At 54.9% G+C, this 71280-nt stretch overlaps 2 protein-coding genes across 2 annotated transcripts in view; both read left to right on the forward strand.

Moving 5' to 3' along the window:
- Window positions 1–656: 656 nt before the first annotated feature.
- Window positions 657–29525, forward strand: LOC119094109 (dual specificity tyrosine-phosphorylation-regulated kinase 1A). The gene is made up of 10 exons (XM_037217185.1): window positions 657–929; window positions 13080–13315; window positions 18013–18195; window positions 19105–19252; window positions 21165–21451; window positions 21812–21958; window positions 22968–23400; window positions 24019–24062; window positions 24217–24375; window positions 29517–29525. The coding sequence occupies exons 1-10, from the start codon at window positions 806–808 to the stop codon at window positions 29523–29525; spliced, it is 1770 nt and encodes a 589-aa protein (XP_037073080.1). The 5' UTR covers window positions 657–805.
- Window positions 29526–65298: 35773 nt separating this feature from the next.
- Window positions 65299–71280, forward strand: part of LOC119094110 (skin secretory protein xP2-like) — an 8641-nt gene continuing 2659 nt past the window's right edge. The window contains exons 1-2 of the mRNA XM_037217186.1: window positions 65299–65307; window positions 65768–66373. Coding sequence (XP_037073081.1) covers window positions 65299–65307; window positions 65768–66373 — 615 coding nt within the window. The remainder of the gene's footprint in view (window positions 65308–65767; window positions 66374–71280) is intronic.

The raw sequence follows: 71280 nt of genomic DNA on the forward strand, positions 1-71280 counted from the left end.
CGTGCGCGGCTGGGCTCCGGGTGCCCGTGGTTGGGGAGTGGTTGTTGGGTCTCCCGCGTTCGCGCGGGAACATTGCGATGTGCGAATGCCATGGTGGTAAAAGCCGCCACTTAAACAGCTACGCTGTTTGAATTGGACTCGAGGGAAGCGGACCAGCCTGCCACTTTCATCAGCAGTAGCCCGCCACAGGTAAGATTATTCATTTCATTTGCGGAAGTGGCCGTATTTCGCGAATTAGTTAGTCACATAAGCTCGAAGACAATTGCAATTGTATCGCCCACGTTTTTTAGGGTGTTTCTCGTTGATTTAAATATGACCCGTTAGATTCGAAAATTTGCGCATGGTTATCGGATCACTGATTACCCGCTTCGATAAACTCTTATCGCATGACGCAGACATGCGACGCTGTGGTGCACGCCGCTAGAATGTGTTAATATGTTCTTACTCACTTAACTCACGGCGGCATGTGATTACGACTATTTTCTTCCTCCCAGATACGGTATCCAACGATTGGAAATTGTGACCCGACTTCGACTCGCCCGGAACGGGGGGAGGCCTGTAGGCGCGCTGGTCTCAGCGCCTGCGAGACTGCGAGTTGGAAGCCGGCGCTTGTGGATTTTTCTTGAATGGAGAACGATGAGAGGAAGGACGTCTGATACATCAACAGAATCGTCTGACAGTGGTCAACGGAAGTGCACAATCCCTGGAGGCTGATCCGTAGTGACAAGTGAAACCGGATAGTGATTGTTTTAACCGCGGTCGATTTTATGTGGACGACGGTCCCATCGCGAGCGATACGGCTTGCATGGTGTCTCTGAATTTAATCATTGGTCCTGTTCAGGGCATGGAACATGCGCTGGTGGATCATGTGTCATGGGCGCCAAAGCAAGATTTTGCAATGCTTCTAATGGAGAGACAGCAAACTAGACGTAAGTACACATAGTGCAAATTTATGGATCTGCACTATTGTTTCTGCACTCACCATGCATTTCTGTGGAAAAAGTAACACTACAGTGAAAGGGCTGAATTGCTAAGTCACCCGATAAGCATGGCCGCATCCCAAAAATCGCATGTTTGTGTCACGTTAAGCTCGAATAACGGGCCATAAAGCGCATTCCACGGTCTGGCCGCAGTGTTCTCCCATGGTCGGTTTAACTGGATGGTGTGTGCTCAACGAACACGATACGGGCGCGTGCCTGCCGGTGCGCCCCGCAACTGCATGTGTCGTAACACTGGCTCCCGACGCACGGTGCCGGGCTGCCGGGCTTGCAGCGCGACGCGTCTCGTCCCGGCACTCGTTTGTGGGGCGGTTGAACCGGGGGTGTTGGTGACCTCAGCGGCGCACATCCGGCCATTGGTGCCTGACGTGCGAAGGGTCCCACGGTCAAGGCCGCCGTGACCCGATGCGGTGCTCAACGGCCGTTCGGGAAATCGGGCCAGCGTTGCAGGGACGCCGACGTGAAAGTGGCGATTGTTCACCTTCACGCCGTAGGTGTCGGGCTCCACGCCGACAGTAATGATCATGGGATATGTTGCACCTGTCGCCGAACAGATGTTCTCATTAGGTCACACTGTCCGGCCGGTTACACTAGCGCAGGCTCCGTAGGCACGTCCATAATACCCGCAGAGCTGACCGTCGTAGCTGACCGAGTCGCGCTCACCCCGCCAGTCGCGCGCGGGATCGCCAAAGGTCGACGCCATGCCCATCCCCTCATCTATCTAGCCCTCATCTATCCCACCTACCTACCGGTAACGGCGGCTGTCACACTGTGATGTAACCACGGCCGAGTGGCAGCCGAGGAGCTCGAGGGTGAGGCTCAGCTGCTGGGGAGGGACAACTGAACGGCAAGTCCTTGGCGCGTCAGTTGAAAACGCTCGGCTTGGGTGTGCTTTAGTGCTGTGGAGCTTAGTGTCAGTTGCATCTGCACCGATATGGGATATTTCATGAGCGGAGCATGCCCCTCCCCCTTCCCCCCTCCCCGCCCCCGCTCTTGCGACCCATAGTTTTCCGATTTGTTCCCAAGTTGGTCAGCTGACGATTTCGCTCTTACAGCGGAATGCGCGCGATATAATGCTAAATTATGACCGTCGTGGACCAATCGACTGAGCTACACGCGCTCAGCTGGCATGCGCTCTGTCAGGAATGCCTACTTTCTTTCTGTCTGCGGTCTTGTTATTGCACAGAGCTGTTGGCTGACTGGTTACCGCCGTATGACCATGTCTCGGTGGTAATGGTGCCGAACTCGTCACCCGCCCTGTCACTGCACGTGTGAGTCGGGCCCGACTTTGCATGTGAGCGCGGTCCTGTTGGCTTTGTGATAGTTGTGGCATCAAAAGCTGATGTTTTCCTCTGCATGGAGTGTTAAAGAGAGCATCCAAATCGTAGTACACGGCGATGAGCACGCGAATTTATCCCGGCGCAGAGCCGAAACATTCCATTTTGGTAGCTGGAACGCTATCAGCCATGGAATTATTGCGTTTGGAGCGTATTTTGTGTAGGCCGGGGGTGATGAACGATGACGTCACGTCGTTTATTGCAGCAGTCTGGCAGCTTTAAAGATGTAGGCAATAGTATTTCAATGCTCCACTTTGTGTGGAGAATTTCTATATGCGTCTCAGTTTAGTCGTATGTTGTCTATTTTGGTATTAAAATTCGTCTCTGGCGTTGGGAATCCGTGTGAAAAGATAGATGAGTTGGCACTCAGCATATTTCTCGTCATTAACCGCTGCCGCACCAACGCCTGCATAAAGTCGGGTCTGGTGTTATGCCGTATCGACCTGCATTGTTGGCATGGGATGTTGAGCCCGCTCACGCCTCTGAAGCCTGCCCGTCTGCGTGTCGATTCCCTGTGACATCCCACGCCCAAGAGCTAAGCGGCATGGCGTCATTGGTGGAAGTGCCGCGTCATGGAACATTGTCCCCGTAAACTGCATTATCCATCAGGGCCCGTGATCTACGAGATTTCCCGTGAGGCCCGTGCGTCCGATGGGGTCAAACCCCATGGATCATGGGCCGCAGCTGCCGAGGCTGGAGCTCGGGCGGTGATAGTTTTGGCGGCACTGGCGAAAGTCGCCCACGATCAGGGGACTGGCTGTCCCGTTCCCGCTAGCCTGCGGCAGTCGTGTGTCATCGACCACAAGACATGGCCCTAGCGAACTGTTAGGGCGTGCCGTGTTCATTGGCAGATGTCATTGCTGAGGTTTATAGCGACGCCAAAGATGCGCTTCGAAGCTGATCGTGTTTATGTCGGTGATCACGGCCAGAAAGCAAGCGCGGTCTGACGGATTCCCTCGTTGTCAAGATTCTTACCTGGGCCGGTTCTTAAGTGTTAAAATGCGATTGAGCAATGCAAGCACCTCTATGTATATAGAAAGGCCCATCGTCCATCGCTAAAACCTTTCTGTAGAATTAACTTTTTTTAAAGGTTCATCGTAAGTTATGATGGTATTGGAGGTGTTGTTATAGGATGAAAAACGGGTTGAAAACCCAATTTGTTTCCAACACAAATATGTGCAGTTTGTTGGCGAAAAAATGGGGGAGTGTCCATTTCCGGTAATGTAGCTCTACAACTGAGATTATTATAGTGATATTACAAAATAAGTCATAGTGCTACTATAATGGTAATGTTTGATGATGTTATTTTTCCAACAATGTCATGACTGTCCTTTGTCAAAGTCAGGCGGGTTTGGCTTCGCTGCGGTCTGCGTGGGCAGTTTTCGCGCAGCCAGACTGGCCCCGCGCTAGCCCCAGCCTCCGCCGCGCATCTGCGTGGGCAGTTTCGCGCAGCCAGACTGGCCCCGCGCTAGTCTCAGCAGCCCCCGCCCCGCGTCTGCGTGGGCAGTTTCGCGTAGCCAGACTGGCCCCGCGCTAGCCCCAGCCCCCGCCGCGCGTCTACATTCGGTTAGTGGGGTCGATGTCCCTCCAGCTGCATGTTGTCTAAACGACATCTCGTTTGCTGCCGGGTGGCGACTGGGTTTGGCGCCCCCACCCTCGCTGGAGCGGGTTTACGACGGGTTGGGCGAGTTTTCGTGACCCGACCTGAGCCGGGCACGGACAAGCTCAGGAGAATGGATCTGGTCCGGACAAGTACCGGAAACCGGGATGGGCTGCGCCTCAATTATGAAAATTGTGTGGGCGCTTGGCGAGTCCCAGAAGCTGGGTGAGCTTTGCACGAGTTCCTAGGACTGGCTTGACACCGCGCGAGCGGGGAAAGCTCTGGAAACAGCATGGGACTTTGCACCGGTTCCGGAAACTGGATCTGCTTTGGTCAAGTTCCGGAAACCGGATAGGCCGTGTTTTAGTTCCGGAGGCTGGTTGTGCCGTAGCCAAATGTTGGGGACTGGACGGATTCCGAGAAAGTTCGGGAGGCCACTCTTTATTACGCCCATGAGCTCCTGTCATTAAGCGCTGTGACCGTATCGATCTGCGAAGAATTTTGAGATTGTATCGACTCGAGGCAAGTTTCCGAGAGGCCATCAGCTGTAGGGAAGCGCCGGAGGCCGTATTGACCCCGGGGCTTCCGAGAGCCGAGCGACTTTCCGGAGGCCAGATCGACTCGGGGCCTGTTCCCGGGCCCAGGCGTCGGCCTCCGCGCGCACGAAAGTGAGTGGAGAAAGTGTGTCGGTCGTGAAACGCCTAAAACAAGTGGCGCTGGAATGCGCCTCGCGATCGCACCGCTGATATTTGGAGAGTGGTCTGGCGGGCGTGGTCCTTTCGCCGGACGGCTGAAAGATGCCGGTGAAAGATTCGAAACGATCGTCCCATTCTGAACCAGCGTGCCGTGCGCTGGAAGCCCCGCCGACCGTCGCTGTCTGATGCGCGCGCTGGCCCGGCCGGCCGGGGTTCGGAGGCGCGCGAGAACCGGTGAGCTCGCGTCGGACTCCGGCGCCCGTGGTGGTGGTCCGTGTGCGTACCGATGTATACCGCCCGCACGCTGCGGCCTGCTGCCGGCGTCCGTCTCACGGCGCCGCGCCCGTCCACCGTCCGTGGACCGTGGACCGAGCCGGACCGACTCGCCGGGCTCGTCAGCGAGCAGAGCCGACCGGTCCGCTGTGCAACAGGCTGGCAGCGGCCGACTGCACGCGCTGGCGTCGATGGTGGCGCGCGGCGTGCTGGCGGACCGTTACCGCTCCGTCTGTCGCCTGCGACAGCCGTGCTGACAGCCGCGTTCCGACGGCCCGCAGAGCCGAGTAAATCTCTGCAGCGGCTCGGCGGACCGTTTTACGGGCCGTTTTATGGGCCCCGTGATGGCGACACGTCGGATTTGCCGCGCCGCCTCGTCCAGCGAAAGTGTCTTGCCGCGCGGGTCATTTACTTCAACGGCGTTCGGGGGTGACGTGGTCTCTGACACTGCGTCACAGATTACCATGCTTGTGTTCGCCCCTTCTGCCCTTTTGTGTCCAGCCCCTCCCGCGTTCGCCGTAAACACGGCCAATGTGTCGGCGCCGGCCGCCGCCCCACCCGTTGCCCGTCCGCGGACCGGCCGGCCGGGCCACGTGCGCGCGGCGCGACCGTCCGGCTATTGACCCCGGTCGGCCGGGTGGCGGCCGGCGGCCCGGCTATCGACCGCGACCGGCCGGCCAAGGTCGCCCCGCCGTCGCCAGGTCGCCGCGCCGGCGCCGCGCCGCACCGCACGCTGACCTGGGCCACGCTTCCACGGCTGACCGTGCACTGGACGACGCGGCCCAGCCCGACACCGTCACGGCGACTGGGGCCAGTTCGCACGGCTGCGCTGACGGAAAGGTGACGCTTCGGGCGATGTTGGGTGCTGAAAATCGTCTGCGGCCCGGGCCCCGGGCGGTGCGGCTGAGGGGCCGTGCAGATGCTGCTGCTGCCGCGCCCACGTGAGAGGTGTGGCACCGGTGACTTTGCAGTGTATGCGCTAAGAAATATGCAATGACGGGTGTTTGCGAGGTGCCCGTGGATCGCTTCACGAGCGCCGCCACTCTGACTTGGACAGAGGCGGCGCGACGCCACGATGATCGTGCCTGCGAGCCATACCGCCGGTGCTGCTGCTCGCTGGCTGGCTGGCTGGCTGGCTGGCTGGCTGGCTGACACGGCAGGCGGCTGGCGTGTCGGGCGACGTGCTGTCTCCTGCAGCACTGGACGCATACGTTGACCAACCGCAGCCGGTGCGACGATCTGGCAGACCCGAGACTCGGTGGGGAAAAGCACGCTGGCAAGTCCGTTTCCTGCGCTGCTGGGCATTCCTGTAGCACAGAAGAAGACGGTGTGGCGCGCTGCAGTGCACGGCACGAGCACGTGGCGGTACGCCAGCACGTCCGGCCCTGCTGTGCGTGCTGGTGTACTGATCGCACCGGCCGGAGGTGATGTGACATCAGTTGGCACGCTCAGCGGCTCCATCTGAGCTGCGCCGGTCGTTTGTCATCATGACTGTGTGTGTGCTCGTAGAATGTGTTTTGCCTGTGCGGGCGGGCGGGGCGCGGAGCGGTAATCCAGAGCAAACTAGACGATACATTTACGTTTCCAACAGCCGCTGTCCTGAAGAACTTGCACGTTGCACGGGGTCATGAAAGGAGTCGGTGGGGCGTTATGTAAGGCGCTGACCTCTCCTGGTAGCCGGCCTCCGAGTCGTCGCCGCCGTCGCGCCGCCTGACGTCACCGGTGTCGCCGTCGCCGCGGTGACGTCACGCAGGCGGCGACCCGCGCCCCACGTGGCCGATCGTGTTTCGCGGGCGGCGGGTCGGCTGGCCCCGTCGGCGCCGACGACCGCGGTCCGACGCTCTCGGCGCCCGGCCGCCGGGTATTTATAGTCGGGTGCGGCGGCGGCGGCGGCGGCGGTCTGGGCCGTGGTGGGACTGGGCCGAGCTGGCCGCGCCGGCCCGGCGGCGGCGGCGGCGGCGGCGGCGGCGGTAGCGGCGGCGGCGGCTGGACGGCGAACGGACGCCCGCTGGTGGGAGGGGGCGGCGCTGAGGCCCGACGAAGCGGCGTGGCGGCGTAGCGTGTACCGGCCATAGCGGTCGTGTGGATCTGGTTGGCAGGATGCTGCAGTGGTGGCTGGGTTCAGGTGACCTGGTGAGGTCGGGGCGCTTCGCCTTGCGATGGAGGCCGGCCTGCGGTCGCCACGTCGCGGGCAGGCCGCCGGCGGGACGCTCCACAGCTCTGGCGTCACTGGGAGGGCGTGGCTCGCCACGACAGCACCGGCTGGCGCTTGTTCTGCAGCGAGCGGGGACCGCCGGCTGGCGCTGTGTTGTGATGGTGGGGCCTCGAATGTGATCGAAAGTGATCCTGAGATCGAAGCGTGTATTTTGTGTGTGTGCCGGGCAAGGTTGGCGTTTCGTAGAACCAGTGGGGCGAACCCTGTACTGGGTGGATCGGCTCAGGGTGCCCTTCTAATGCTGCTTCCTCTTATTGTAGGCACTTGATGTGGTCACTGGGAATAATGGAAAATATTTCCTCATTATTTTGTTTCTCTTGTACTGCTTGAACCTTTCTGGTGCATGGGGTCTTGAACTAAGAACGCGTTGTCCGCTGCATGTTTGGGGGGGGGGGGGGGGGGGGTGCTCGAAACCCTCACCCTGAAAGCGATCCTACACCTATGTTGGGAATGCCCTCTTGCCAAGCGTACTAGCATGATTTGTGCGTGAAATTGTGCGTGGAAAACGTTGCACAAGTACGCAGTTTATGGTGGATTTTTCTTGTGTTTGTGTTTGTTTTTGCTCTGCACGCGGCAGAATGGCGTGGGCATTGACGGAGGCGATCATTTTCAAAATGGTTAATCGGGATTCAAAGTTGGCCGCTCTCCGATTGTGTACCTCATTGGTACCGGCTGGCGCTCGACCTCGCCAGTTCTGTGGAAAGGTCCGCCTGTGGAAGCTTCGTTTGGACAGGACCTTGTTCTGGTCAGCCGCCGCTCGTAGAGAGGCGCTCGCGTGCTACAGCGCCCGCGCCGGCCGAGGTTACCACTGTTGCCGCCTCACAGGCCGGCCGGGCGGCCTCTGCGGGACGAGATGATAGCTCGCGGAGGGGAGGGGGAGGCGCCGCACTCGTTATCCGGGCTGTGGGACACCCCCGAGCCGGCCGGACACCGCCGCCGTCAGTCGCAGCCGGACCTTGAGCCCCGCCGCCCGTCGTGCGCGGCGGCGGCGGCGGGGCGGACCAGTCAGGTGGACGGGGCGGACGGTCCGGCGGCCCCAGTCGCTGGCGGCCGGCTCCGGCCCGGAGGTCGGTCGGGTTCGGCGGCGCAGCGGGCGCCGCAGAGCCCAGGTCTGCCAGCAGCGTCCGCCGCGTCCATGTCGCGCTACCGCTATTGTGAGCGACGGCAGGCCCGTCGTGTTGTGCTCTGATCTAGATTGGCCCTCTCTCGCTCGTGCGCTGAAGTCAAACTTGGTGGTATGGCTTTGCAAGCTACCTTTGGGGTGGGAAGGCTGAGCAGTGAAATGGGTAATTCTTCTGCCCCAAAAAGTCATAGTCGGCCGTATTTGACCGACTTTCCTCTCACAGTTCAGGGGCGGGGGATGGCCTTGGGCCCCAACTGAATCCTGAAGGCACCAGCACGAGGGCTGAGGGTTGTATGTTGGGCGCAATACCCTCCCCCGTCTCCATGCTTTGTAACGGCGTGTTGAATCGTATCCAAAATATCGAAAAGTCTAAACCAGAACGTATATCATCTGTTTTGAAGGCTTTCGTCGATTGACTGCTGCCATTGCTTGACAGGAGAGAGACATGCGGACTGTTATTGCCCCCCCCCCCCGCCCTCCTGTTTATCTCTCGTCAGTCCTGTGCGCCGTAATCTCCCCCCCCCCCCTTGCGACCGATACCGCGCTTCACACGTGCCCGCGGCTATCTGGGTCAGTGACCTAGAAAGGCGCGCCTATTGACCCGGTTGGCCGACGGCGGTGCGGCCGGCCCAGCAACGGGCGCCACTATTGACTAGCGGCGCTGGTCGGCGCGCTATTGATCGCGCCGGCGGGCGCCGGCTGGGCGCCGCCGCCCCGCCGGCGCCCGGCCGGCCGCTGGAAACAGGTGGCGCCGGTCGCCGCGCGCCGTCAGCGGTTCGGGGACGGTCACCACGCGTCGTCAGTGGTCCGGGGGGGGGGGGCGGTCACCACGCGTCGTCAGTGGTCCGGGGGGGGGGGCGGGTCACCACGCGTCGTCAGTGGTCCGGGGGGGGGGGGCCACCACGCGTCGTCAGTGGTCCGGGGGGGGGACGGTCATCCACGCGTCGTCAGTGGTCCGGGGGGGGGGGGGGCGGTCACCCACGCGTCGTCAGTGGTCCGGAGGGGGGGACGGTCGCCACGCGCCATGTGCCCACCTTGCAGCGTAACGGTGCCGGCGGCCGCGCGGTGGCCCATACCGGTGGGCAGCATCATGTTCCACCACTCGACACCGCCGCCGATACGAGGTCGCCGGATCACCGGCGAGGTGGGCAGGACGTAGAGGCCGTGGGGGCTGAGGTCAGTGGTCGGCGTCGTGTGGTCGTTATGAGCTGGCGGGCGGGCTCAGATCCGGTCTGTCCAGCTGAATGGCTACAGGCGGCAATGCACTCGACTTCGGTGTCCAGTGGTGCAGTGTTGCTGATTGGTACTTTCAAGGGTGGTAATACACCTGTCGTATGACGTGGTAATTCACCTGTCGTATGACGTGGTAATACACCTGTCGTATGACGTGGTAATACACCTGTCGTATGACGTGGAGTACGTGGAGCAGATACGCTCGCTGTATCCGCTCTGTATCCGTGTATCCGCCCGCTGGGCGTGAGTCAGCTTCCGCCAGCAGTCGACAGGTTGTGTCTTCGGGCCGCCGTTGGGTGAGCGGGTGCTGTATCAAATAGCTGTCGTGTACGGCGCGGATGCTCCCGAACCCAGTACTGCTTATTAGCGTGAGTGTAGAGGAAGATTACCTACCCTTGTCTTTTTAACGGCTGTATTTAACATTTTCATGGTTTTCTGATGCCGTAATGCATTGGATTTGCTTCCAGTTTCTTAGTTGTACTTGCAAGGTGCTTATATGCATACTTAATGGTCAGGATCATCAAAGGACCGTGCAATATTACATCGAAACAGGCTCGGTTTGTAACACAACAGCCCGAGTGTCTGAAGTGTCGTAGGATCTTGCTTTTGCGAAGCAAAATGCACAGACGAACGCCGTCTGTCTCAAACGATGGCAGTGGTGTCTCAGGTGCTGGATTTATTCACATTGCTAATGCATTGAAAATCATGCGCTGATGCATTTGCATCATGCGTACACTTCCGGGTTGTGCTATATGACTATTCGTTAATGTTTTAGTGTCGTCTGCTAATGTGGTGCCTGGTGAGAGTCAAGGAAATCATGGGGCCCAGGCCTTTACAGGAAGCACAGAACACCAGCCGTCCTCTTCTGTTCGTTTCTGTGCACACAGGGCTCGGCTTCCGGCTGCTGCTATTGTCGCTGGGCGGTGGGGTGGCCCCGCACTTGCTTTGCTTCGTGAACCGTCCTGCGCGACGTACTACGTACTGCCACTATAAGATGCCCGCACATACAGACAAGGTAGTGAAGCGGTTAACGCATCCGCGTTAACCACTGCGCGTCTGGAAAACGAGGGATACGGGGTTCGATTCCCCGCGCCCGCCCTTCCTGCAAGGGTGAGAGGCAGGCGACGCCATATAGCCTCAGCAGCTGAGTGCGCCGTAAAGCTCCAATGACACACCGCATGCAGACTAGCCCCGGGGCGTGCCCGGCGTTGCCCTGTAACACGCTTGGCGCGGGCCGTAGCGGGAGCACGTCTGGTGCGTCTCTCCTGTCGCGTGGTCCTGGATAATTGTGCCCACGTGGTCGGCATAGTACGTGCCGGTTGGTGGCGGCCGTTGTTTGTATGGTCGGCCCGTGTTTATTGTGATCCGGCCGCCGCGGCCCGGCTGGGCACCGCCCCGTGCGGGCCATACGGCCGCGGCCCGCCCCGGGCCACACCGCCGCGGCCCGGCTGGACACCGCCCTGTGCGGGCCATATGGCCGAGACCCGCCCCGGGCCACACCGCCGCGGCCCGGCTGGACACCGCCCTGTGCGGGCCATATGGCCGAGGCCCGCCTCGGGCCACACCGCCGCGGCCCGGCTGGACACCGCCCCGTGCGGGCCATGCGGCCGCGGCCCGCCCCGGGCCACACCGCCGCGGCCCAGCTGGACACTGCCCCGGGTGACGCCTGTCCCGGCCCAGCGGCCACCGTCGGCCGCCGCCGGCCGGCACAGGCGTCACACCGCGCCCCTGACTGGGCCCTTGCGAGCAGTGGACGCTGAACGGGTGTGCAGCCGCAGTGCTGGAAATGTCACTTGGCGGCAGTTTTCGTTTGTGAATTTGCGAAGGGTTGGTTGTTTTCAACGGGGGACATGGGCAAGTTGGGATTGGAATAGCCATCGTTTCATTGGGGTTTGATGCTGTAAGTAATGTTCACGGCTGTTCTCTGGTGCCGACAGCCCGTGACAGACACACGGCGTGTCACTCTGTACCATGGGCTTTGCAAAATAGATGTCGATAGCTCATGTGTGTTCATACCTGTTCACTTTGCCTTCGATGAATCCTGCATTGGTGTTGTTCTTCGTAGTTCTTATCTACTATTTAAGTATCTTACGCAATTACGTCTGGTGTAATCGTGCTTTAAAAGTGACGCTCACTGCGTTGTTACGGGACGGCGCCCAGACATTGCCCTCGGTTTGTTTCAGTCCAGTCGTAAGTCTCAATCGAGCAGGCAAGCAAGGTACCCTTTTGCTGGACACTGTTGGCCAATTTTAGGCGGCACACATTTGGATCCCAATATAGCGGTATATATGGATCCCAAAATAGCACAGCGACGGGTGTGGCAATACTATGGGTCGCCATGCCGTATTCCAGTTCTGCGTCGATACGGCTGACCGGCTGCGGCGAGTTTGACCCATCACGCTCACTGTCATGCCTGTCCACGGATGGCCCTCCCCACGCCTTTGTCAAAAACTGCAATTAACGTATCAGAATCGTAGCAGTTGTTCAATTACTTGAAACACCGCTGAGAATGGCTGTTATGGCACGTCACATCAAGCTAAATGCAACGGGCATGCATTCATCAATGTCATTCATCCGTTCATGCCGTCATTCATTTGTTCACTCACTCATTCTGCCCGTCATTGACTGGTTCAAGAACAGGCAGGGAAAATGGACTATGGAGGTTTGGCACTGTCAGCAGTCGTCGCATCATCTGATGACGACTGCACGTGTCGCCAGGGGACCTACTCGGGCGAAGGAGCTTTACTTGATGGCTTGCTTCGCGGGGTTGAGAATGACGTCTTCTCGTCTGAATCTGATGGGGCAAGCCTGAACCGTGTCTGAGCCTTAGTGTGGTCGGTGGTCGGTGCCTGAGTGTACGGGATCTGAGTGCTGCTGCGTAAGTCACGGCAGCCCGGGTTGTCCGGTGTGCGTCCTGTGTCTGTTCCTCCGCGTGCGCCTGGATTGTCCGGTGTGTGTCTCGTGTCTGCTCCCCGCGTGCGCCTGGATTGTTCGGTGTGCGTATCGCGTCTGTTCCTCCGCGTGCGCCTAGATTGTCCGGTGTGCGCCTCGTGTCTGCACCTCCGCGTGCGCCGGGAGTGCGGTCCACCCAGGATGCCCTGCGTTCGTCGGGGATGCGCTGTCTGGGTGCAGCCCGGGCGCACTTAAGGCATCGCGTGCCACCGCGCCGCACCCCGCGTCAGCCCGGCGCCTGCCCTGAGCTCCACGGTCGGCGTGCGGCACCGTCTGCGCCGTCTGCGCCGCGCGGTTCTGTCGCGGTGGCAGCCGACCGGGCCGCGCCGGCCCGACGCGCGGCGCCGCCATCGATTCCGGGAAAGGTGGCCGGGCGTCCCCCGCCCCGCCCGGCCTGGCTGGGCGCTGCGTGTGGCCGACGCTGCTGGCCGGCGGTCCGCCTGTTGCGCGGCCTGGCCAGGCGGCCCGCGGCCGGGTCCCGTGTCGGCGGCATAGCTGCAGCAGGGAGGACTGCACTGGTGGTCGCGTCCAATGGGTGGGGCTTCCGGCTGGGTGTGGGAACGAACCTGAGTGGGGGGACGTGGCACGTTCCCCCCACTCACGCGCTCCCCATGCATCTCGCGGCCGTCGCTGACCGCTCTGCTCCGTTACAGGGGACCCGGCGAGGGCTCGACACGGCGGGCTGCTGGCGCGGCTGGCCCCGCCGGCGGGCGAGCCGGCGCCGCCCGACGCCGCCGACGGGCCGGCCGCCGAGCCGGTCGGCAGCTCCAACGGGCCCGACCTGCTTACCATGCAGGCGCGCATCCCGTACCAGTTCCGCGAGCCGGCACAGGCGCCGCTGCGCAAGCTCAGCGTCGACCTCATCAAGACGTACAAACACATCAACGAGGTGAGCCTGGCCGCGCGCCGCCGGCGGGCGGGTGGTGTGTCTGTTGACGCGTGCAGCTACTCGGATCGTTGGCGTCGTCGCGCGGTAACCAGCCGGGGCTAGTGAAAGTCCTCGGTGGCCGGAGCCGGAAGCCCTGAGTGGAGCGGAAGTGTGAGATGGCCGGCGATCTGCTGCGGTCGGGCCTTTCGAGGGGCGGCGCCGGCGCCTCGCGAACGCGAGGCCCGCGCTCCCTCCGGTCACGGCTCGGCGCCCGTCCGGGCGACGCGCCGGCGCATGGCGCGACAGGTGGCCGGGTGGAGGCCGGCGGACGCGTCGCCGCTGGCCGCTCACAAGTCGCTGCGGCGCGCCGAAGGTGGGCCGCCGCTGAGGTGGAATGCAGCGGCCTGCACGCGTGCTTTTACGGTGCGTCCGCTGCCGCTGTGGTGTCGGGCCGCCGGGGAGAAGGGCTATCCGCTTTGGATAGTCGTGAGAAATTTTGTTGTTTTTTGTGCTGTTGAGGTCGTTTTCTTTATTTAGTCACCACTTGACACCAAATCCGTCGTCATTCATGAATTCACTCTACAAGTGCACGCATTGACGGTACACCGGCTGCCCCACCGCGCCCTGAACGCCTGGCCGCCGGATTCCGGCGGACGAGTCCACCGTGGGCGGCGGGGGAGGCCGCTGCCGCCGCGGATCAGCCGGCGTCCGGCGCTGACAGGCCGCCGGGCCGCCCGGCCGGAAAGCGCGCCGCGCCGCCGCCGCCCGCCGCCGCGCCGCCGCGCGCGCGGCCGGCGTCTCAGCACGTGACGTCACGGCGGCCGGCCGTCAGCTGTTCGGACGCGCGGCTTCAGCGGGCTCCGCCCGACCCCGGCCGCGTTGGGCGCGGTGCGGCGCTATCGAGCGGCGCCGGCGGCGGCGCCGCGCGTGGTCGGCCGCAGCGCACCTGGACCTCGAACGGCCGCGCGCCAGGCTCCGGGCCGGACAGTAGGGCCAGAGCTGCCTGGCGCTCAGCGACGGCCCAATTGCGTCTGTTTTGCAGGCGGTCGGCGGCGGCGCGGCATACTGAGAAGCGCCGCCGCCAGCGCATCCGTCCTGCGGCCAGCGGCTTTGTGGCGCGGCCGGCGGCGCGCCTTTGTGTCGGGTCAGCCGGCCGCCGGCTGAAGGTCGCCAGCCCGCAACAAAGACCGGTCCTGTTGAGGTGCTGCGCCGCGCCGCGCCGCCCGACCGGGCGGAGGCGCCGCTGACGCCGCCCTGACGTAGCGGTGTGACGTCGCACACTTGTGACGTCACTGCGTGACGTCACGGGCATAGGCGGGCTCGGCGGCGCCGGTCGCACACCACCTCGGATGCGTCCGCCCGGCGGAGACCGCTGACCTGGGGTCACGACCTGGTCCGGCCCGGCCTGCCGCGGCTTGTGCCGGGTGGGGGACGATGCCCACCGGGCGACGACCTCGGGAGTTGGCGGGATCGCGGCCGGTCCGAATGAATGGTTGTTTTGCATGGGGCGGTGTGGCATTGAACAAGCAGGTCAGTGGCGTCGGAAGTGGGCCAGCGGGCCGCCGGACGACTGCACGCTCCAAACGGGCCGGAAGTGACACCGACCAATGACAACGAAGCTGCTGTTGGACCTACCCTGGCGGCCAGAAGTGGCGGGTTACAGCACAAAAAAAATGCGTGGCAAGCGCGCGGTGACGTTTTTGATGACTCGCCAGTTTCTGGATGCGTTGTCGGCAAAACCCACCGCTGTGGGCTAGCCCAGTCATTCGAGATGGCGACTTCGCGCCTGTTTGTTTGCCCGCCTGCAAAATGTACAGTTTTCTTGCGTGCATGACATGGCATGACATTCTCATAGGCACGGAGCGCACAAAATGCGTAAGTGAAAGGTGTGTGCGTAAGGGCATGAAGTGCAGCAAGCCGACAATGCCTCCTGGAATAACCAACGCAAGTCTAAGTAGGGAGGCAGGGGGTCTGAGCCTTTACTTTCTGGCAGTTCAACATTGGTCCCATGGACGTCGATCGGAAAGAAACAACCTTAAATGGCCGCTGTAGTTGAAGCACCCTTAAACCCAGATACTATCGAAGTGACCGTAAATGGCAGCTGTAGTCGTAGCACCTCTAAACCCAGATACTATCGAAGTAACCAGAGACGGCTATCGTGCCCCCTCCCCCAACTTGGGAAGGCTTTCATTGCCCCAGGCGCTAGCCCCTGTAACTGACGGTGAGTAACGGGCGTTGGCAATGGCGGTGTTGCCACTACCCGGGTTAACACATCAAAGCGCACGGGGGGGGGGGGGGGGCGCAAAATGACCACTGCAGTCGACGCGCCCGAAAACTCCAATGAACAACAACAAAGAACAAAAGCGCACGGGACACCATTGTGTGCTCGCAGGCGGCCCCATGTTTTGGCCAGTTACTGAAGATAGCTTGATGTACGCGGGAAGATCCGTTTCATCCTCGAGCTGATTGCAGCTGTCCGGCCTTTCATCGTTGAGCCGTGTTCTTGCCCTAGGCTTCAGATGTAGCCGACTAGGTCAAGTCCACGGCGGAATGTTGCCGTGTATCCGTGGCGTGGTGGTGCTCGAGCCTCCGGTTGTAGCGTTCTAGAGTGTAGATCACCTGCACTCGTGAACGTGGTCTGCATTCACGTAAATGCCCGCGTGGTAGGCATGAGGACGAGGCCAGCCTCGGCTTCTCGAAGCTGGTGTTCCCTCGCAAGGACCTTGGGTTTGGCTTCTGTATTTGGACCACTGTTATGGCCGGGCTTGGCTCGGGCTCCGACTTCGGGTCATTTTAAGCGGTCGGCTTTGGAGTTGGGGCTCGGGCTTCTACTCTGTGTCATTTTCATCAGCTGAGTTCAGCTTCGGATTCATTCGACCTTAAACTGCTGACCTAACTTTTGACGGGATTTTGCAATGCACGTCCGACTTAACTTCACAAAAATAGCCTTTTCTTTCCTGCTACCCCAGCCTACCACACAGCTTTTCGTGACTGGGACGCATATATGACTGAAAGTAAAAAACCAACCGGTCCTTCTCAGGACCAAGTAACACCTTACGACCGCCGGAGAACGAGCTGTACGACACGTTGTTCACGTGATAAGTTACGAGACGAGGACGATGGTCTAAAATAATCCCCAGCTGCTATGCAAATACCTGGTCCCAATCACTCCACAAAACCCTACTATTCTCTACTGATCCCACTGAGCTTTAGCAGGCGGAAAAAGATTTTAGTTCCTCAAAACAGCATGGTATACTGAATGCGGTTCGGCCTTCCGCCCCGTGATTTTTAGGTGGGTACTGCCTTGGTTTCGTGTTTGGTAAGTTCGGCTTGGGCTTTGCGTTTACAAAGTCCGAAAGCCGCTGATTTCGGATTCGGCATGTCGTTTTAAGAATTCACCGGCTCCAGCTCCAGCTCCAGCTCCAGCTCCAGCTTCACAGCTTCGAACTTCAAGGTCACTAGCCTCGCTTTCATTTTCGGCGTCAGCCATTGCCCTGGCTTTGGATTCTGCCCTGGTGCTAGAAGCGTGGCCTCGTCCACATGACTGCCGTGCGAGGACCTTCCATTGTGAGGCTCAATCCAACAGCACGGTCGGTGACGATGCAGGGCGGCGCCGAGAAGCCAGCTCGAACCAGCTGTGTGGCGGATGACGGAACATGCAGGAGATGTAGCTGGTCGTCTCGCCAGACGGACTCGCAAGTGACGCGAGGTCGGGCTGTAGTTTTAATGAGGAGCCGCCGACTACAGTGCAGCGCCTTGTCGTCCGGCTCTGCCATGGCGATCAGCGGCGCCGATTATGTCTTTGGTTATGGCCGGTTCCTGTTTTGGTTCTGGAGTAGAACACGGGTGGTGACGCGTGACTGTAGACGTGTGGTGCGTGCCGTTGGTTCATGGCAGGGGTACGGCGCCGCCGTCGGTTCATAACGCGAACGTGGTTCCGCTGTTGGTTCATGGCACGGGTGTGGCGCGCTCTGTGGATTCAAAACACGGATGTAGTGCCGCCGTTGGTGCATAACACGTGTGTGGTGCCGCTGCGGGTTCATGGCACGGGTGGGGTTCGTGCTGTCGGCTCCTAATGCGGACGTGAGCGGGGATGGGACGGGTAAGGCGTCGAACAGGTCCGGGAGACCTACCCCGTTCGTTTGAGGTCTTTCGATTAGTGCGGTGTCACAGTTTTTGGTGACCCGTGTTCCAGTTGTTGGCGACTTTTGTGGCAGGGAACATGAACCACCCGCGGCTGTGGCAGCTTATGGCGTACCTCCTGCCTTTTGGCCATGAGACCGACCGCCATCGCTCAGTTGCCGTATTCTCGTTCGTGAAGACTGCGGCTCCTGTGTGGGGTGGTTTTGGCCGGTCTCTGGGCGCCCGAGGTCGGTCTCCGGGGTGCCTGAGGCCTGTCTCTGGGCGCCCGAGGTCGGTCTCCGGGGTGCCTGAGGCCTGTCTCTGGGCGCCCGAGGTCGGTCTCCGGGGTGCCTAGGCCTGTCTCTGGGCGCCCGAGGCCGGCCTCCGGAGTGCCCGAGGTCGGTCTCCGGGCACCCCAGGGCGATCTCCGGGGTGCGGAGACCGGTATGTGGGGCCGGCTGTAGCAGGGGTGTGGGCGGGGCATGTTCGGTGTGCGTGTGGTGCTGTTTGCCGGCCGGGGCTCGTCTGAGAGCAGGTCTGTGCGGCTCGGCTCCTCGGCCGCAGCCCGGCTGTGACGCACTCCCCTGCTCCGTCAGGTCTACTACACGACGAAGCGCCGCCAGCAGAGCCAGCGGGACGAAGGCGGCCACAAGAAGGAGCGTCGGCTCTACAACGACGGCTACGACGACGACAACCACGACTACGTCATCAAGAACGGCGAGAAGTTCCTCGATCGGTACGAGATCGACTCGCTTATCGGCAAGGGCTCTTTCGGCCAGGTGAGTTGGCAGCCGCTGCCGGGTAGGGCCAGTTGTGTTCCTTGAGGCCCGGTGACCGGAAGGGTGCCGTGTGATCCGGAGTGGTCCATGTGATCCGTGGTGTTTCCTGAAACCTCATGGTGTGAAGTGTGATGTTCAGAGAGCCGCGACCGGCTGAGCGACGTAGGCGACAGGTGGTGCTTTAAGTCGCCTTTATTCGTCCAGCGGCGTGTCGTGAAACCCAAATTATCATCTTCGTCGTTATCATATTCATCCAGCTGGTCGGGTGCGGCTGACAGTGCACTGAAGTACACTAACACTTCATGAGTCGTATGTTAAGTCTTCGGGGCGATTAAGACACGGTAGGCATGGGCTCTTATTTCTGAGTTATGAAGCTACGCTGTGGTCAGATAGACTGGTAAGGGACGGGAAATCGGGATACTGGTAATCTGGCAAACGCCGGCAAGACTGATCATCTTACAATCAGTTTGCCGTAGTAACCCGGCCTCCGAGTTTTATCCCCCATGTCAGCCCTCCCCTAATGAGCCCGCACAGGGAGTCACACGAGACGGCGTCCATCCCTTAGTCATGGTAGTCAGGAGATGGTCGTCCATGCGGAGGTGTCCCGTGGGAATTTATTTCGCCTGGGATGGTGCAAAATGCTCGCGAACGTACGTACGAACGGAAAACGTCCACTCTAGTTTCCTAGAGAAGGGACGTCTTGGCATCGGCTGCATGTATCAGCACTACGCGCTCGTGTGGTCGAAATCGTTGCATTGGAGGCCTTTTTCGGCTGTCCTGCACTGCTACCTTTGTGGCTGGCTGTGACGCAGTTGTCGACAGTGGTGACATGCATTGTAAACAAAAATAGCAGCAAGAGATCCAGGCGGCCGCGGTGATCACCATCCCGTGCGTGTGCGTGATCGGCAGGTGGTGAAGGCGTACGACCACGAGGAGCAGTGCCACGTGGCCATCAAGATCATCAAGAATAAACGGTGCTTCCTCAACCAGGCGCAGATCGAGGTCCGCCTGCTGGAGATGATGAACCGCGCCGACTCCGACAACCAGTACTACATCGGTGAGACGACAAGCGCGCCGCGGCTGGAGTGGCGCCCCCTCCTCCGCCGGACCGGGCGCGGCCGCTGACGTCCGGCGGCCAGCGGCCAGCGGCCAGCGGCGCAGTAGTGGGCAGTGCGTAGTTCTCGCGGTCGATGATGCGCGCGAGCCGGCGGTCGCCAGAGGCCGAGACGCGGCGCCCGCGGCGATAGGTTGCACGTCGGTGTGGAGCGCGCCGGACCTTGGCGCGCGCGGGCGGGTGAAGGCGTGGGCGAGGCAGAACGCGTGACGCTGCCGTCGGTGCGTGCGGGCGGAGCGGGGGCGGAGGCCGTGGGCTTTACCACTGATGCGGTGAGACCTGTCGGCCGCAGCGGACTGGCGTGGGCACGTGTCCATTCACACGAGATGTGCGCTAGCCTCCGGCTCTCTGGGGTGGTATGCGGGGTGTCGACCGTTCTTGCCATGTGCTTGGCAACCGGAGAGCGTGTCAGCTGGTGCCCTCCGTAAGCCATATTCCGAGTAAGCTCGCCCTGCGCCCGGGTGTCTGCCTCGTAGCGCGGTGGTTCGAGCGACGAAGGGCGGAGGTAGACATCGGTAGCTAATTCCGATAATGCCGGCTGAGACAGCCAGCAATCGTCTCGCCGCGTGGCCGCGACTGACCGCCTGTTAGCTGGCTCGTAGCCGGCCGTCGTCGCCGGGCCGCCGGACCCGGCCGCGGACCGCCGGGCCGCCGGCGTCGGGCCTGGCGACGGCCGGACGAGCCCGGGACGCGGCGAGGCGTGAGCGGGTGGAAGCCGGCGCCGGCCCGGTCGTCCGCCAGGAATGTGACCGGAACCGGGGGTCGTCGGCCGTCGCGCTGCGCCCGCCCCCGCGGCCTCGCTCATCGACACGGACAAGCGGTCGCCGCGGCGTCAGGGGTCGCCAGCGGCGCCGGCCGCGCGGGGTCAAGAGTGGGAGCGGGGGCTGGTCGCCAGCGGCGCCTGGCCGCGCGGGGTCAAGAGTGGAGTCGGGGGCTGGTCGCCAGCGGCGCCCGACCGCGCGGGGTCAGAGTGGGAGCGGGGGCTGGTCGCCAGTGGCGCCCGGCCGCGTGGGTCAAGAGTGGAGCGGGGGGCTGGTCGCCAGTGGCGTCCCGGCCGCGTGGGGTCAAGAGTGGGAGCGGGGGCTGGTCTCCAGCGGCGTCCGGCCGCGTGGGGTCAAGAGTGGGAGCGGGGGCTGGTCGCCAGTGGCGCCCGGCCGCGGGGGTCAAGAGTGGGAGCGGGGGCTGGTCGCCAGCGGCGCCCGGCCGCGTGGGGTCAAGAGTGGGAGCGGGGGCTGGTCGCCAGCGGCGCCCGGCCGCGTGGGGTCAAGAGTGGGAGCGGGGGCTGGTCGCCAGCGGCGCCCGGCCGCGTGGGGTCAAGAGTGGGAGCGGGGGCTGGTCGCCAGCGGCGCCCGGCCGCGTGGGGTCAAGAGTGGGAGCGGGGGCTGGTCGCCAGTGGCGCCCGGCCGCGCGGGGTCAAGAGTGGGAGCGGGGCTGGTCGCCAGCGGCGCCCGGCCGCGTGGGGTCAAGAGTGGGAGCGGGGGCTGGTCCCTCGGCGTGAGATTATCCCAAATTGCTTGTCTGCTGATGAGAGATTTGCGGTACTGATGAATGCGTTTTGTATGCCCCATGTGTCTGCGCGACTGTAACGGAGGGCATTCAGCGGTGTCGGTATTTATTTCCGACGGCATAATCTGTGGCAGTCATTTGCTGTGGAGTCACTCACAAGCCCAGAATCAACTCCTTTTCATGCCATTGACCTCCGCTGGCGAGTGCTCTCCGGGCGCGTGATCCCCCAGCGCGGACGAGTGTCTCTCGAGGGCCGTGTACCGAGCGCTTGTGCCGCGGCCGGCCCCCGTCCCCGACTGCGGCCGCTCGCTGCTCCCGCTACCGCTGACTGGCGCCCGTGCCGTTGCAGTGCGCCTGCGCCGACACTTCATGTGGCGCAGCCACCTGTGCCTGGTGTTCGAGCTGCTGTCGTACAACCTGTACGACCTGCTGCGCAACACCAACTTCCGCGGCGTGTCGCTCAACCTGACGCGCAAGTTCGCGCAGCAGCTGTGCCGCGCGCTGCTCTTCCTGGGCACGCCCGAGCTGAACATCATCCACTGCGACCTCAAGCCGGAGAACATCCTGCTCTGCAACCCCAAGCGCTCGGCCATCAAGATCGTCGACTTTGGCAGCTCGTGCCAGCTGAACCAGCGGGTGAGCGGCCGGCGCGTGCTGCCGGCTCCGGCTTCGGGGGCTCCGGCTCAGATGTGGATGCATGTGTTCTGGCGATGTCTGACGCTTTTTGGAATGTCTTTGTTTTATCGTAGACAAGTTGAGAAAGTCTTGCGTCCGTCGTAAGGCGGCACGCACGCCAGTGTACATCAGCGACTGTGCCATAACCGGCGAGGCCATGCAGCGCGCTCCGATTCACTCCGATAATTGCTAGCTGACATCAGTCCGGAGAACAGGGCATCGCTACTGAGCGTGGACTCCGGTCTAGAGTTCCGTACGGTGGCCAGCTGCCGCACAAGTGCACAGTGCCTCTCATCTGACGCGCCGCACACCGCTCGCCAGATGTACCAGTACATCCAGTCGCGGTTCTACCGGTCGCCGGAGGTGCTGCTGGGCATCCCGTACGAGCTGGCCATCGACATGTGGTCGCTCGGCTGCATCCTGGTCGAAATGCACACCGGCGAGTCGCTCTTCAGCGGCGCCAACGAGGTACGTCGAGCCCGGCGACCCCTGGCGCCTCGCGCCGCCCGCCTGGGGCTGCCGTCCGGGACAAGCTGCGACCTCCGGCGGCCGACGTGACGCGGCCGGCGACGGCCGCGGTGCGGTGTCGGCTCGCCGGTACTGTCGTGTGACGCGGCCGGCGACGACCGCGGTGCGGTGTCGGCTCGCCGGTACTGTCGTGTGACGCGGACGGCGGCGGCCGCGGCGCGGTGTCGGCTCGCCGGTACTGTCGTGTGACGCGGACGGCGCGAGCCGTGACGCGCTGTGACGCGGACGGGATGGACCCTGACGGAGCGCGACGTCGCCGATAGCGACAGCGACGCGTGCCAAGCTTCGGTGGCCGGTGGGTGGGCAGCCATGTCGCGCGGAGCGGGCGTGACGCACGGGGAGCGTCGCCTTGAAGGTACGCGTCCCCAGCGGCGCCCAGCTGTGGAGTCGGCTGGGCTGTAATGTGGGTGTGACACGACGGGGCTGCGAGCTGTGACGTGGGTGTGACGTGACCAGGTCGACGGGACCGGCTGAGCTGTGACGTGGGTGTGACGTGACAGGGTCGACGGGGCCGACTGAGCGTGGTGCCTGAGCCGGGTTTGTTATGGCGGGCTTACGCGTCGGAGCGGGGCCGTGTGAATTGTCGAGCCGTACAAATGGTCGCTGACACTAGTATTGCAAGTGTGTTTCAGTTTCAAAAAGCATGCGGCGATCGCATCATGGATCGCCGTGCCCTATGTAGAGTAGTGTTTTACGTCAATGCTGTCCCTATTTACGGGGAGCGTCTTTGCATGCCATGCTTTCAGTATCAATGATGAGCATTGAAGTAACCGGTAGTCAGATCATCGTGAGAATGAGGTCATCAACGATGGGCACTGTATGACAGTCGTGCAGTTGATGCGCCCTAAAGCACAAATAACCATCCAGCCAACCGAGGCCATCGCGAACAAATCTCCACCTTTACCCGTCCTGTGTTAGCCGCCTTCTGACCCCGACTTCCGTCCGGCAGGTGGACCAGATGAACAAGATCGTCGAGGTGTTGGGCATGCCGCCCAAGGCGATGCTGGACCAGGCGCCGAAGACCCGCAAGTACTTCGACAAGCTGCCGGACGGCACGCACGTGCTGAAGAAGGGCACAGCGGAGAAGTATCGGCCGCCGGGCTCGCGCAAGCTGCACGACATCCTGGGCGTGGAGACGGGCGGTCCGGGCGAGCGCAGGCTCGGCGAGCTGGGCCACAGCGTGGCCGACTACCTCAAGTTCAAGGACCTCATCCTCAAGATGCTCGACTACGACCCGAAGACGCGCATCACGCCCTACTACGCGCAGCAGCACAACTTCTTCAAGCGCACGAGCGACGGCAGCACCAACACGGGCGGCTCGAGCGGTACCAGCCCGGCGCTGGAGAACGGCGTCGCCAGCCCGGCCGTCCGGCGCGCGCCCGGTATGTGACGCCCGACGCGCCCGGCGCCGCGGCTGGCGCTCCGCTCCCTGCCCCGGCGCTCGGGCTGTGGGAGGGGAGGGGGCAGTCACGCTTGCTTCCCCTGTTCCGGCCTTCGGGTGCGGTTCGACCATAGCTGTGAACGTATCCTGTCGCGCCAGTGACGCGTCGTTATCAGTGTTATCAGTACGCCGCATGGATCGTTTCTATTCTCTCCTCGTAGCGAAGCGATTGTGTCTTGCCGCTCTGGGCCGGCCGTGTCCGTTCTCCACGCTTCGCGGCGTACTTCTGAACCGCTGCATGCGCCGATCGTTCGCTTCCGCTCCCCCGTTCAGGCCGTCCCCGTGTCCTTGCAGTCTGAAAGGCCTGTATTTGGTTGTCTTGGTGCCCCCCTAGCAGTGAGCCAGCGGCCCGTTTGGTTGCACGGGCGGCTCCCTCGTCATTCGCCACATATTGTGTTGAAGTTGTCAGTGCCTGACGCTGGCAGACATATCCGTTGGCTCGTGCGCCGCCCGCGGTGCGGACGCCGCGTCTACCGGTGCCGCGGTGCGCCGTCCGCGCTGCCCTTCCGTGCGTCTCGGCCGCCGAGCGACCCTGCTGACGTGTTGTGCCCGTTCGCAGGTCCGTCCGGCGGGCGTGCGCGCAGCGACCCCACCCACCAGCACGCACACGCAGCGCTGCTGCAGGCCGGCTTCTGCGCGCCGCCGGCCGCCGCCATGGAGTGCGAGTCGCCGCTGGTGTACCGGGCCGGCGGCGCGGCGCCCGGCTGGCCGCCGCCCGGCTACCACGGCGCGCCGGCCGCGCCGCCGCCGCCGCCAGCCGCCTGCCTACCGCTCACACCACCCGCACCCGCACCACGCGCACCACGCGCACCGCTTGCGAGCCGTGGAGCCGGCGCCGCTCTCGGCGGCCGCCCGCTCGCCCGACCCGCTGTACGTGAACACGGCGCCGGCAGAGGGCGCGCTCAACATGCAGCTGGCGGGCTACCAGCCGGCGCCGCCGCCGCCCGGCGCTGCCGCCGCCGCCACCGCGCACTACGTGAACGCGGGCTTCCTGGTGGGCGCGGCTGTCGCGCCGCCGGCGAGCACCGGCGCCGCGGGCGCGGACCCGGCGCGGGAAGGAAGCCCAATGTTGGGCGTGTGCGCGCAGCCGAGTCCACTGGCGAGTCATTGATGCTGAGCGCCCGCTAGCAGGACTGGTACTGTGTCCGCGGCCGCCCGCTTCGGCCGCCAGCGTTGGCCCGCCCGCGCCGAGCGCTCGCCCGACCCCGCACCGCCATCGCCATACTGTACATGCCGTGTCTCGATCTCATCCTCATCTGGGCCGGTGCGCTGCGGGCTGACGGGGCTGGTGGCGCCGCCCGACGGCGAGACGCGCACTGCGACCTCGGCCGGGCGCCACCCGATTATGAAATACTTGTGATACGTATGCGTAGAAAGCGTGATGACGGCCACTGCCTGGAGCCGGTCCGGCGGGGCGTCCCCGGGGCCGGCAGCAGGGAGCGTACAGCATGGGCGGACTAGAGAGAGAGAGCGATCGGGGTGACCCAGCGTAGCTAGCTACTCATGTTTCAGTTCCTAGAGGGCGCGCGCGCCGCCGTCGCCTGGCGCCGTTTTACCACCATCGGACGGGTTTTATGTGGCGGTGTCGCCCGCCGCCTCCGCCGCTGCGGACGGTCTGACCGTCCGGCCGCCGCGTCACCGGGCGTGGCGAGAGCAGGGCGCCTAATTGGTCCTCCCCTGTACCGACGGCCGGCACGACTTTGTTATGCAATCACGCGCGGAACGGTTATTGTACATATTTCAGGAATACAAGGCATGAAATGCTGGCTATCCGACGAGTCGAGCAATTGTTTTCATTCGCTCGGAAAACGACGTGCGGTTTTCATGTTAACCCGAATTTGGACATCGCAGTACTGGGCGAAGTGCTCTGACCTAGGCACAACGGCGGCGGTTCCATGACCTGGCTAGACAGAATTAAGGATAAATGCAGTTTAAATTTCTCTAGTTGGAAAAAGGCACAGACAAACTGATTGTTATACCCAGTTAACTGATTGTTATGCCCAGTTGTTCGGGTCGCGGTTCTGTGTGGAACGGCCCCAGACGCATGGTACGCAGATAATGGCGCAGCGCCTTCGGCAGTCATGGGAAGCATCGTCTGTCACCAGGAGGTGCAGAATTGGGAGAGACAGGAAAGTTGATCAGATCTTCACACCAGCCGCTTCAATACGCCGCAGCCAGAGCAACGTTTAGGGCTTGGTTGACTGCTATGTTTTGACAAGCCACGGCACAGCGACGTTGGAATCCGTGATACCAACGCCGGACAGCCACAGACAGGTTCAGGTCATGCTATGTTTTGACAAGACACGGCACAGCGACGTTAGAATCCGTGATTTTAACACCGGCAAGCCATAGACAGGCTCAGGTCGAGTCAGGTCTTGGTGGCCTCTAGCTCAATCTGGTGGCGAAATGTCTTCAGAATAGGACAGAGTTTTTGCGTATCTGGCTTCACAAGATGGCCGTCAAAATGCAGAACATCCGATGTGTGATGGCTTCAGTATGTATTAAAAATAAGGTAAAATAACCTTAAAATTTTAATTTTAAATGTAATGAAAATGTCTAAATTTTTGACAATGATGTATCGAGGAGTGTACTGATGACATAAAACCTGACATTGTACAGTTATGACGCATGTCTTACGTTAAAAGCATTTTCAGTTTTTACTATCTCTCGGACATGGCATACAGTTCTACTGGATTGGCGTGATGTAAGTTTATCAGCTTTCCTTGTTGAAAGCGTTGGTGAGTGTACATAATTGTAAATTTGGTTGTGAATCCATGTATTGAGCTCCCAAGCATTCCAGCACATGGCTTTCACAGGAGACCAAGGACAGGAGCTACCGGTCTATTGTGCAACCAAGTACACACTGGCACGCTTAGGGTAGAGCCTGTACAACAAGGTGTACTTGGTTTGGGTACTTATCACATGAATTATCAAACTGAGAGGTTTATGTTGCAACTTATGTTAAGTGCCGTGTCTTTGCCTCTGGTTCCTGAAGTAAAATTATAGGGTACAAATTACATACCATGTTAAAACAACAGCATGTTATGTTTCCCACCCATCTATAACCTCTTCCTGCAAGCTATTCATGTCATGTCAAGGCAGTGAAACATCAAAACCTTTATCAGCCTGGCCATTTGATGGCCTCAGAGGCACCAGCATGGTTCTGTCACTTGTGCCTAAATCAACAATAATTGGCTGGCATGGTGACTCCAGAGGCACCCAAGTAGACTGCCCCCGCTGAATTTGACCTTGTTGGTGAGGGTAATAGGGGCTACCTCATTCGGAGTTCTAGGGGCTCTGGGTACCCTACCAGGACAGGTAGCACCATAGCCACCACAGCATGATGGAGCTATGAGCCATCCTTCTCAGACTTGCTGGCATTGAAGGTAGGTTAGCTGGACCAGCAAATGAAGATGCAAACAGGGGATGCTTGACTCAATGTGATTCCAGCTCCTCAGGACCAATTTGACTGCATAATACTGCACAGGTTATAGGGAGTCAATGTATGAAGGTACTAAGCACAAATGCAGATCAGTTCCTTAGTAAAAGGAATGATTTGTGGATGTTGACTTATGACAGCAAGCCAGATACACTTTTGACTCATGCCCTCCCCAAAGCCCAGAAGCTTCCTATTTCACCATCACTCCCATTGATATATTGGTGCACTCTGTGCACAAACTTAAACCTGTCTCTGGCCAACTTGACATGTGGTGGCCAACCTACTAAATGTCACTGAACATGCATATGGGCCAAGTACCCTGGAGTGAGTATGGATTAAGAGGGCCTTAGGCTGGAAGGACATATTGATACTTGGCTGCATATACAGGAGTTTATCAGGCAACATGCAAGGCAGTGTGCATCGATTGGGAGGGCCTTATTCAGAGAATGTGCAGAACCCAGTTTTCTCACTTGATGGTTTTAGGTGATTTTAACTTGCTTCAGATTGACTAGGGAACCAAGCAGTCATCAGCTCCAGAGAGTCATTCAACTCACTCACTGATAGAGACCATCCAGGGCCATGTTGTGTTTCAGCATGCCCAGCAGCCAACAGGCTACTGGGTGGGTAAAGCTCCAAGTGTTCTGGATCTCATATCCATGGGTAAGGAGGGGATGGTCAGCCAAATGGAATGCCTGACTGGACTAGGAAGTAGCGACCATATGGTCATAAGGCGCACATTGGTTGCTACTCTGGGCTGTGAACTCCTCATCCAGGACAGTTGATGCGTGCAAATTACGGGCACCAGGCAGACGTCCTCAGGTTGATAGACCGGTCCCACACGGAAAACCTCAGTCTCGAAGAAACCTTCAAGTTCTTCGAGGAGAAACTTGCCAGGCTCACTGAAGTTTGCTCTGTCCAGAAAGGGGACCAAACCGACAGGACTCGGCGGAAAAAAGACCAAAGAAGAGCATGTACATGAGCCCAAGGGCTATGCAGCTGAAGAAGAGTAATAAAAAACTGGAAAGACTATGGCGTACATACACACGGACGCAGGATGCTCTAGACAACGCCAGGTTTGTGCGGTGTCGCAATGACTAGGAAGTTTACCAGAAACCTTCGGAACGAGTATGAAATGAAACTGGTAGCAAAGCTCAAAAGAAACTCCAAGGCCTTTGGGAGATGCGCCGACTCAAGACTATGCACAAGGTGCAGGGTCGAAGACCTTTTTGACCGTGATGGAGTGTTAACCAGCAGCAGCCAAGGAAATGCCAAAGTTCTCTGCAAATTCTCCGCCAGCGTTTTCACGGACGAGGGGGCGAGGGTAGCGCGTCGTCCGCGAAAGCACAAGGACACGAGGTGAACTGTGGGAGTAAATTTATTTCAAAGGTCCCTCATAGAGCAGCGAAAGAATTTTGGCATAATGACCAGATTGTAGTTGGAAGCAGCCGACAAGTCAGCCATCTATATAGTCATGGACAAGAAAGAGAATCGGGAGAAGATGGGCGAAGTATTGTAAGACACCTCAAAGTTTGAAAAGATATCCGATGCTCTGAAAGCCGAAGTGAGCAGACACATAGCGAACATGAATACCGTGATTAAGATTATTCACTTTGCCAAAAAAGGGTGTGAGCGTGCTCCAGATTGCGCGTGTGGGAATGTCAAAACTGCCAACAAAGCCAAGCAACCCAATGAGACCAATCATATCCAAGATCCCTACTCCAACACATACGCTTGCCAAAAGACTAAACGATCTCCTCCATGCATGGACCTGCCCCCTGGATATGGCCTGACGTCAGCCGAGGAGTCATTCGATATTCTTAGAATCAGGCAACCCACTGGTATCCTAGCTTCCATAGATTTTGGAAGCTTATTTACTAATGTCCCCGTGCGCGTGACCATTCGTCCGCAAGGCGGAATATTAAGCGTGGCGCCGTTTGCGCTCATGGTGAATGATATTGGAGACACCCTGCCCGCGCACGCCGGACGTTCGTTGTTTGCGGACGATTTTGTCATTTGTTTTACGGCATCCACTGCGGCATCGGCAGTGCGTCAATTGTGGTAATTTCGCCAAATGGAGCCCCATCAACGGTTTTAGCGCTGTCAGGCGACAAAGGCAGTGTGCATGCACTTCTGCAACAAGAGGAAATATCGCAGTGACCCTCAGGTGAACCTGCATGGTGGCATTATCCCGATGGTCGATATCTTAAGTGTTTGGGTCTGGTTTTCGATTGCCGTCTTTCCTATGTGGATTGCTGTAAGCTTCTCCGCACCAGGTACTTAAAGGCCCCAGACATCCTGAAGGTGGCTCCACGTATGACGTAGGGGGGAGACCGCAAAGCTTTGATCATGCTGTAGCGGTTGCTGATTAGGCCCGAACTCGACTAAGCATGTGCACTCTACGACTCGGTCCGCGAATGCAGCAAGAAGATGCTGGACAACATTCATCGTCAAGGAATACGCATTGCTATCGGCGCTTTCCGCACGTCACCCACGACAGGCCTGCTAGTAGATGCCAACGAACCACCAGTGGACCTGAGGCGCCGCTATTAGCTATGCGGTACACGATCAGGATATACCAGTTTCGCACGCACCCAACGCACGACGCGTCTCCTCCGCAGACCTGGTGAGTTTCTTTTCTGAAGGAATGGTAGGGAAAACACGACCACTTTGTGTATGTTTAAATGAATGTTTCCGCGTCGCTGTAGCAGACATGCACCAAATGCGGCCTCGCGTTCTGTCATGCGCAGAACCATGGCTAGCTTTACCTCCCACGTGTGACACATCACTCACCAGTTTCTCCAAGGGACCTACGCACACTGCTGAGCTGAGGAATGAATTTCAAGAGCTCGTGCAGACGGTCAGCACGCTTCGACGCGGATGGATCTCAAACAAACCGGGGTACCGCATGCGCATTCGTGTTGTCGCAGGGCTCTGAACGGATTGGGTTATCGTCATCGGCGTCCGTTTTTAATGCCGAACTTCCCGCCATCCTGAACTGTCTATACTGTGTTCTGCGACGTAACCTACCGTAAGTGCACAGTATCTACTGGCTCGCTCGAGCTCGGCTTCGAGGATCCAAAGCATGTCGACGGCAAACACCTATCTAGCGCAGATGATCGTAAGCAACATTTCAGCCTGCGGCATAGGGGCCAGCAGGTAGCACTGGTTTGGATTCCTAGCCACGTTGGCCGTGGTGTGAACGAGTCGGCTGACCAGGCTGCGAAAGCAGCCGACCCTGCTGCCGCCCAATGGCGGTGTGCGAGTTCCTGCGAGCGATCTGTACGCATCAATAGAACTGTACGTTACAACAAAATGGCAGACAAGGTGGGATCAGGAGAGCAGCCAGAGCAGGCTCAAATTCATTAAACCTAGGATGGGTCACGGATGGTCCTCGCTTCGCGAGTCGAAAAAAGTGATATCGTTTCGCCCACGTATTAGCCATAGTTACAGCACGCACTGGTGTGTTGGCCAGTCAAAGCACGTACTCGTGTACTGGCCACAGTTATAGCATGCACTCGTGCATTGGCCATAGTCATGGCACGCGCCGAAACGTTCCGACTGAGCAACGCGGCAGGCGCCCCTACATGCGATGGGTGCGGCGAGATTCTCACTATCAGGCGTGCTATGGTGGAATGCGCACGTGTAGTTGCTGACAGGCAATATTTCTTTTGACGCGAAGTTGCCCTGACTTCACTAATAGGTGAACACCCAGGGATCGATCTACATGACGTGGCACTGTTCTTGACCGATCTGTTCTAAACCGATTTTGGAATCTACGTAATGGCATCGAAGGGTGTCAATAATACACATCAGGCGGTCAAACGACTACAAACCACGAACTACTCTTTCTGGACACGGCTCTCACCCTGACAGGAGACGGGGGGGGGGGGGGGGGGGGGCGATGCGACGGCCCCGCTCCCACGGTTTCCTGAGAATGCTAATGCGGCATGTTGTGCAGTACGACTCCAATCTTTGATAGTCTCTGGGGCATGCATTGCACGCGTGTTGACACTAAAAAAGCGTCCCTAGCAATCCTGTCTTCAGAAAAGCGATGTTTTTCAAGAACATTGCAAGACGACCCAAGGTCGGCGGGCGTGGCGGGCGGCAAGCGACGATTCTGCGCACCGGGCGCGGAGGGTTGGCTCTGTTGCATGAGCGAAACCATACATCATAAATATAGGTTCCAAATAGATAAAATGACGTGCCACTGACTCGCAAACATTCCTCAAATAATCCTCGAGAAAGTGCATGATCATCCCGATTTACCACCTCTCTCTGGAAACACGCTTGGAAGACTCTTGATTGCGTGCACAACATAATCATCGTGTCGTGACCCTGCTGGTCAGCTGTACCAAAAGTATGGTGTAGCAGTGAGAACACCTCTAGGACGACTCTGCTAACTATGTGTGCGAACTTGAAAGCAAAATTCTTTGTGACCAAAATGTGGCCCAACACATTTACTGCGGGTATGCCGATGATATTTTCGTTGATGTAGGAAGCGTCGAGCGCCAGCACAGCGTCACTGAAAAGCATGCAAACGAACTCTGTACTAGGAGCTCACCTTCGAGCTCAGCGTGCATCATGAGCTACTTTTTATTGGCGCCTTTGTCAACATTCACGTTAACAAATCTGCAGTTAACTCACTATTTTCGGAAGCCTACAGGTGTGGTAGGCTATTTAAACGGTAATAGCTAGTGTCCTCGGTAAAAAAACTAGCGTGATCGGGGGCCTTCATAAGGAGAGCCATTTAGTACCGTTCCACGTGGGAATTGCTACACGCAGAGTTTGTGAGACTCGACAGACTGCGGTCAACGCGTTTTCCAGTTCCGACAGTGATGTCGAAATAAAAACATGCAAAACAACAAAAAAGCTTCAATAAAACGGCTAAAAAAACATGTTTGAACTCTACTATTGTGATGGCATGTCATCATCTTACAAAGTGAGCAACTGCACCATTCAGGGAGTTGCCCAAGACAGTGTGACATGCACCAATACGGCAGATAACCTTCCACTTACCATCTATACAAGAACAGGAAAAACAGCAACCTGTTGATCGAAAACAACGTGACTAAAAATGACCTTTTGAAGTGCACCAACGGAGGCTATTAATGTACTGTCCGTACGAAGTTTAGGGCTTCTTGGGATAAACTACATCGTCCTCACAAGTGCTTCTCTTTCCAGGCGACTTCCTACGCAGTCTGTGAGACAGGGCTTCAAATTAACATATGATCCAGTGCCACTAAACAACATTGATACCCAAGCAACCCACTGAAAACACAGCAATCATCGAAACACAGCACATCAAAGCAGCCGTATGACCAATGTAGTCGGTGCACCCCAAAGCCCAAATCACCACCACCACCACACAGCAAAGCACGACTGATGACTTAGAAGCCGTTCTCATTTGCCAACACGTCCCAGCGCTCATCAAACAACTTTATTCTTGCGTATCATTGGGGCTTTGAGATAGATAGGATTCCCCACTTTGTAAAACACGTTGGATACATGTGAAGTGTATGGAAGGGATCTGCATATGTATTGCAACCTGTTTAACTGAGCGTTTTTAACGGAGGCGTTCTAAGCTTATTTCAGCGAGATGCATTGTTTGTTTTTCATTGAATCGCCTAAGATGTGTGAAGTGTCCTTTTGAATGTGTATGGCATACAGTATCTGTTTGGTAATGGTTTAAGGATTGAACCGAAATGTAACGCTTTTATAAGAATGCGACCAATAGACGAATTTTGATATGAGTAATCCCGGTAATTTAGTCTTTGGACTTTAACTCGACACAAAAACCGTTTAAAAACATGGAACGACAAGAGAAAGCTTGCTAAAGCTCAGAACTCTGGTCTTTAATGAAATATGGTTAAAAGAACACCCACACACCAACACCCACACACCACACCCACACCCACACCCACACCCACACCCACACACCACACACACACCCACACACACACCCACACCCCACACACACACACACACACACACACACACACACACACATGCACACACAAATATATATATATATATATATATATATATATATAATATATCCGTGGCACCACTCAAGCACCATTACCATTCAATAAATTTGTTTTAAACAATGGTCCTTTAATATCGTGCTTTTAAACTGCAGAAATGATAATGAGCTTCCAGTTATTTTGCAAAGACGTGGTTCCCACCAGTTAGCACTCGCCGCACGCCTTTTCCCCAGGGCACCGGAGCGCGCGCGATGACCCGTATAACGCTGCTCATGTCCTTTTTGAGCTGACAGCTGCGCGCGACGGCTTATAAGCTCGGCCTCTGGCCCGCGGCAACAGTTGCGGCTTGCGCCGTAACTCACCAGCACGCTGGTGTCCCACTGGTCGTGATGCCGGCATGAGGAGCCGGCCTGTACGCCAGCTGCCTGGCAGCAAGATACCGATCGGAGCAGGCCAGGACGCCGTTGTCGCCGATGACAAGGCCGACCCTATCAGTGCAGACATTTGTACTCGAACCAACACTGCAGGGCCAAAGTGGCCTACTATATCAGTGGCGGTTACACCGATATTCATGCCGACAATGGGCCACGACAGGAACAAAAGGCGTACACCGCAAGAAGGGCACCACGGTCAGGGCGGTCAGATGCAGCGGCAGTGACCCCACCCGGTGGTAACCAGCAGCCTGACTTGGCAACGGTGAACGACCACAAAATCCCGTGGGCGACGGAGGCGGTACGGCTGTTGGTGGCTCGACTGCAACAGGCGCCAAGCATGGGAGTTATCGCACTATGAAGATTTGTGTGCCCAAGTCCCCAGCATTGGGACAACATAACAAGCTTATGGCGTTGCATGGAATCAAACGATCCAAAATGTATCCGATTCCCCGCAACTATGGATAAACTATCGCGCCCCTACCAATCAATCGGCGTTGCCGACGGCAACACAGCTTTCATGTTGTTTATTAGTTTGTTTTTTTTTGTCGCGGGCGAGTGCCTGGCCCGTCGTCCTTATCAAAGCACGCTGTTTAAAGAAACGGGCGATGGATAACGGCAGACCCGCTCTTGTCAGTGGAGGTGACCGCCACTCTTGTATGTTGCCATGACTACATCTGCAGCGCACCCGTGAGCCGCCAACTCGTGTCAGACCGCGGTTAACAGCTGATCAGACCGGGCCCTACCGTGCGATGTCAGGGCTGAATCTGTGCATCGTTCGCATCAGAATAAGACGCGCTGAGGTGGTGGCGCACTCGGGGCTGTGCACGCTGAGATCTGCGTCGCTGAGGTGGTGGCGTACTAAGGACTGTGTACGCCGAGATCAGCGCCGCTGAGGTGGTTGCGCGCTCAGGGCTGCGAACAATGAGATCAGCGCCGCTGAGGTGGTGGCGTACTCAGGACTGTGCACGCTGAGATCAGCACCGCTGCGGTGGTGGCGCGCTCAGGGCTGCGCACGCTGAGATCAGCACCGCTGAGGTGGCGGCGCGCTCAGGGCTGTGCAGCGTTGAGATCAGCGTCCGCTGACGTGGTGGCGTACACAGGACTGTGCACGCTGAGATCAGCGTCGCTGAAGTGGTGCGCGCTCAGGGCTGGGCACGCTGAGATCAGCGCCGCTGAGGTGGTGGCGTGCACAGGACTGTGCACGCTGAGATCAGCGCCGCTGAGGTGGTGGTGCACTCAGGACTGTGCACGCCGAGATTGCGACTCTACGCAGTGGGCATGGGCTTCTTCAACCGGCGTTGAGTTCGTATAGGAGGTGCATGCTGTCGCGTCAATGTGTTATCAATGATCCGATGCATATATCGCGGCACCGGGGCGGATGACCCCGGAGGAGACAGATGTGTTGACCGAGGCGTGCTGCCAAGCACGCACAGACCACGTGCTCTATTGTTTCATAGCGGCAAGTTCTTTGGAGGAGTGCTTATGTACGGTAGTCGGTTGGTGGACACGAAGAGAGTTTCTGAGTGGATCATTGCAAAAGCGGTTGATGACGGTATGTTTCAGACCACATGTATGTTTCCGATGAGGCACGCGCTTCACATGATACGCTCTGTCCGGCATAGTGCTGTGAAGGTGGCTGTAACGAGAACAAGTGTTGTATTTGTGTAAATAGTGCGGCCGTAGCTCGATTTCGGTTCTCTTTTTGCACTGCCAGCGCACTTGAATCTTGAAAGATCATGTTGCAATCTTCTGTATATCTCACCAGTTTCAGGACCATCCGCGACCGTGCGCGCCGAGCCCTTCGGCCAAGTCTCCAGCCCCGAACACCAGGACCCAAAACTGACACTCATTCGAAAAGAGGCTACTGGTTGCCCTGAGATGGCACAGACCATGGCCGGAGGCCCCAGTTGCTGAAGTCAGGTCTGGGTGTGGCTGGTGCCTTCTTGTGGCGCCGCTGTCTGATTGCACATGTGTACTACACATGGCTCGTCGCAACTCATTATCAAGAGTCACATGTCTTACTAACGTAGATCAAAATCAGATCGATCCGTCACCCATTGCATTCAGCTGTATGGGTTTCACATTAAACCCAGATAATTTCATCCGCAGATTCAACTGCATGGATGTAAACAGCTCGCACCACTCCCCTCCCCGCACGCCTCCAGTCTGCCGGGTTACCAGAGTCGGTTGCGAGGGCAGCAGCCATCTTTCACGTGTCTTTTGGCACCTCCGAAAGGCGATTTGTCCAACATCCAAGGTCTCAGGGAGAGGGCTGGCGTGGCAAGCTGTATCAGCCGGGTTGCACGTGTCGCACACAGTACTAGGACCAGCCTGTGTCATGTTACGAGAGAACACACGACGCTTTTAACGGCAGGAACGTTGAAGCCACTAAGTCACATCTGTAGCTCTCCGAAGCATCTATTTGTACAGGTGGGCACCTGGGCGAAAAGAGCGCGGAAACACAGAGTGACTGCCGTACGCCCCGAGCCGCCTGCGCCTCCGAGCTAACCTAAAAGGACTCCTGTCTCGCTCAGCGACTTCATATTCGGCTCCGTGCGATAATTAGTCGTGAAAATGAGGCTCATTAACAGCTATCTAGATATGCGACAGTTAGGGAATTACGAGACCTTTGCATGTAAACGTTTTTCAGCACCCAGCTGTCTCCGACAATCAATTACACCCTATTTCCGGGCACACACGGCGCACGGGTATCCCGTATATGATGACAAACCTACCACCAGTCTGCAACATCCATCCACATCCATCACCCACCGCCACTGCATCATCCAGAGACGATCAGGCCTCGTCTTCGGTTCACAGCCTCCGTCCCAACACAACAGCTCAGTCGGGCCGAGCGTTATTCTTTCTTGAGCCGGTGGGTAATCATCAGGCGATCAGCACGCATCGGGAAACAATACACAGGGCCTTTGGATTTTTGATATATTTTTTTCGAATTCCGCACCTACAGATCCAAGGACAAGTTGTAAGAGGTTTGGAGGTAAGATCCTTTTAGCCCCCTCCCCCCTCCCCTCCCTTGTTCTCGCTCCCCTGTCCATGCAGGTATTTAACATCGATAACGATCAAATAATAATCTCATTTCGCCGCATTCATGGTATTATTGACAACTCACGCCTAGTGCTGTAATCAATATGTAATGCAGTTGGGATACGCATGATGGCGTCATGTTTGTACAAGCGTAGCTTGTGAGTCATGTGAGATGAAGGTGGACAATTTTAGGAAGTTGCCTATGTGTTTTTTTTCCTGATGGCATAATTCCTGAATTGAAGTAAATGTTACAATCGCATCCTACTTCTAGCTGTTTCGGCCTAAACTGACACTCGAGCATCCTGATCTTGTATTCGAGTGGGAAAGTCGGACAATCGAAGGGCTAACCGGTGTGTGGCGGCGCCACGGGCTTTGACTTCGGTGGGCAGAATTTTCCAGGAGACCTCCCGGACAAAATGGGGCCTCTTCATAGGGTTTGCCCATTACCCTGTGCAGCTTCGTATTCGAGGAAAAGGAGCACCGAGGACATGTGCCCCCTTCTCAAACTGTGTAACTTTTTCACGAAAGAAGCAGAAATGTAGTTGCCCCAAATACCGAGAACGACATCGAACTACTCCGCACAACCTAAGCTGCGAAAAGAAAATAGGTGTCGATAGCTGGGGTGGCATCAATCCACGTCTCACTTCTATCTTTCTTCGCGACAAAAATCACACTGACCTCCCAGTTATCCGGCTTCTACATCGGTGCACGGTACATATACCTATTTCCTGCGCCCTTCGTATTCGATCCACTGCTCGCATGCATATGAATATCTCATCCGGATAAAAAACAACGCATCAATACCACCTGTCTTTGGTGCCTTAGTTGTTGTCTTCCCAGCCTTTTCTGTTTTTCTTTCTTCTTCCTTCCCCGTTTCTTTGACCGATCTCTCGTGATGCTCGTTGAGCCCGTTTTAAACGGGAGTGCCTGTCAAGATTTCAGACCGTCTCTTTCTTTCCCTGACGCTCGCTTTCGCGTTCGAGCCTGCGCTTCCGGGAAGACCTCGATTGTCTGCCGTGTAGTGACACCGCGGGAAGTCCCTGGCCGGAAGTCAGGGCGCCGACGTTATCCTGTGGTCTGGGGCCCGCTGCTCCGCCGGGCGTCAGCTGACCCGGGCCTTTAGAGGCGACGGGCCGCGGGACTGGCCCATCAGTCACTGAGCTGGCTAGCAAATAGAGATAGCTCTTCGTCAAACACGTTACGATTATAAGGGTAAATCCCAGTACACTCAAACTCCCTACACATGTTGCCAATACTAAGCGCTCCCAGTAGGGCGTCCTTTGTAGGGCGTCCTTTGCGATGTTGTATATGGGCACCGCGTCACGTGGGTGACTCGGCATTCATGCGGCACAGGCCTGGTTCACGTAGGTTTTCATCAGACCATATCCTGCATGGTCTATAGGTTGCAGTCGGTGGGACGTATGGGGTGGAATCGCCCGGCGTAACGTTGTCGTGCGCCCTGCAGAAGTCACCTATCTCAACTGACACATGTGATGTGTGGTTACCGTGATCAGCAGGCACGGCCTCTCTAGAGTGGACGGCACAACGTCGTGACACTGATGCGTGTATGACATACAGCCATTCTCTGTCATCCATCTGGACTCACTGGCTAAGCATGTGGCACCCGCTGGTCCACCATTGAGGAAGCGCTGGTGGAAGTGCCCCCGTGAAGATCTAAAGTGAGGCTGGACAGAGCTTCCCTTTGAATCTACTGCCACAGCGACAGTGACCACGGGTGCCCTTTCAGCTGGTGTCATCCAACTCACTTGTCTCTACCCTTTTTCTGCAATTATTCTTTGTGGAGCCTGGCATGTCGTGACACCCGTTTCGTTCACGTTACGAGTATCCATCGGCTCAAACTTATGCCTGTCATATAACTCGGCCAGTTGGTCGAAGAAGTTACCGACGGCGACCCTGTTGAAGATGGTGGAGCGAGTCAAACTGCTGGCTTGTGGCTTCTTGGTGCTGAGATGGGGTTGCGGTGCATGGAGGTCCGAAGTCAATCTTTGCCTGTCTCCTATTTTCTCATCCAACATTCTGGAACGCAAAGATTGTTGCGGACCGCGAACTGGCAGGCCAGTTTCTTTGTTTCATGACAAGACAGTCCGTGGTTGATTTTGCTCGTGTATGCTTTCTTCGCTTTTGCTCGACCAGGTAATCTGCCAGCTTACGCTCCACTTCCGCCGACAGGACAGTTTGGGGTTTGTAGTCAAACATGCTTGACTCGTGCTCGCCACTGGCGTGGCAGTACCGCTACGAGGTCATGAGCTGAACGCCGTAATCGTATGCAGCTTTCCTCAACGGCGTGCCGGATCTGAGCAGGTCACATGCCGCATCCAAGACGCCGATAGGCGGTGCTCTTCGTGCAGTTTCTCTGGCGAATGTCCTCACCATAGCCCCACAGGAATGGGGCAGATAATACTGCCGGAACACAGACAGGGATTGATAGGTAGGACACGAATTCCAGCATATCACCGGATACCTCAGAATAAAAACGGCGGGGGCTGCGGCCTCCGGATGGATGTGGGTCCCCTGGTCAAAAGCGCGCCCTGGGAACATTTTACCGCCCTGGGGCTACCACCACTACTACTCTAACTACTGCCGGCAAAGGTTCTTAGACCCCACAGGTATAGATATCTTAAGTCTAGGCACGCTCTTCTTTTCCCATCTTCTTGCATTTTTCTTGATATTTGGTAGCAGCTTAAGATACCTTGAGCAAAACAAAAGAACAAACGGATGTTCATCATGCAGAGATACGTATGGGGTACCTTGAAACCAAATGGGGCAAGTTAAAACAAGCCGTATCAACCTGCCCCGTTCTCCGAGAACCAGTAGCGCACAGAAAACAGAATGTCTGTTGACTTTGATGGCGCAAAGCCAACCATGAAGACATATAAAATTGAAGGCAGCGCACTCCTGTATGCGGGGTGGCACTTATCGCGGGCAAACACTACACGATATCCAATAAAAGTGGCACGCTCTTTCATGGTTCTTATTTTGCTTCACATTAAAATACCCTTACGCGCTCCAACTTGATACGCGAACCGCCCAGCGTCCCGAAGCGCGCACGAGGCGGTTGCTGACAGTATACAAGCACATAATCGATTGGCGAGACATATCGTGGTTGAGTTCAGCGGCAGGAGGCTCCGTATCAACACGCCCTTGACAAGCAACATACCCGAAAAGCCATCGGCTAGAGCTAAAGATACCTTCTCAATGATGCCGATGTGTCTAGTAGCGGATGCTGCTTGGGGGCTACCCGATAACTTCGTCCTTCAATACACGCCAAAAAAAATTTGGGGGCTGTGGCAATATATCGAGAGTGGAGGTCAGTTTGTCTAAACCAATGACACCGAACGTTGTGAATTGAAATTTCATTCCACCCCACGTGCACAATCAGAAATCCTTATTTGGCTAGACACACTCCTTTTAAGTATGAGCTTTTTCTCCCACGCCATGGAGTTAAGCACCCTGGGAAACGAGATTTCACGGGGCTTAAAGCTGTAACGGCATCAAATCCTCTGGCCAATCAAAGGATTGCATTGTCGTCCAAATTCGCAGAAGGGGTTTTAAAGCAGTGACACTTTTTTGTATTACTTAAGATGCTAGAAGCCACCTCCATGGTTCCAACGTTTTTTTGGCAACACGGTGAAAGAAGCTTTTGTTTTTGGGCTGTGATTATAACTGCATGCCTAAAATGTAATATTCTGCTGAACATGATCATGGAGCCGATCGAGAACATTGAACGAATAGATGAACCTTGGCATCATTCCCCACTGACGCACCGAAAAACGACAAGCAGACACAATGTGAACCTTGGACAAAACGACTGATATCTCACTGACGCAGAATATGCGGTGGTGTTCAACCAGCAATGTGTAAGAGAAACCTGGCTCCTGGAAGTATCTTATATATGTAGAGAGCAGGTAAAGAGAGCGAGAGAGAGAGAGAGAGAGAGAGAGAGAAGAGAGAGAGGAGAGAGAGAGAGAGAGAGAGAGAGAGAGAGAGAGAGAGAGAGAGAGAGAGGAGAGAGAGAGAGAGAGAGAGAGAGAGAGAGAGAGAGAGAGAGAGAGAGAGAGAGAGAGAGAGAGAGAGAGAGAGAGGAGAGAGAGAGAGAGAGGAGAAGAGAGAGAGAGAGAGAGAGAGAGAGAGAGGAGTACCAAAGCTGTCTATCCTCCTGATTGCTGAATGAAATATTTCTGGGTACCATATTCTTATTTTCATGAGGCACCAAATCAAAGCGGGCCATTTAAAGGGCCCAAAACTCTTTTTAAGGGGATTAAGACCCAGGGGCACCACAATTGCATTACCTTTACCTTTACAAAATACTTCATTTGTTTGGTTGGTGGAGGGACCTCAAAACCTTTGTTTCGGGTCATCAACTGTATTATCCAGTCACCTAATTCCGGGCATCACCATAACGGACCCCAAGAGCTTCATTTTCAAAATGCGACAAATTCCAAGGGACACCATTATGTCGGTGTCTTTTTAATGACTAAATCCTTGGACGGTCATTCGGCGAAAAAACACCAAAACGCTGCATTTAAGGTATCATAATATTTGTTCTCTGGAGGTACCAAAGTGAAGCGGGCCATTCAAAGGGTCGCGAAGTCTTGATTTCAGGTGGCACCAAATATAGGGGCATCGCAATTTATTTTCCTTCTACCCTGATGAAATCCTTGATCAGCCCCCTCGGTTGCAGGGCATCAAAAACCTTCCTTTTGGGCATGGCAATCTTGATTTACAAGAGGCACCCAATTCCAAAGGGCACCGTAAAGAGCAGTAAAGCCTTCTTTTTCAAGTAACGGACAAATGCATCACAAAGGGCACCATAGATGGCCCAAAGTTCTCATTTTTTAGAAAAAAGTTTATCAAAGCTCGAGGGGCCCACGACGGAGGGCTCGATCGGAGGGTCAGATGGGCAGGCCGGTGGTCATATCCAAGGTAACCCAGCCCTGACCCTCAAATATCAGTAAGAGGGCCTGCTGCACCGATCGCGGGCCCGCGAAACAGCGAGAGTCCTATATCAGCTGACTGAGACCACCAATGCTGAACAGTCGATCCAGTGCCGGCCCAGGCCTCCGGAGGCCCTTTCCCAAGCAGGGGCAGGGACAGGCCTGCAAATGTCAATCAGTAGGCCTCTTGCATTGGTCGGGATCCTGAAGCGATGAAGGGCCACTTGTGCTTGTCAGGGGACCGTAGTGTCTCACCGGAGACCCTTAAACCTTGAAAATTTTAAGAATAAATCATGATCATAGACATTTGGCAGAATTCTTCCACAGGTTGGTTATTACGAATTCACGTGGAGTGCTAACAAAACGCTGCAAAACAAGACATTACACAATAAAATGCAACAGAAAAAGCAAAACGCAGGTGTCATCCAAAAGGCTCCCCATGAACACGCACACCACAACAAAGCCAACCCAAGTGAGGCGCAGCAGCATCACGCGCTGCTGCCCCGCCGGTCGGCTCCGTAGATCTGGCGTTCCAGGACGATGCGGCTCTATATGCAAACTCTCGCTGAGTTCTGGCCAGTCGACACACTGGGAGCCACAGCATCCGGCCGCCGCGGCACGAGTGTCGCGCGACGGCATATGGGCGCGACAAGCAAACGTCCGACTTTGCTGGTGACACTGGCTGCAAAAGAGGGCTTTCTGCGCCCAGCCATGGTGGCGCACCATCTCTTCCACCCTTCCTTTCCTTCAATTCCTTTGAGGAAGTAACAATAAAGGTGAGTCTTCGCTACAATATATTTGGGTGTTTCCCTTGACATATTTGGTTGGATACTGGCGTGACCAACCAAATACGACTGCCAACGTTCGAGCTGTATCAGATGGGGATAATTCTTGGGAGTTTCGTCACCGGCACCAGCTGCCACGTAATCCTTCGTACTTTAGCCCGAATGTACAATAATTGTACACGCCGGCGGTGCAGAATATCTGGTATCCCCTGGTTGTTACGTCTGTAGAACCCATGTTCGTTATGCATCGCTGCAAACACATTCCAGAGTTTGAATTTGTCATTGTTTTGTGTTACATAACCGTCCAAAGACACATCACAAGTTTGGTGAATTTTCATGCTATCGACACAAAATATACCACATATTACAGGTAGTTTCTTTGTGTTTTACCACCAGAAAGTGCATTGCGGAAAAAATGATGCGAAGATCAATGGCTTCACCGTTTTCGGCTACAACCGCAAGCACGTAAGTATTCACGTCATGCAATGTCACTTAAGTCATTACGACTTCGAATTCATATACAAGTTTCTGTCTTCGCATTTGACGATTCGTGGTAAGGTAGTAAACTTAAAAAATGCAACTGTGCTGGCTTTGTCATACGAAGGTTAAGGAATTCTAGTTATTCGAGTCGTGTTATGGTACCTGTCTTGGTTGGTGCTCATTATCCTCATTTAACTCATTTTCCTAATCTTCTCCAAAGTACGCATGTCAAAAGGGTAGGATCCGTCAGTCTCTGGAAAAATAAACGACGGCCGTCTGTATATATACCAAACATGTGTATCTACCAACTATATATCTACCAACAACAACGACTAACCCTCCACGACGCGCGGAGGAAGTTTCCTGGTTGAGAGGCAAGAATCTGAAAATGATGTGGCCGGAATCCAAGACCTTTTTGCGAGTTTAAGGGAAGCTTCAAGTTCTAGGGAGCATTGCAGTTAAGCGCAGCCTCTTCATTGACGAAATCCTTGATCCACCCCATAAGCTGTCACTTTAATGTGCTGATGCTACGATATTTGTTGCATTATGCCCGTGAACACCATTATTAGTACTCAACGACAGTACCGTGCAAAGTTCTGCAGCCATTTTGTACTGTGCTGATGTGGATGAGTTATTTGCTCATCTCTAACATGAGGTAGATATCTATTTTCATCGTAAAAATGTTCATCTTGCATTCCTTGCCTGCTCTTCCAGCTGTCTCTCGCTGGCGTACTGGCTGGTGAATCGTGGCTCATCTGGTCACTGTAGATTAATGCACAGAGCTCGTGTGCCTGCCAAGGGGGACAGGGGTTTTCCTGGCACCTATTGCGTGACGTTCCCTCCCCGTCCCTGGTGACGGTGGTGACGCATATACCACACATTGTAATATATGCCTTACCCCTGGCTACCACCTTGTTGTCCTTCTGGCACCGCTGTCCCACGACCCTCCACGGCGGGTGTCCAATCCAGAATATGCCCCTTGTCTCATGTCTAGGCTGGAGCCTAGATTATTTGAGAAGTCTAAGATTATTCACATCCTGCTTTTAACAGCTTGCTGTTGAGCTTTTCCTTAGATGCGGCTGCTCTGGATACCTCGGTGCTGTGACCTGCCCTGTTCCAATCTGTTGGGGACAACAGCCGGTGGTCGAGGCTAGTAGCCTGGCTGGAAGTCGCTTTACCGTTGAGGCAGAGGAGACGACGGTGGGAGAGGCGCGGGAGATAGTGGCTGTCGTCCTGCCACAGGCGATGTCATACACATTCTTCACTCAACCACTGGACCTGGTCGAACGCCACCCGCCGCCCGTCTACATGCTACACTTCATGCGGCAGGTGCGTGATTGTGGCGTCGTACCCAGGTCGTGCTGGGTTCTGATCAGAAGGCGGGACATAAAGAAGGAGGGGGGAGGGGGGGGGGGCTCAAAGGAGCTTTCCGACCGATGGTGATGACACGCATGTCCTTTGAGTGCGTACGGCGCTGAAGTGTCGTTGATAGTTGACGCAAGTTTGTGTTGTAGCTGATTTGGAAACGTGATCTCATGACGCATGATCTCGTGACGCATGATCAAAACCTGATCTCATGACGCATGAGATCAGGTTTCTATGTCGATATACACGCGTTGCACTGCTGTGGGATGTGTCGTTCTGTTGTGGAATATGTTCTATGGTTCTGATTGGGATGTGTCGTTCTGTTGTGCTGTGCTATGACCACACAAGTTTGCTTGCAATGCTGATCTGGAAGCTTTGGCTTTTGTCTATAGGTATGTCAATTGAGATGCGTCGTTCTATTACACAGAGCGTTGCTCTGCTGTAGGTTGCGCTGTGTCCCGACGACACGGCATTGTGTTGTGGCGCGTCTCCGGCGTACGTAGGTGGAGACGCGTCGTTTGCTGTGGAATGAGTAAATCTGCTCAGATACGCCGTCCTGTTGCTCTTATGCAGATGCACCATTATATGTTAATCAAAATGTTTTCTTTTTATGTATGGTGTGTTTCGATGGAGATGCAGAAATATATCGCATGGTTTTATATTGCAAGTTTATCGATACAATGACTGAAAAAAGATTGATAACATCGAGAGTGCTCGGAGGCCGTCAAGGCGTCTGTTTGGTCTGGGAAAGTGTTTTGCAAGATCTCGGCATCAGTGTAGGTTATCTTGCTCGAAAATGTTCAAATGTCTCCAAGTTCCAATGGCCGGTCACGGGTATAATCAGACATTCTCACGCGAGATAATTTGCGCCGACGATGAGAACCTTGCAAAACAAGACCTACGCAAGACAAAAAGACTCCCTCTGAAACTCTCGTTAAGTGTGGCTCTCTGCAGAGATAACATCGACCTCTCGATAGGCTTTGAGAGCTCTCGATGGGCTTGACTGTTTTTCACTGAAGGAGAGAGTTTTAACTATATCGAAATAAAAATGTTGCACCAAAAATGGCGTATTGCAACTAAAAGATCATGACATCAAAGATAATTGTCAAGCGCTCTTATCAATAAACGATGGAAGAGGCGTAACAATTATCGATAAGATTAATCGATATTCCTAATCGATGGACGCATCTGCCTGGCCGTCAGCACCTAGTTGGCACGTATGTGGAACCATCGGCAGTCGTTGACGCATTCTCAGGACCTTCAGTACTGCCAGCGGCGCGTCGCTTCTCCTCAGCCAGCTGGCGCTTTTCGGTCATCTCGAGCGCGGCCGCCGTCAGCACGAACAGCACGACCCCGAGCGCAAAAGCCAGCCAGAGCACAGCGGCCAGTGCGGCGGCGGCGGCGGCCGGCGGCGGCCGGGCGGAGCGCAGCTGCAGCAGCGCCAGTAGCGCCAGCGGCAGCAGGCCGCTGGTCTTGAGGCCGTGCCAGCCGGCCGCCGTGCCCGTCACGGTGATGCTGCGCCTCGGCAGGCCATACAGGAGCAGGGCCAGCTGTACGGCCGCATCCAGCAGGCTGGCCGTCAGCAGCAGCCAGCCGATTAGCGCTTGCTGCTGGGACAGGAGCGCGACGCCGGCCGCCAGCGAGACCAGAGACTGGCCCTGCAGGAGAAGGCGGAGGGCGGTCAGTACAGGTGCCCGGCTGTGGGCCGCACACACGCACGCTTCTGAAGTAGTGAGACGGTGAATCGCAAATAGTGGCACCGGCACGTCATCTGGTGCTTGACGATACCGGGGACATGAAGCGTGTGTCGATCAGTCTCGACTAGTGATATTTCAAAAGAACGTCCAGTGCCGTGTCAGCTCTCCAACAGGACGTCCAGTCCTAGGTCAACTCTCCAACAGGACGTCCAGTCCTTGGTCAACTCTCCAGCAGGACGTCCAGCTCTAGGTCAACTCTCCAGCAGGACGTCCAGCTCTAGGTCAACTCTCAAGCAGGATGCCCCGTCCCGGTGTCCGGACGAAAAGCGAAATGGGAAAAGCTGACTGGAGGAAAATATAACGAACCACGTCAGGATGAAAAGTTGATTGGGATAAAAATCGAATCGAAAAGTGGAAGTGCAAGAGTCAAAAGGGATTACATGGACCGGGGTAAAAAAAGTAAAAAGACGGGAAAAAGTCGGAAGAAAAATGTTGACGGGGGTAAAAGCATGATCTGGAAAAAGTCGAAGGGCAAAAAGCCCACGGGGATCAAAGTCAAATCGCAAAAAAGTTCCAAAGAATAAAAGATTAGAAAACATTTCACCAGTGGTAACCAAAACATCACTGAAAACCGTGAACCAGGGCCTGGTGATTGTGAATGCACTGTTGGGGACCAGAAAACCAGGGTGTGGTGTTTGTGGAAAGTTATTGGGTACCGCGAGATGGTTTCTCGTGGCTGTAAAGAAACCAGTGGGAACCAGGAACACATCTTTTAATTCGCGAAAGAAACAGTGAGTGCTAGCGACCAGAGTGCTGCATTAACAAGACAACCAATGTGATTCAGAAACCAGGGCATTCAAATAGATGTTTATGTTAAATTTGTGCTCGAAATATGTCTTAGCTGACTTCTTCTGACGTCTTTTCCGAATCAAGTCTTATTCCTGTCAGCTGGTTTTCATTTGGAGTACCTTGCAATCCATCTTTATCCCCGTCAACTTTTATTTCTTTAACCTTTTGACTTTCGACAATTTTCGATTCGACTTATTCCCCTTTACACTTTTTTGTTAATTTTTTGCCTGATTTTTCCTGCTTCGGTGTTTTTCAGTCGACTTTATGTCAAGGAGCCCTCAGTCATGCGTCAGCTCACCAGCAGTATGATCCCGAAGCAGGTGGCGGCGACGTGCCAGCGGGACGTCCGAAACCCTGGGATGAACCGGCAGTCCCGCTCAGCGTCAGCGCCACTGGGGGCCGGCCCCTGGCGGCGTGACCGGCGACGTCGCACTCCCGGCCGCCGAGATCTTCTCCGGGTCACCCATGGCGCCGCGGCGTCACCGACGGTGTGTCACCGAGAGGTACCGCAGCAGAGCTGGGGTGCTGGGGTGCCGCGCTGGAGGTGCCGCGCCCGGGGCACCGCTGCAGGGGGGGGGGGGGCAGTAGTACCGCGGCAGAGGCGCTGCAGGAGTGGCACCGCTGCAGGGGGGGGGGGGCAGTAGTACCGCGACAGAGACGCTGCAGGAGTGGCACCGCAGCAGACCGCCGCGATAGAGCGGCCGTGGAGCTCACACCGCCGGTCCGCGCGGCACCATCGCGGTCGTCGGAGTGGCCTGACTCGCGCTATCGTTGGTGCACGCCGAGACGTGACGTGACCATCTCCCGGTCACTGATTCACGTGCAGCGCGGGCTCAGCCGTGAGCGCGGGACATGCCCCGGAGAGCACGGGCCGAGATAGGACGCCGCCGCGCTATCGTTGCAGGCCGCTTCGTCAAAAGGTGGCCACGTGCAGGCTGACCGTTAGCTTGGGTACCAAGCGGACAGTTTTTGCACATTTTTCTCAGTGGGGTCTGATATGATCTGACAGCGGTCCAGTGAGAGGCCGCTCCGCACACTTTTTTGCCGTCGATGATAGAGCCCGGAGAACTCGCTGCCTTTGTCAAGAAAATGAGGTGTTTGTTCTGCGCTGTTTCTAGTTGTTTCTCGAGCCGTAGTGTTCACCATTTGCCGTTGACACGACGCTCGCCCTGTACACAGCCGCATGATACATATCTACCATCGGCACGTCCACATCTGTCAAAAGGGAATTGCTGACAAACTGAAACGGAAGCTGAAAAGGCCCGAACGTTAGATTAACGTTGGAACGTTAGCTAATTTTGGGGCTGCCCATCGTTTACCCTGTTAGCCATTTTCTTCTTCATATGATTGTTCACATAATTACTTGAGATACTTAAGGAAAAGTAACCATACATCATACTTAAATTTCCATGACAAGCCACCGCTCCCAAGGCAAGCAAAGGAACCGTTATATACTTCTTCGAAATGCAGACATACATTCCCCATTCCACTTATTTGAACAGACGAAACAGCAATACACAAAGCCAGAGAACACAAGCACCACGCACATAACATGTTGCATATTTTACCAATAGTACATTTGGCACACACATGCAGGCACGCATGCACGCACGTACGCACAGGGAAAGAGAGAAAGAGAGAGGAGAGAGAGAGAGAGAGAGAGAGAGAGAGAGAGAGAGAGAGAGAGAGAGAGAGAGAGAGAGAGAGAGAGAGAGAGAGAGAGAGAGAGAGAGAGAGAGAGAGAGAGAGAGAGAGAGAGAGAGAGAGAGAGAGAGAGAGAGAGAGAGAGAGAGAGAGAGAGAGAGAGAGAGAGAGAGAGAGAGAGAGAGAGAGAGAGAGAGAGAGAGAGAGAGAGAGAGAGAGAGGACATGATCATAGAAAACACGCACCGAGAATGCATCGGAATGCTAGGACGAGATAGGACTTTGGATAGCAAATGCTCTTGTTTAAGTATCCACTCCACGGAGTAGGGCATCATCTCACAAAGTGTACCAGACGACAACGCGGAATTCCGCGAGGCTCTGCCTGCTCGTCTGGCCTGGACGATGGCCGGCGCCTGGGTCGAGGCCGAGGGACGGCACACGTAATCGTAAAGCTGACTTAAGTGGTCGTAGTTCAGAGCTTCCCGTCGGGGCCGACTGCATCGCGCTCCCTTGGCTGCCCTTGCGTATTTGCTCGAACAAGCTACGATTGAAATGTACACAGCAGGAACTCAAAGCCTAAAATTAGGCGTCACTTTGTTGCAATGCTTCTGCGCCATCCGCGATCCCTCCTGAATGAAATCCTGACTGTGCACCCACCCGCTACTTCCCAATAGTGTTCTTCAAGTCAGACGAACCTGGTGGTACCTCAGTTAGGCCTGTGTTAAGCACAATGTAGCCTGTTGCAAAATACTTGTGCCGCGAAAACCAGTTTGTATTTTTAGTTAAGATCAAGGTTCGCAGAACAGCATTCATAGGCTCCAGGACCAAAATGAAATGGCAGAAACGACGGAATCACCATGTGATTCACATATATGAGCCACTTATCGCTCATCGCCGGCCCGCTCCATTTTTGGTTCAGCTTTGGTTGAATCGTACGTATTGTAATTCAAGATGTTACGCATAACAGCACTTCCCTTGGTCTTATTTTCCTGTTTTAGTTCAAGAAGAAGCGCAAAATAGCAATGCATTGATGCTTCGGCCACAGCTTTTTGCTTGACAGTTAGTACAATAAATAAATAAGCATAGGAGGCAAAGCTTAGCTAATAATTGACTGTCCGTGTCGACAAGGTTTGTGGTCGAAACATAAATATGCCGTTATTTTGTTGCTTTCTTTTCAACTTCCAACGAGGGGTAAGTTCATTTCAAGTTCTCCGATAAATATGTTCCTCGCAGCTACGCTGAACAGCTCACGGCTCAAATTATTTGCGACAACTTCAACCCGGTAAAGACGAAATCTCCGCAACGTGCGTGTGAAGGTATAACGGCACGTTTTGTTCTTTTGCATGCATCGGCATTGAGCTCAACGTAGACACTGCTTAAGTTCCGAGGAGGCAGCTGGTTCATTTTCCCGCCAGCCTGTTGCAATCCGTCAGGCGCACGGAAGAGTGTGTCAGAGCTCGTGAGAAGTTTGATAGCGAAGTGCGGTTTGTGAAACCATTTTGGCAATGCATAGGACAAATTATGAAAATCTGGTTCTGGAATTGGATGGCAAATACGGATTGCATTGAAGATTGGCGCGGAGCATTGTTCAGCCTTTACTTCACGATTACGGCACCCCTGCGCCTCTTCTGATACTGCTTGGGAGCTCATTCGGTCGGCTCATTGGGGCAATCTTCTGATGTTTTTTATTGCAAGTTCTGGCCGCATTTTGGCAGCTTTATTAGCGGAACGTCGCACTCGTGGGTCCGGCGCAGCTCCACGTATCACGCGGCACCATCTGACTGAGCGTGGAGCCGTTGCTTTGTTGATTGCCTATCGTTGGCCTTCTGATGCGAGATTGCACTCCAACCCAGTACCGCCATCTAGCGGTCAATTGTTGTATCGTAGTTTGACGCCGGGGCCGCTGAGCTGGCAGAGGCGAGGCATGCTACGGCTGCACACTGGGGGCGGGGGCAACTCAAAAGTTTCACTGAAAACCAAGTAACGCGCCCCACAGGCGCACGAAATTTAGGGCATGTCGTGAAATGAGGTCGTGTGCTCGGGATCTTCTTACTTTTACGTCTCTACCTGGAATTTTTTACTGTGAACATGTGGTCGCGTACATATTAATGCATGCTATATATTTGGTAGCGGGGTGGGGGCGCGCGCCATTGGGTAATACGTATGCGCGCCTCTGCCAGCGACTCTATGTCAAGGAATCATCTCAATACTTGCCGTGAAGTAGGGGTAACGACAGAGCAGTGTTTAAGGTGTGAGTCTGGCAAACCACAGGCATGGGTTTCGATTCCTCGCTGTGTCTGTCTTTGGGAGTCTTGTAAAGCCCCAATGACACACACAAGGAGATGAAGACGTTGGAAGAGATGTAAAACATGGACACAGGGATGGCACTGCATACTTTCGGAAGCGGGCCTGAGCACCCAATGCTGACAAAGCTCTACAGCGTTTTTTCTAGGCCTCCCCTCTCCAAGGCATATCAGCAAAAAGGAAATACTGAGCCAAAGAAATGCAACAAGTATCTGATCTCGTGGTAAGTTAGGTCCTGTAAGCATCACTATTTGCCATTTCTTATCACTATTCACAATCACTATCCACATAAGCCCTGGAGCTAACCAGGAGCCACCCGGCCCAGAGAAAGGGTCATCAGGGGCGAGGATAAACCCAAGAGGCTCCTTCACCCCATAAGCAACCACCGCGAAGTGGGTGGTTGCTTAAGCTCATGCCATACAACTTAGAGAAACTGCCTCAAGAGGGTATCGTTTGGTTCTCGTGAGAAAGCAAATAGAAAAGGCAAAACTATAGCAACGTAACGAAGAGGGCAGGTATATGATGATTCTGAAACGACAGGCAAACGAATAGATGCCAAACATCGGCGAATCACCTTTTGGACTCATTGATGAACAGAAAACGATAATCGGGGAACCAGAGGAAGCGCAGAAAAAGCTCACTAGATGCACCTACGCGAAAGTAATCATAACTTGTGTGTAGTGTTATATATATATATATATATATATATATATATATATATATATATATATATATATATGCATGCATGTATGTATGTATGCATGTATCTATGTATGTATGCATGCATCTATCTATCTACCTATCTATCTATCTATATATATAAATATATATATATATATATCTCTCTCTCTCTCTCTCTCTCTCTCTCTCTCTCTCTCTCTCTCTCTCTCTCTCTCTCTCTCTCTCTCTCTCTCTCTCTCTCTCTCTCTCTCTCTCTCTCTCTCTCTCTCTCTCTCTCTCTCTCTCTCTCTACATGCCTATATTCAGACAAAGCTGCTAGAGAGGTGTTAAAAGTTGCGCACGGCATGTACACAGCGACCTGGCTGCTCGAATGCTAACTTTGTACATGACTAACACGACTCTTTTAACGAAGAATTATCACTCCGTTGAGGATGCTGCCCAAATGACATTTCAATACTTAACATTCGTAGAGGAGAGTGGGGACTTTTAAGCCATGGGGATGAGACAAGCATTCATCTACGTTTAACGGCGCCTAGCTGTTGCCCGCCGTCATATGGCATTGCGTTGAGTGGTCCTCCTATCAGCTGTTTCCTTTTGTCGCCAATTCGCGATCGATAATAGCATAACACGGAGTGCGAACATTCTTTGAAAGACATTCCTCCAGCGTACTCTCCAGCGGACTCGCCAGGAGTTTCAATAAACTCTAGTTTCTCGGTTGAGAACTCCACTTTCGATCAACTATTCAACGGGAATGGAGTGCATGAATAAATGATTTGCGGGCTCCGTTGCAGTTCGAATCGAGGGGCGAAGGGTAGAGGTTGCAGTCCGTTGTCATAACAGACTGGTGCAGTGTGTGCTGTCACCAATAGAGCTCCACATCTTTTTATCTCACTGAAAAAGCTACGCTTACGTTTCGGTGGTGATAGTTCGGCATTCGAGGCGCTGCCATGTCAGACACCGCTCGTCTTCGACCTACTCGAACGTGTCTCGCTTTCGACCCGCTCAAACGTGGCTCGTCTTCGACCTGATCAAACGCGGCTCGTCTTTGACCCGCTCGAACGCGGCTCGTCTTCGACCTTACCAGGCTGCCGTGATCACGAGGCGCTCATAATTATACTGAGCCTGACTACCTGCCGGCCACACTTGTGCTGACCTGGAGGAGGAGAAGGCCATGAAAACCGGCAAGGGCCTCATGGTGAACGAGCCGATGGTGGCGATGCAAGTCCATGGGGCTCGGGTGGAACGAGTGATCACGAATGTACAGGATGGACCACGGTAGTTATGTAAGAGTTCGGACACTGCTCACGGTATCTGGTGTGGGATACGCAATTGTGTTTGCTACATGAGCAAGATAGATGGTTGTCAGCACGTTTCTAAATGATGTCCGGAAATTCTGACATGACGGTATTTATGTAGTTTTTGAGCAAGTAAAGTGCGTAGGCGTCGAATTTCGGGCAGTAAAATTTAAAGGAAATTGTGCTATTATTCAGGTGTGACCATACATACCACTTTCACCTCTGGTAAATTTGTCACTATAAATTGAGCCGGAACATTTTGATCGGACGGATTTCTGGAGCAGAAGTCACCTTTAGCAGCGCTTGTGTTGCGTGCTCTGACGTCACATCCGGTCGGGAAATCCCAGCTCAACGTCGGGTTTCGTGGCGAAAGTTTGACGTGCCTGATTGCTCGACACGGTCCACCCCGCCCTCTGTCGCCATTTGACCTTGAGTGGCCGCTACCACCGGCCGTTGGCTATCCCAGCCTGAGGCAAAATGGGAGCGCCGAAGCGGCTCGAGCCCACCCGATCTTCCACGGGAAGGTTGGGGTTTGGCTATGTGGCTAGATGGATAAGAGTTCTTTTGGCCAGAAGCGGCAATTTCAAGGCTATGGGATAAAGGAGAATGGATAATGGTGGGGCAGGTCTACATGCACCTGGGAGCCCAACCGCGGGACTTAGCCCACGCAGGGAGCCTCCTCCGGGGTATGTGCGTGGCGCCCGGACGGCGACCCCACCAGGGGGCATCTCGGCCCACCCGTGGCTGGCACATGCACCCTGCCCCGGATAAGCGGGGTGTGCGAGGATACTGGATGAAGGAAGAAAAGGGATAAGAGGGGCGGATGGAGATTTGTGAGGCACGCGCTCTAATCGGATTGAGATCCGAGACCGCACACATTTGTGCCATTCATCTCTTTGTAGCACATATTAAAGTAGAATCATTTTGACTATCCTATGCGTGTCTTACTGGCGTTTGTTTGTAGGCATTGACGCCACGATTGTACGGTGTTGATCATATACGCTATATATATATATATATATATATATATATATATATATATATATATAATGCGTGTGTGCGTCGCGTGTGTATGGGGGGGGGGCGTGCGTGCGTGCGTGCGTGCGTGCATTTTTTGTAGAAGTGCGCATTCAGAGCGACACGCATTATACGTCAGTTTTAGCAGTGTATTGGCTCGTCAGCGGAACGTGTTCTTGCATATGCTTACTAGATGCATAAAGCTATGTCACTGAGTACAAGCCTTGCAACAGCTACTTCACGGAGATTATTACCGCACGGATACCTGCTTAACAACACTAGAACCGGCTATGGGACGCAGGAATTGTCTGGCAGACATGTGGCCGTCCCATATACACAGGTATACACCGGCAGGCAAAGGAACCGGCTGAGACGCTGCCACGGGCAGACAACAGCCCAAGTCTGCTGTGAGTACGTGCAGTGCATTGTGTCCTCAAACGCCGTTATCTGCAGACAGGCGCGGGGTCCGTCGCCCGCCCAGCGGCGCCCTGACACGGGACACGGCGCGGGGTCCGCCGCCCGGCCGGCGGCGCCCTGACACGGGACACGGCGCGGGGTCCGCCGCCTGCCCGGCGGCACCCTGACACGGGACACGGCGCGGGGCCCGCCCCGGTGCTCCTGACTCTGACCCTGTGCCAGAGCATGACGTCAAGATCGCTGGTGGTGTGCCAGTTCCCGCGGGACCGGTCCACACATTCCGTGGTTACGTTGGAACAGCGGTCGGAGCGGCGACTGCAGGGCGCCTCGAGCACTGCGCGGCGGCGCAACGCGTGCTAGAGCCGCGCGGCGAAATCCCAACATGAGAAAGCTGCGGCGACGGCGACCCCCGTGCCATGACCGCACTCGGCCAGCGGCGGCCAGCGGCGGCCAGCGGGTAGGGCCTGCTGGCTGCACGCGGACAGACCGGCGCATGCAGCGGTGGCGTGCAGTCGGGTACCGCGTGAGAGCTGGGTCAATGTCAGTTCTTAGTCTTCGGATTTAGTTGTGTGATGGGATGCAACGCTATGCCGCGACTTGGTCAAACAGTCTCATATGTTTGAAATCAATGATGAATCTAACGTTGACGTGGAACGTGTTACTTTGTCATTCGTTGTCTTATTTGTCAAAACACTTACCTTCTGGAGCCTCCAACTCTCCACAACATTCAGCCATTGTGAATAGGAGTGAGCGTGCTCCGTAATGAGTTCGAAGGTAAATTCGGTGTAGAATGCCTTAACTCGTTCCACACATACGGCCGCGACATTCACCATGCCCTTTGCTGTTGTTCAGTGCCTTACGACACAAAGTATTATAGCCACGCGAGGTGGGAGTGAAATTAAGTGATAGCGGTTTCGGGCAGTCCAGAGGTCTGTGATCTCAAGGTGTAAATAGGACCTTAGAACGGCATTCCGAGCCTCTCCCACTTTGTACAATGCAGCACGATATCTCAGAACAGATGATGAGCTGATGATTTACCACCAGTGCAGTGAAACTATGCGCAACAGACATCCGTCAGTTTGGGGAACGGGGCGGCTCATCGCTATGTCAAAGTCTGTACAGACCGAGGGTTCTAAAGAGCTTTTGCGAACTAGTTTTAACTACGCAGCACTCTCGTCAAAATCGCGAAACAGTGGTGGAGCCCAAGTCACCCAATTGCATTGGTGGAATGCGTATGCGTTCTCCTTGTGCAGCCCACTTTTCACATAACTTCAGCCAGTCCCATTTCAGGAGCAACTGAAAATATTTTGACACCGCACATAGAGGTCAGAGGTCAGAGGTCAGGGAGGTGAGACAGATGTGCGCTGCATGCAGTTTTAGGATGTCATCTACTGACTGTGGTTCTCTCTCGTGACCTGTGTCACTCCGCGCTGCGGCGACCGACAGGCGACGGCTACCGGATGGAAATGCGGCGACAGCGTCTGCGACAGGTGTGTGCCTGAGACAAAAGGCAATTTTACGACCACCAGAAACATTGACGCGTGATAACTCCGCACAAACGGCACCGGTGAAAGCTTCTGAGCATCGTCACAGCGTTACCGGGAACAGGGCGTGACATCGGAAAACGGCTCCTTCGATGACACGCTGAATTTTCCGCCGAATCGTGAGGTCTGGTGAGCGGTGATAAACAACAGTGGATCGCATGGATCTCAATTCGCAACAAATACCTCGGATCGTGACGGAATGGGAATGGAGTTCGAGCGCATGGCAGCCCAAGCATGCACGTAGGTTGCGTGAGGGTAGCACGGGATCAGAACTAACTGAGATGTATCATTCGTGATCGACTTTCACGGGCAGCTGGCGCTCCCATGTCTGAAGCAGACGTGCGGAACGCAAACCAACTGCCCCGAGCAATGTCGCTTGAGTCGTTTTGTAAATGTTGGAATGAGATATACATGAAAAACGCTGCGGGCATATTTATAGCCAGATCTGTTCCACAACGAATTTAATCAAGAAAATGTTCGAGCCTGGCCGAAGTTACTTGCGGGCTTAGAACACCACCTATCGCAAGCAAAGAAGGTTGTGTTCGTCACGTATGCTCTTCAAAGGTCTTTCGCGGCAACAAAGAATACCTTTGTACATTGTAAGCCAGACGCTTTCATGATAACTGCCTATCATACTGGCTGGCCACCAGGTCCTGCCGACCTCCTCTGCCATGGTGTGGGTAACAGTGCAGGAGGACAGCGCCGGTGAAATGGCTCACACCCGGCCTGGCGCCACCAACTTTCCGACTGTCCGACTCCAATGTCGGGACGTTGTGACACTGCGGTTTGCCGGCGGCTGGCTCGGTTATGGGCGGCGGCGGCGGCTCTCTGACCAATGGGGGAGGAGATCGTCACGCTTAGACGGCACCAGTGGTGTGTCGTATAAAAGCCTGCCACGGGACGTGTCCGGCACCACTGTCCAACAGTCCACGGGAGAACAACAAGCAACAATGCATCTGGTGAGTGCACCCATTGCATTGTGACGATGGCAGTGCTTGAACGTGTTGTGGTGTGCGAAAGAAGAACAATTTGGAAAATGGTGATGCCACACAATCGCAACTGATGTTTTTGTGTTCCATATCTTTGCATGAGTTGTCAGGTTGACGGCTACGGGAGGCCACGTCTGCTTGTAATTCAACGAATAGAAGCTAGTATATTAACGTTGCAAAGCAGAGGCCAGTTAAGATGCGCATTTAGGGAATATGTCTGCCTTGTCATAGCAGCACTTCGACAACAGAATAACTGCAGCAGTCAGTTTTGTTCAGTTCTCCAAATCACGTTCCCATAGCGTGCAATGCTCGTTCTCACATTGCGCTCCTCCTCGGACAGCTGGTGGCCGCATGTCTGGCCGCACTGGCCCGTGCCGACGGCCCGGCCCCTGCCGACCCACACCAACTGCCGGCCGCCCACACGGCCGGCGAGCACGGCCGCTACGCCCACTACGCCATCGTCAGCCAGGAGCACGTGCAGCCGGGCGACGGCTCGTACCAGTCGAGCTTCCAGACGGAGAACGGCATCTACCGTGCCGAGAACGGCAACCCCCGGCCCGGCTACGGCGCCGGTGAGCACGGCCAGCCCACCGGCGGCTACGTCCACCAGGGCAGCTGGAGCTACACCGACGACTACGGCCAGCCGGTGAAGGTGGACTTTGTGGCCGACGAAAACGGCTACCGGCCCAACAGCGACATCCTGCCGACACCGGTGCCGACCCAGTACCCGCTGCCCGTGGTGCCTCAGGTGTACCAGGGCGAGGGGGCTTACGGCCCGGCTGCGTCCAGTCACAAGGCTCCAGCTCCTGCCAGCTACAATAAGGCCGCTACCGCCACCTACAGCGGCCCAGCTGCCGCCACCTACAGTGGCCCAGCTGTCGCCACCTACAGCAGCCCAGCTGTCGCCACCTACAGTGGCCCAGCTCCCGCTACCTACAGCGGCCCAGCCCCCACTAGCTACAGCGGTCCAGCCCCCGCTAGCCACAGCAGCCAGGCTCCTTCAAACCACAGGGCCTCAGCTTCAACTGGCTTCAAGCACGGACGTCCCACCAGCTACAGCACCCCGGCTCCCGCCAGCTACAGCACTCCAGCTCCTGCCGGCTATCAGGCGCCAACCACCGTTCGCGTGAACTCTCGAGGTCTCGCCAGACACAGCACTCCGGCTCCTGCCAGACACAGCACCCCGGCTCCGGCCAGACACGGCAGCCCGGCTCCCGTCAGACACAACAGCCCGGCTCCCACCAGCTACAGCACCCCGGCTCCCACCAGCTACAGCACCCCGGCTCCCGCGAGCCATAGCACTCCGGCTCCTGCCGGTTATCAGGCGCCAGCCACCGTCAGCGTGAGGTCTCGAGGTCCCGCCAGACACAGCACTTCGGCTCACGCCAGGCACAACCCCCCGGCTCCCGCCAGACACAGCACCCCGGCACCCGCCGGCTACCAGGCGCCAGCTGCCGTCCGCGTGAGGTCTCGAGGTCCCGCCAGACACAGCACTTCGGGTCACTCCAGACGCAACCCGTCGGCTCCGGCCAGGCACAGCACTTCGGCCCCCGACAGCTACAGCACCCCGGCTCCTACCAGCCACAGCACTCCGGCATCCTGCCGGTTATCAGGCGCCAGCTGCCGTCCGCGTGAGGTCTCGAGGTCACGCCAGACACAGCACTTCGGCTCACGCCGCCCATCGCGTCCCAGCTCCCGACAACTATGCCGACTCCGGTAGCCATGAGGCTCCGGTTTCTGACACCTATGGTGCTCCTGCTCGCAACTGATATGCATGTCTCCATTGCGCCGAGTTTTTCTCGTTGCCTGGGGGGCGTAGTTATTGAAGTGTAAGTGCGGCGATGAAATAATAAAAATGTTTTTCAGCCTTGACCAACGTACACTACAAATTGACGGAATGGTCACTTGACCCCATGACAAGGAATCTGAGAACTACAACCAGCAAGCCGTCTTGCGCGGAGTGCGAAGCGGAAGACGATGGCGGATGTAGGGGTTATCAGCTGCCATCTTGTGAATGACTGAAAAACCAAGCGTGCAAGGCCAGACGTCTTTCACAACACACTGGAGGGGACGGAGAGTAAAAAGATGCAAGTCCAACCGAGGAGTTGGTGGATCCTCTTACGACTGAGAGCCGGGATGGCCACACGGGGGGCCAACGCGCTCACGAGGGCCAAGGGCTGATGACCCTCTTTCAGTTAGGTTGTGAGGTCACGACATGCCTGAACTCAATGACACGGCTAAACGATTAGGCACGGAAAAAAAACACTTCTTAGCCAAGGAACACTATTAAACACGGAAGCGATTGTAAAAAGTAACATGGTGTTGAACGTCAGCAGGATGTAGATCAATCACCCAACCGAGCATAAGTGCTATCGTTCTAGCCTCAGGGGTTCTTTAGCGCTGCTTGAACGTGATCTAATTACGCTTATTTGCGGTTTTGCAATGTCTGACATGTACCCAGCTGCGTGGGTCAAGCTGTCTTTGGGCTTACCCAGTTCCCTTGACAGATGACGGCCTCGCTTCAAATGGGGTACCATACCGGGACTTCACCAACTTTTGCAGAATAGGAATATGAGCCCTCCAATATTTCTTTTTCATTATTTCTACTTCCCGGTATAAAGCTGCAGTAGCATGATTTTTGAGCTAAGATATCACGTACTGGCAGAGTTGTGTGACACTCATCGCGTATCGCCTTGCAGCGCCGAGCTTCTGAACGGACATTTCAGTGAAGGTATACATTGCTACCTAACGTTAGAAAAAAATCATTGTACACCATTCGTCGTGTTTAAGGCGGAACACATCGTAAACAATTTTAAAACAGGTAGGTTCATGCTCCTACCTTCAAATTTTAATATTTACGATAGCGAGCTCCCGAGCTCCGCACGCACCCCACCGCCTCGACTCCTTAGCGCCGTTTCTGCGTTGCCGTTGCGTAATTACAATGTTTCTGCTAATCAAGAACCATAACAAATGTACTGGACCAAGGTAACAATAAAAATGCAATGAAAAACGTTTCTTATCGCGTCTAAGTACGTTTATGAAACGGACAGGCCAGAATAGTTCAGAACATAGCCTAAACTAAACTAGCCTGGCATAGCCCAACCTAACTTAACCTAACCTAACCTAGCGTAACCTAACCTAGCCTGGCCTAACAACCTAACCTAACCTAACCTAACCTAGCCTAGCCTAACCTAACCTAACCTAACCTAACCCCTACCCTATCCCCTTCAACCCAGTGTCCCATTGGCATCCATGTTCCATGCCATATATATGTACCGTATTAGAAAGTTTTGTTTAGCCGCCATGTTCTCATTTTGCTTTTCATTCCCACGTAAAAACGACATATTTCCCCACCATGTTGACCAATCTACAAACAATATGGAAGACTGCTTGGATACGCAAGAAACGCATTTTATTGAATTCTGGTTGCCTTGGGCTCGTACATTTTTATGGTTCTTGATGCGCAGTAATGTTGTGATCACGCAGTAATGCTGCGATCACGCGTATAAATGGCGCCGGGGTCGTGGCTGCCGCGTGTCTGCGCTCGGACGTTTGCTATCGTAGTTATTTAAGAGCTTAGATAACCTGTTCTACGATTAATTACAATATGTTTTGCCATAAAAACGACGATTGATGTACAACGCTCTTTCTTAACATGAGGTAGCAATGTATACCCTGACCGACATTTTAATATATCCGATAGTATGTGTGTATCTAAGTATTACAGTCTCATATAAGACATGCATCGTGGATTTGGCATATGTTTATATTATTATTATTTGAAACAAGTGCGGTGCTGTGAGTTGTATCGGTACTATGGTTACAAGGAGACAGCAAACGACATATATTGATCAATAGAAGGGATTTTGGTGACTCATGATCAAGTTTGAACTTGACTTTCGATTTAATCCTGAATTTATCCTCAGATATTACAAACATGTGCAGAAATGGGATCTGTGTGATAAATATTGTCCCCAAAACGTTATCGCACGACCTTCCAGGTTGTCGAGATAAGATGTTGAAATTAGGTCATCATCAAGATTGAGTTAGCCGCCATCTGAATTCTCAGAAATTCGCAAAGTTGCGCAAGTAGCAACCAAGCTAATTTGGCTCTGCTAACTACATGAAACTAGTTACATAGATGTCCGTAAAAAGCTCGCGGCACTTGATATCGCAGGGTCCCATATAAGTAGCATACGGATGGCAACTCAACCACACGCATCCAATCAAGTGAAAGCGTCTTCTATATAGTGCATTCTTCTATATTGCATGCGTCGTGTGTGTAGCACATGTTTACATGATTGTGGCATATAAACACAGCAGCTTTTGACGTTGGTACCCTTGCAATGGTATTAGAAGGCAACGAGCGACATATATCGATGAAAAGAGGTGTTTTTCGTCCTTCGTGATCATCTTTGAGCTTTTAACTCAATTTGGCATTGAATTTGGCCCCATACGTGAAAATAACTGCAGAAATGGAATCCTTGTCATAGAAACTTACTCAACAAAGATGTCATACGATCCTCTAAGCCACATGTTACGTTTGCATGCATGTTAGGTTTCGCGCCACATCTCGGCACAGTGCACATATAAGCGTGAAATAATTTTCCCAACTATCACAACTGCTATGGGTACAATTTCATTGTGCACTGCGAGTATGTGCGACTTACGCCTGCGCTGCAACCTGCAAGGCAAGTTGCAACTGGTGGCATTTCAAAGTTGGACGAGGGGCAAAGTTGGGAAAAACGCCGAATCTAAGCCACTTCCGCCAAATCGTTAAGAATTAAGTGGCGATAACTACATGAGCATGTTGGCTGATTCATGTTTTCTCTTTGCCATCCTTTTGTTGATCTTTTTTATCCGTCATATTTTGCTCCCAAATGGGCCTAGAATAACGTGATGCATGACGGCTATTCTACGCCGCGACGGAACGGTGCTGCTCCGTTCCTCGTGCGTTCACGTTTTGTGCTACATCTCGGCACCGAGGACATGGACGCATTCCGGAGTGGCGCTCTTCGATAAAGAATGGAGTGGGCAAGATGGTGATGATTGGTCACACGTGTCATGAGCCATGGCGTCCACGTGTTGAAATATGGATTTCACCACTTTCGACGGATTTACACCTTTTTGCGACGTCGAGGCATGCAGGACTTGGAACGACCCGAGAGTCGCACGCTTCGATAGGGTATCGAATGTAAGTGTGTCCTTCCAAACGGTTTGGCCCCATGCACTTCGTGCCACGCCCACACGTGCTGACAATATGGATTTTTGGGCTTACGCCCATTTTCACGTTTTGCACCATTTCTCGGCACTGGTTACGAAGCGATTCGGATGTGGTATGCGCACAATAGTGAATCCAACGGTCCATTGGGTGGTGCTAAGTTTCCAATCACACGGGCCACATGTCGCGCCTCCACGAGCTGGCAGGATGGATTTCGCTTTTTCAACGGTGCTCACGTTTTTTGCCACATCTCGGCGACACAGGAATAGTACGCATTGATAGAGACTGTAACTGGAAGTCGTCTGCGGAGAACATGAGGTTACACGTGTCACGTGTCATGTGTAGCCGTGCTGGAAAACGGATTTTGCGTTTTGACGAGTGTGCACGTGATATCTTTGCACCCAGGGAACGAAGCGACCAGGGATTAGCATGCTTCGATGGGCAATGTAACGGGCAATCACGTGGTTTAACATGCAATGTTGCACGTGTTATGCTTCACGAGTGCACCAGCTGTGAAGATGCAGCTTTCCGATTTCGTCGATTTTGCGTTTTCCGCCACATCCCCGCACTAAGGGTACGTAGCGACGCGGTACTGGCATTCTGCGATCAGAAATTCAACGGACGGCCGTGTATTTTCAATTGTGCGTGCGCACGGGTCACGTGTCACACCCACACGCTCTCTCATGTAAAAAGCAGTGTTTAATTTAACATAGCGTCGTAGCCTCCTGAAGGGACTGGGCGCACGCAAGACAATTTTTGTTCTAATTTCCCAGAGCGAGCAGAAAATTATTATTACAATAAGCGCTCTTTGAAAAATGCAGTGAATCGCTGAAATTATCGCTGAGTCGATGTCTTTGTTGCGGACTCACCTTTCCTGGGTTGATGACTTGGTGAAGGAGAGGGAAATGCCGAAAATATTTAAAACGTTAAGACGCAAAGAATCCCTCCCCCACCCCCACCCCTCTTTTCATGCCAGGTTCCTCTGTTCCACTAAGGGAGGCTCGCCCCTCCATGTTGATGTTTCGTTACCTGCGCACGTGCCGACTGAAATCCATTACGCGCGTGTTCCTTACCGTGTTGCGGCAACCTGGAACCGCACGACCCCGACCGCCACTGTGTCTTCATCTGTGAGGAAGTGAAAACTTGCGTTTTAAGACGCAAATGCTTGACATACTCCCAGGTTCTAACACCGTGTTGGTGATCTTTGTTATACGCCCATAGGCAGGTTGGTATGTAATCTTCGCATATTAGTTACCCTATGCACTTACAATTTGCTTTCACTTATTATTTTATTTGTGATTTGGGTTTGGTCCACGCTGATGTGTCAAAACTTCAGGTTTATGAGAGCTATCGCTTTATTTTTTCGCATTTTATCCTATCTGACGTCATTGTGCTGTAACGAGCCACACATGTCAAACGCTGCAACTAACCAAAGACCTGAAAAGACACCTCGTGGATGGACTTGGTGTAAACACTGTTATAAATACTTCGGATGATATCTTAGAGGATGATGATATTCCACATATCAAAATCTAACTTTCTGTCCATGCAGATTACCGGCTTTTTCCATGTGTTATGTTTCTGGCGTTCATTGAAATGCAGATCTAGATTTTCATAATGACGCAGAGGTCTTTGTTTCTAGGCTAGATCTCAGCTCACCCCTTGCATGATATTTCTGGACCGGATCAGTCCTACGTTTGCTGGCTGGTGAGTACATCTGTCAGGTTATCCTGTTTGCACTATTATTGTATTGCTGGCGGGATCCAATGATTGTTGGCAACTCATTCACAATATTTATGGAGGTCCTCCCAAGTTAGGGAGGGTATGTCTGTTTTTGGTGAGATTTTGTTTAGCACGAATTTTCAACACCCGTAAGTTGAACCCATCGGGTGTTAAATCCGCTAGTTTCATTGCGAAATGTTTTGAGGCGCGCAAAAGAGTTTAGTTAGTTCCCCTGGCCATACTCGGCTCCGCACCCATGCTTTGTTGTTATACCTTAGTATGCATCCCTTATCACAAATCATGCTTGTTAGCCCATTTGGTCTTTTGTCGGGGAGATTTCCCTGTGTGACGGTGGGCTCCCGAATTCGAACTACGGGGTGGAACAGAATTTCAGAACTCAAAGTGTTGCAACTCTAGTCCATAGTCACTCCGAAGCATCAGATAACGCCATTAGCGCGCACGTTTTCGGCCAAGAACCTCACGTCAGCAGATCGCAACAGAAAGAGAGAGAGCACATCCTCCGCCACTGAAGATGTCTGAAATGAGGCGTGTTTACGGCTCAGCAGGGGACCTCAGTTTGGTCCTCTTTGACAGTTTCATTGTAAAGGGGGCACAAATGACTCCCAGTTAGTGACAGGAAGCTCCCATCATTTCTCTTCTCAAGAAGGAAGAGTCAACGCATGAAGAGCAGCGAAAGCTGCACGAACCACAAGAGCTCTTTCATCACAATACAGTACTAATGGATTTGAACGGAATGCAACGCCAATACGAAAGTTGATGGTGGAGAGCGGCGCAGAATCAGACAACGGACAAATACATATTTTCTACCACTTTATGCGTATTTCCACTGCAACATGTCAAATCATATTTTCCAATCCTTCGACAAACAAGAAAATTCAATTAACATAAACCATGAGTAGTCTTCCCTCCTACTGAAAAGATCATGCAGTCGCCACGTGCCAGCAAAGAAGTGTTCAAGCCACGAACTGCATGCGGGCAACGCAACTCAAAACATAAAATATCACTTTTTGTACTTAGATTGTGCCAAACACTTCATGTTAGCAGGAACTCTGTCGCTGTTGTGGGTCGCTACAGCCGGTAACTTCGGCTCAGTGACTGCGATGCGAGACAGTGCATGCGGTGTCACAGTTCAGCCAGCGACTTCCTGTAGGTACTGCTGGGACGGCTGTCTGTCTTGACTCTGACATCATTGGGCTTCATCACAATTTCCCTCGGCCTTCGCACTCCCGTGGGGTAAAGTTCCCCTGGTCGGGAACGTCTGGGCCACGTGACTCACTCGCGACGGGCCGTCAGCCTCACAGTCAGGATAGCGTCTACGCCAGCCTCGCGGCAGGTAGCGTCTACGCCATGGTCGCAGCTTTCTGACCAACTGGAACGTACGTCGCTTGGTACACACAGGCTTTGCGAAACTTTGAATGTAACTTCTGGAAAAAATTGTAGCGCGTCGGCCTGTTGTTGGACTTAGTTTCAGCAGATTGACGAGATCCAGACCATTTCACAAAACTGTTTTTGCCACTTGTTTTAATAAACAAACCAGTAGTAACTTAATGTTCGTCATGGTAGGCATGACATTGTGACACCCCTCCCAGAATATTCTCGTGCATTGTATACAGCTCGTGCTTGCGTCCAATGCAGGCTCGCATCCAGGTCCTGCTGACCTCTGCCGCTGTGTGGGTCACAGTGCAGGACAGCGCTGGTGAAGTGACTCACAACCGGTCTGGCGCCGTCAACTTCCCGACCGTGACTGACTCTGGTCTGACTCAAATGTCCGGGCGTTGTGACACTGCGGTTTGCCGGTGGCTGGTGCGGTTATGGGTATCGGCGGCGACTCTCTGGCCACTAAGGTGGGATTGTCACGTCTGGACAGCGCCAGCAGTGTGCCGTATAAAAGCCTGCCACCGAATGTGACCGGCACCACTGCCCAACAGTCCACGGGAGAACAACAAGCAACAATGCATCTGGTGAGTGCGCCTATTGGCAATTTGATGATCGTGGCACAGGCAATCATCTTTCGTCCAGTTCTTGCACGTGCTTAATAATGCTGACAACAAGGCGACTAAGGAAAACGGTGTCGCAGCAAAACCTTAGGTGATGTTTTTGCAATGCAAGACTTTGCTTGAAGTACTTGAAGCAAACGGGCACGGAAGGGCATCTCTGTTTTCATAGCAACGGATGGAAAACCATGTGTCAACGTCGTGAAGTACGCGTTACTTGAGAAGCGAATGTAGCGAAGATACCTGATTTTTAAACACAGGACTTAAATGACAGAATAGCCGCATGGCTGGCTAAGTCCATGCCCTATGCTATGTCCTGCTATGGCCATCTCCTTTGTTTGTAGCTATGTCCAGCTTGCCAAATCACACTCCGGTACCTTGCTCTTGGTGTAATGCTCGTTCTCACTCCGTGTATCTCCTCGGACAGCTGGTGGCCGCCTGTCTGGCCGCACTGGCCCGTGCCGACGGCCCGGCCCCTGCCGACCCACACCAACTGCCGGCTGCCCACACGGCCGGGGAGCACGGCCGCTACGCCCACTACGCCATCGTCAGCCAAGAGCACATGCAGCCGGGCGACGGCTCGTACCAGTCGAGCTTCCAGACGGAGAACGGCATCTACCGTGCCGAGAACGGCAGCCCCCGACCCGGCTACGGCGCCGGTGAGCACGGCCAGCCCGCCGGCGGCTACGTCCACCAGGGCAGCTGGAGCTACACCGACGACTACGGCCAGCCGGTGAAGGTGGACTTCGTGGCCGACGAGAACGGCTACCGGCCCAACAGCGACATCCTGCCGACACCTGTGCCGACCCAGTACCCGCTGCCCGTGGTGCCTCAGGTGTACCAGGGCGAGGGGGCTTACGGCCCGGCTGCGTCCAGTCACAAGGCTCCAGCTCCTGCCAGCTACAATAAGGCCGCTACTGCCACCTACAGCGACCCAGGTGCCGCCATCTACAGCAGCCCAGCTGTCGCCACCTACAGCAGCCCAGCTGTCGCCACCTACAGTGGCCCAGCTCCCGCTACCTACAGCGGCCCAGTCCCCGCTAGCTACAGCGGCCCAGCCCCCGCTAGCCACAGTAGCCCGGCTCCTTCAAGCCACAGGGCCTCAGCTTCAACCGGCTTCAAGCACGGACGTTCCGCTGGTTATAGCACCCCGGCTCCCACCAGTTACAGCACCCCTGCCCCGTCCAACTACAATGCCCCGGCTCCCGCCAGCCACAGCACCCCGGCTCCCACCAGCCACTAGGCGCTACCTGCCATCATCGCGAGGTCTCAAGGTCCCGCTAGGTACAGCACCATGGCACCCACCAAACACCATGTTCCAGCTTTTGACAACTATGCTGGCTCCCGTGGCCATGAGGCTCGGGTTTCCTATGATACCTATGATAACTATGGTGCTCTCACTCACAACTGATATGGGTGACGTCGAACATGCCAAGCTTTCCTCCTTGCTAGTTGTGTGTATTTAAAGTGTGATCTTAAGGGAATATATACGTTTCAGCCCTAATCAGCGTGCACTTGAAGCCGATGGAATGGTCATTGAGCTCCTTTACATGGAGTCTTAGAATCAGTGCAAGCAAGCCTCCTTGCGCAGGGTGAGACGCGACAGGCGATAACGGATGCATGTGCTGTCGTGTGTAGGATTCCAAAAACCAAGGTTATATAGCCAGAAGTCTTTCGCAAGTCACGGGAGGGGACGGGGCTTCAGGAGATAAAAGTCCCACCACGGAAGAGTAGATCGGGATCCTCACGACCGAGAACGGCAACAGCGACACTGGGAGACGAAAGCTCCGCGTGTGTCAAGCGCTGAGATCCTTTTCAGCTAGCCGGTAAAGTTTCAACAATATTGATCTCTGTGCAGTTCGTTTCTCGGTGGAATCTCCGAGGCATTCGTGTTCGCCTCGATGTCGCCCGAGATCCGCCAGCGCGTTGACAGGGCCGATGGGCTCGGTGGTCACTACCGGACGACCCCGGTGACGAGCGTGCTGGTCCGGGTCGGGGAGGTAGCTGTGATGCTGTCTCGCAGCTGTTGCGAGCAGGTAGGCACCAGATGGCTGGTAAGGCTGCGATGCATCCTTGCATCGGCAGAAGCAGACTATTTGCAGAGTCTTCAATGTCTATGCAGTTGGAAAGTCTTCACGCATGCAGTCAACCACACTCAGAGTACATATTCAGCTCTATGTTTTCTCCTTGATACTTACGCTACACAACGCAACGACACGAGGGCACAGCGCCTGATGCTGTACGGCACATCCCCTCCCCAGCCATCCATGATGACTGGTTCACAGGATCCCGCCTCCTGACCCGAGTCGCAGTGCCGTGCGAGGTGGGTCGCGTGGACAGTGCCCCCGCCCCCTCCTCCCTAGTTACACGGGAGGGGAAAGGTTTCAACGGCTCACTCCTTTCCCCCGCTGAAGGGGGGGGGGGGGGTCACGGGACGGTTTCGAAGCACGCAGCCGTTCATGGTAATGTTCGTAACCACTAATGCACCGTAGCGCCTCATGCATCAAAACCTCTAATGCTTCATAACGCCTAATGTACGTAGCACCTAATGTACCATAACCTTTAAGGTACCGCAACTCCTAATATATCATAACACCTAATGTATCGCAACTCCTAACGTATCATAACACCTAATGTGTCATAAGATCTAACGTACGTAATCCCGAATGCTCGTAGCCTCTAATCTAATCTAATCACAACTCTGCAGGGAATACTGCTGCTGTTACCAGGTGTTATGAAACATTAGCGGTTTTGATACGTTAAGCGTTACGATATATAAGTGGTTACAAACATAAGGGCTTCCGATAATGATCCGGTTATCATTTTACGCTTTTTGTCGCAGGTTGGTAAATCTTAGCCATGTTATAAACTAGGGGTGTCGCCTTCAAAAATCGGTTGGGGGCTCAGCTGAGAACGCTGAACTGATGTGTTGCCAGGACCTGGTTTTCACCCGGATTTCGGCCACATAAATTTTCTTCCTCGATGTTGCACTTTAAAAGCAGGTTTTTGGAGACTTAAAATTGTTTTCATTCAGAGGAATGACTTCCCATTTAGACTTAATATGAAGCTGGGAGGGGGATCATCAGAAAAATAAGCCCAATGCCATGCAACGGGTTTTTGAAACTGGGCCTAGGCCAACAGCACAGACTGTGGGCACCAGCATGACTGCAAAGTCTGGCGTGGGAGTCCTTCAGCAGCCAGAGTCCTGCTCCACTGAGACTTTGTCCTTAAGTTGGCTCCGCCCCTGTGAGACCTCCCTCGGACAATTCTCTCGGACAATTCCTGCTCCGAGACTCTATTTCTAAGTCTGTTTCATGAAGTTTTTTGTCCTTACAGTTTCGTGAAACTGGGTCGGCTCGCCTCGTTTTTGTATGGTCAAATCCTCCGCCGGGAATGTTCTCCTCTAATACGTTGCCGAGCCAGCCTTTCGAAACCCCAGGGATGTCCCCCCTCCCACCCCCCACCGTGCCCTGGGGGATTCGGGCATCGCCACGCCCCCGATGGTGCAAGGTCCGCCCACTCTCCTCATGATTCGCCTCGGGTGGGTCACGCGCGTCCCCCACTCATCCCGTTGCTGCATGGTGCCGACACCTGGGAGGATGGGAGGGGGACAAGGCAGCTGTCCTGTTTTATTCTTCCGCCGATGGTCGGGCACCGCGAGTTCACCAATCTCGTCCGACTGGCCGGTGGCAAATGTCTCTTTTGAAGTGGCGGTCCGAAACGGAAAAAGGCCGCCGTCGTGTGAAGCTCTGGAACAATAGTCACTTGCCACGCCCTGTCAGCTCGCGCGCCGCTCTATCCCGCGGATCAGTTGACTAGCAGGTGCTCTCCTGCCGTGGCGGGGCGGCCAGGCGCAGACTTTGGCGGACCTGCATGCACTTCAAGGGCTCTTTTCGGCCTAATGGTGCTGTTTGCCTCGCAGAGGGGTTCATAGCAGCGGCCGGTCTGCTTCCTGTCCCATATCCCTCCGGGAAGCTCCACTGATCCTGGACAGGCGGTGTAGAAAAATGAAACGTGTCGAGATGCATGTCTACAATACCACCAATACAATGCCACCAATACAAGACCTACAGTACAATGTCATGTGGCGTGTGTTGGTCCTATGGTGGCGTGATTACCGCCGACCGCTTTTTCCAAACAGAATGGCTTAAGGTTTTTAAGGGATCGTGCACGACAGACCACCTGGTTCTACTTAAGGAAACCCGATCACGTGCATCATGCGTGTTCCGTTGGGACTGCCGTGCACCGAGGGATTCGCACGCGTGAGATGTCAGTCACTTTATCCCTCCACCAAAAGTTTGAACGGAGTTTTATGGATTGTGGGCGGGTCTGTGCCAAAATCTGGCTCAGTCTTAACTGCTGGGAAACATTCGTCATTGAGCCAACTAATGCATCGAATGTGTTGGGCCAAGGTTTTGCCGGTAGTGTCGACTGAAAGACCTGTTGGTTTTGCATACTGGTTGGGGGACCGGGGAGGGTTCGCATAAGTGCTGCCATTTCTCAGCCCACAGGCACACGAAAATCGGTTACAGCGATGTCGATGAGCTTTTTGCAGGGCGTTGTTGATGACGTGGCGAGCTTTCAGAACAGAACAGCAAGAAAGATATTATCTTACCTTAAAGGCATTCGATATAATTCGGTTATACAGCGCAGCAAGAGGGTAATTTTTTATCTGATTAGAATGATAAAGTATGCTGAATAACATCAGCTTCAGTTGGATTGAATGACACTAAATCTAATAAGAGTAAATAACATCAAATGAACTTAGACTGAATAACATCGAATCGAGTTGGATTGAAAAATATCAAATATACCTAGATCGAACAATACCAAAACGTACCTTATCTAGAGTTCAGCAACTATCAAGTAACAAGCGTCCTACCTATCGCTGCCTTAACTCGTCAGTTCTCAACAGCATCGCTATCATTTACCAATGCAACCGTAACGAGTGGCACAGAATGGCGAAGGAAAATAGAGCAGAAAAAAGGTGTCTCTGGATTTGCGGGAAACAAGAGGCGTCTCTGCCAACGTTGTGGAGGAAACGGACGTTGAAAACCTGAAAATCCAACCAAGGAGGAGCTCGAGTCCCTCACGACTGAGCACCGAGACGGCTTCATTTGGGGACGAAGTCTACGCCGTAGGTCAGGGGGTGGTGGACATTTGTTGCCAGTTTGTAGGGTCTCGACGTGCCTTACATCTGTGACATTGTTTTTCCAGTGCAATTGCAAAGGGTTCTGACATAATTCTACTGACGCACCCTCGCCTAAAGATCGTTCGTCGCGTGCGCACATATTTGCCCTGGGGGCAGCGTCGACCACCTTACTCCCCGTCTTTACTACGAACTTTATGGCATGCATAAATATGTCCGTATCAAAATGTTGACAGTAAAAGATCACGGGTAGACAAGTGAAAATAAGAACTACGCACAGCTCTTTTGGCGCTGGAGACTTGAATTGAGACGCTGGCACGGCTGGGCGGTGTTGGGCTTCCTGCCAGCGTTTATAACGTATGCATCGGGAATTATTTCCCAGACGTTGAAATCATGTCACAATGTTATTTCTCTTTTGAAGCGCCAAAGATGCATCCGGGGGTGCAAAAAACCAACAACGAGCGTCGCATCAAATACAGCATATTTAGCATAATACGTATTCGGCAATATCTTAATTTGGATGATTTCGAAAACATTCCAGCCTGGGTTGGCTGGCAAATGACGGAAGGCAGCACAGAATCTCAACTAGCAGCTGGTATGTAACGACAGAATAGAGTATCTGCAACAGAAAATAGCAAACATTATGATGAGTCGGATAATTTCAGCAGATTGTGCGCTTCAAAATCCTTATCTTGTTTGCACTGTTTCTGTCAATAAGCGAACTGTCGAACTAAATAGATGTCAGGCAGGGTAAACATGCCCTCGTATGTTCTCCAGCAGTTATTCAAAAA

The sequence above is a fragment of the Pollicipes pollicipes genome, unplaced genomic scaffold (assembly GCF_011947565.3).
Source record: "Pollicipes pollicipes isolate AB1234 unplaced genomic scaffold, Ppol_2.1 Scaffold_4002;HRSCAF=4701_pilon_pilon_pilon, whole genome shotgun sequence".
In the NCBI taxonomy this organism is placed as follows: domain Eukaryota; kingdom Metazoa; phylum Arthropoda; class Thecostraca; order Pollicipedomorpha; family Pollicipedidae; genus Pollicipes; species Pollicipes pollicipes.

Excerpts from the sequence above, each read along its gene's own strand:
- LOC119094109 (XM_037217185.1), top strand. The coding sequence starts at position 806 with ATGGTGTCTCTGAATTTAATCATTGGTCCTGTTCAGGGCATGGAACAT. Across the intron at positions 930-13,079 it reads GGAGAGACAGCAAACTAGAC|GGGACCCGGCGAGGGCTCGA; the intron begins GTAAGTACACAT and ends GCTCCGTTACAG. Across the intron at positions 21,959-22,967 it reads TCTTCAGCGGCGCCAACGAG|GTGGACCAGATGAACAAGAT; the intron begins GTACGTCGAGCC and ends TCCGTCCGGCAG.